The sequence below is a fragment of the Doryrhamphus excisus genome, linkage group LG14 (assembly GCF_037039965.1).
Source record: "Doryrhamphus excisus strain RoL-2023G ecotype Guam linkage group LG14, RoL_Dexc_Guam_v1.1, whole genome shotgun sequence".
NCBI classification, from domain to species: domain Eukaryota; kingdom Metazoa; phylum Chordata; class Actinopteri; order Syngnathiformes; family Syngnathidae; genus Doryrhamphus; species Doryrhamphus excisus.
In genome coordinates this window covers 1,125,379-1,180,233 of record NC_136370.1, presented here as the reverse complement: position 1 = coordinate 1,180,233, position 54,855 = coordinate 1,125,379, and the positions used below count along the sequence as shown (strand labels likewise).

Sequence of the window (54,855 nt, the reverse complement as noted above, 5' to 3'; positions counted from 1 at the left end):
TTTGGCGTTGGGTTTGAAAACAGCGTATGAATACATCTTTGGTAGCCAATGAGTGAGGACAGGAAGTGAAGTCATAGGAAACGCAAAGGGATGGTATATCCGGGGATATGACGCAACAACATGTCCTGACATATTTGTCAACTTGTGGGGGCGGGAAAGGACCGTCAATCATGTTTGATTTGTAGACACCCCACCCTCATCATGATTATGATGACTTATGACTTATGATCATGATGAGGGTACGACTACTGATGACTTATGATTTTCATTATGACTACTGATGACTTATGATTATCATTATGACTACTGATGACTTATGATTATCATTATGACTACGACTACTGATGACTTATGATTATCATTGTGACTACGACTACTGATGACTTATGATTATCATTACGACTACTGATGACTTATGATTATCATTATGACTACGACTACTGATGACTTATGATTATCATTATGACTACTGATGACTTATGATTATGATTATGACTACTGATGACTTATGATTATCATTATGACTATGACTACTGATGACTTATGATTATCATTATGACTACTGATGACTTATGATTATGATTATGACTACGACCACTGATGACTTATGATTATCATTATGACTACTGATGACCGTTATGATTATGACTACCACTACTGATGACTTATGATTATGATTATCATTACAACTACTGATGACTGTTATGATTATGATTATGACTACCACTACTGATGACTTATGATTATGATTATGACTACTGATGACCGTTATGATTATGACTACGACTACTGATGACTTATGATTATGACTACGACTACTGATGACTTATGATTATGATTATGACTACGACTACTGATGACTTATGATTATGATTATCATTACAACTACTGATGACTGTTATGATTATGATTATGACTACTGATGACTATTATGATTATGACTATGACTACTGATGACTGTTATGATTATGATTATGATTACGACTCCTGATGACTGTTATGATTATGATTATGACTACGACTACTGATGACTGTTATGATTATGATTATGAGTACGACTACTGATGACTATTATGATTATGATTATGAGTACGACTACTGATGACTATTATGATTATGACTATGACTACTGATGACTATTATGATTATGACTATGACTACTGATGACTGTTATGATTATGATTATGACTATGACTACTGATGACTGTTATGATTATGATTATGAGTACGACTACTGATGACTATTATGATTATGACTATGACTACTGATGACTATTATGATTATGACTATGACTACTGATGACTGTTATGATTATGATTATGACTATGACTACTGATGACTGTTATGATTATGATTATGAGTACGACTACTGATGACTGTTATGATTATGATTATGAGTACGACTACTGGTGACTGTTATGATTATGATTATGAGTACGACTACTGATGACTGTTATGATTATGAGTATGACTACTGATGACTGTTATGATTATGATAATGACTATGACTACTGATGACTATTATGATTATGACTATGACTACTGATGACTGTTATGATTATGATTATGAGTACGACTACTGATGACTATTATGATTATGAGTACGACTACTGATGACTGTTATGATTATGATTATGACTATGACTACTGATGACTGTTATGATTATGATTATGAGTACGACTACTGATGACTGTTATAATTATGATTATGAGTACGACTACTGATGACTGTTATGATTATGATTATGAGTACGACTACTTATGATGATCATAGTAGCTACTGTATAAAGCTGAAATATGGCGTATTTAGGGCTTAAACCTGGATGCACCAGTAAAACTGAAGAGGATGAGGAATCGGACCTAATAATTACAAGTATGACTTTTCCTGCAAATGTTGATCCAAAATCAGAGGAGAACAACAACGGCCAGCTAGCAGGCGGGGGTGGCCATTTCCGTGGGCGCATCAAGGTGGTTTCTTGGTGTTGGCTGGCCGGGGGGAAGCGAGGCTCTACTCGTGGGGTCGAATGCAAGCGGGCATCCTAGCCTATGTTGACTGTGTGTATTAGCCACGCCTCCTTTTTGGACCATCATTTCTCTCACTCCTTTTTCAGGGTCCTCCTGGACGAGCAGGCTTTCCGGTAACTTGCCTTTTTGAACGTTTGTCTTTGTGTGTCTTGCCATTTGCATGCCGTGGCCATCTCATCTCTTCTTTGGCTGAGTAGTTGACCAAAAACACCACATGAGAACTGAATGAACAGTTGGAACCTGGGCTTTCGGTGGGGACTTCAGTCGCCAATCCAGTTCTGATGAGCACTGCTAGGTCGTCACATTTGTACACATCTCCAATTAAATCATGTCAAACTCCAAACCTCGACACTACATCATCATCTGGAGTCATTAAGTATTTGTCTGAAGACAAATACTGGCTTGTAAGAACGGGCTTTCAAGGCCAAAAATATGAAGATGTGGAATATCATTATTGTATTATTATTATTATTATGCAGAAAACTATGTGAAATAATGCAGTCCATGCAGATACGGACCGATACAGTACGGGGGAAACTGACGAGGTCGTTTCACGCAGTTGCCAAAAAGGATTTCTTTAGGTTTAGCATCCATTCAACGCTAACCAAGGCTCCGAACAAATCTTCTCCCCTTCCCGTTCTTTGGGAACCAATCCCAAGAGGACTACTGAGGCCAAACTCAGGACCTGCTTTTCTTCCTTTAACATCTCTGCATGCTTCCCATCCCATCACTAAAACATGGAGCATCCTTTGTGGAGGCCGCAGTGACGACTCTTCTAACAGCGGATCCCAGTCATCCACAGTCCTTACGGGAAGCATGAACACGTCTTTCAGTTTTCCGTCCCTTCTAAAGATATAAAAGAGATCATTACGTGATGCCAAAGAAGTATTTATACACCTTACGTGATGATGCAACGGCACACTAATGGATGCCACTTTTTGCCCTAAAACTGTCCACCAGGTGAAGGTGAAGGTGAAGGTGGATTACGTGTTGTAGGGACGTTTTAGGAACACACACTTTAGTTCCTAAAATGGTACATACGGTGTTAGTAATTGGAAATACTACATTGTTACTATTATTACTATTTGGATGTACAACAATCCTTCGGGATATTTGTGTGATGTACCTTTCCCAAACAGCTGTCTTTCTCGTTTTTTGTTGGAACTTCTACCGCTGATTCCAAAAGAACGGTGCAGTTCACCTTGAAGCTGTCAGTGATATCTGGTGAACCTGTTGAAGTCCACGTCCACGTTGAGCAACTCATCAAGTCTTTAAGTGTTCGCTTTTGTATTCGAGACCTTGGAAGAACTTTGAGACTCCGAAAAATGCATCCATTTACGTCGACAGGTGTCGTCTTGTTCAAGTCATCATGACTTGGCAAGACCGGGTTTGTGATGAGGCCAAAGTCAGTCCGGACAAATCGGGGGCGGGTGGGGTTGGTAACCAGAAAGGAGACGCCGCTTACCTTCAACGCTTAGACACAGAACCAAAGATCCTTTATGCCCCATTTGAAATGTCCACAAATGGAGGACTGCCGTGGCTTCAAAGACCAACAACACTCTTTTCCCGACGAGAAAAACATAAATAAGTCGCACTGGACTAGAACTCGCAGTTTTTGGGTGAAATTGATTTGGTGAAATCAGACGTTTGATCTTCCTCTTTGGGCGTTTCCCTTTGGGGGTCGCCACAGCAAATCGATCTCCTCCATCCAAGCCGGTCTTCCTCATCCGTCCCTCTCACGTCCTCCTCCACTACATCCATTGGAGTAAGAACAGCTAAATAGGTGTAGGATAGGTGGTATGTTCCGATACTGGAGGACCAGGACCAGCCAAACCATGAAAAAGTCTGACTTACGTATATTTGGGAAAATACGGAAAATGTGCAAGCAACTGCTCGTTCTGAGGACTGTGGATGACAAAATGACCCGACTGACCGGAATGTCCTATCAGATCTGCCAAACGTTGGGCTGAGCATGGCTGGATGGAATGATCAGACTCCTGATGGCGTGCTTCAGCTTTCCACCGCCAGCATGACCTCTCCGTGCAGACGCAGTATTGAACTGATTTCCTGACATTGGGACGTTGCAGACTGTAGAAATCCTCTTCCAAGCGCTAATCCTTGACTTGTTGAGGCTTCTCCTTTGGTGAAGTTCTTGGGTAATACCATGGGTAATACCATGGGTAATACCAATGTCTCTGCAATGGCTACAAAAACAAGTCGGAGTTGCAAGTCCAAATGTCAAGTTATCTCTTGGAAAGTCAAGCGTGTCATCCTAACCTGACCTTGAACCCTGTCCCTTGTGAATTTACATTGGTCAGGGTGACAAAGGAAGTCTGGGGATTCCAGGAAGAATGGTGAGCTATGCTATGCTATGCTACTGTATTTACATGTCATAACCGAGCGTGAGCGGTAGTATAAAGCCATCCAACACCACAACACATCGCTCCGTGGTACTGAGGAGGGAGCAGAGGGTTGACTGCCAGTACGGTATCGTTCATGAAAATACACAGGGCCGACACCCGGACACCATGCTAAATGTTAGCACTCTCTGTTGCTTGTTAGCCTGGGCTGGAGAGGCGTGCGGCTTATATGGAGCGCCAATACCGGAGATTTGATGCCTGTGAGGCCGCACACGGAACACATGAACATAATTCTAGGGGTTGGATCCAACAGTAACAACTCCTGACTTGGATCCCTGGGGGGGTCTGGCACACTGGAACGCTTATGTTGACCTCGGTCGGTCGACATAAACAGGTTGACCTTTACATTCCTATTACCCAACAGAAAACAAGAGTTAAAGGCATAAAAGACAAAATGTGCTTGTGTCTGTCGCTATAAATGTGTAGCGAAGTAAGGAAGTGGCGGACAGGAAGTGATTCAGAGTTGAGTTTCAGCATGGCAGGCGGGGTTACTGCGTGTTTCATTAGGGATCAGGCTTCTTGTTGGGAGAGAATTCCAACCCGCAATAAAAACCTGTTGTTTTGGCTATTAAGTGTGTCTCACCAGTAACAGTACTGACACCTAGTGGCCAGTTAGAATGCTACGTCATCACACCATATTTGAATGCATCTTTTGAGAACCTTAAATCGTCACTTTATTCAGTGATATTTAGTCTTGAAAATACTTCATTTGGGAAGTAAATAAGCACTAAATAGCATTATTTATTCATTATGATGATATTTGGGGAAAAATTGTGATGGAAGCGACAAAATTTATCAAAAATCTGGCCTCTGTGTTTGGACTCTGTCCCGGGTCCTGTACAGTACTGCATGTCCCAAACTGCTACTGCGTGTCTGTTTACCGTGTGCAGTATCATTCCGTGAATGCAGCATCAATTTTTGGGTGTCGTGGGGTTGGATTGACATTATTCCCAATGAGATGCTAGAAATTACGTTGGTGTTCGTCCAACCTTTGGAGCAAATTGCAGTAAAGTCTCGTTATATCGATATTGTCGGGAGTCGGAAAAAATATCGATATAACAGGACTGTCGATATATCCGATCCTGAGCCGAACTGCATTAAAAATGTGTGTATGCTATGTCAGTTGGTTCTTCTGTTGCAGGCATGTCTTTGGCCAGCTATGTGGGGCGGGTAGAGCATGACCTGTGAACCAGGAAGTGCGGGAATCGGTGTGTGTGCTGTGCTCTGGTGGTGGAAGATTGATTTAAGCTGCTTTTGTATCGATATAAGCAGACCAAATTGGCTGGCGGGAGATGAAAAGGGCATCGTAGTAACCGGATTATCATAATAACCGGGTATCGTACTAACGGAGCTAATTATATCATAAAAGACTAGAAATTTGCCGGGAAATGAAAATAGTATCGTAATAAGCAGTAATTCGTTATAACCGATATCGATATAACGAGACTTTACTGTAATAACAAAAACCAAGGTTGCACCGTCTACGTTATTGTATATTTTCGCAGTAGGAGTCGTTGCCCCTACTTAAACACGGTGGTTCACACATGCAGCCCCCCCCCGTCCCCCTCCTGTAGCAAGGTAGCTGCATGCCCCGTAGCCTCCATGCCTCTAACACTGGTTCCTCTCTCTTCTGTCTCTCCACACATTGTTGCATGTCTGCTGTGCTTGATCCCAGGGCCTTAAAGGACCAGCGGGGGAGAAGGTAAGTTGAGGCCATTCCATATTTTTCTTAAATAACGTAGATGATGAAACGGGTAGGCGGCCCTGTTAGTTGTGGCGAGTACATGGCGGCCCGGGCAATTACCCAGGAAATTGGATTCTCAAATTCCAAATGAGTTCCACAATGGGTGGGTGAGCAGCCATTATGGTGCACACAGGAGCTCCACCTAAGGCGCTTAGCCAAGACCTGTATGGTTGTCCCTCAACACGCCACACAATATTGGGTAGAATATTGTCATATTGGGTAAGACACACAAGCACCAGACTTTAATTGAATGATTGATCACGGTAATTGAACACAAGCTACTTTTCTGGCCGTTTACCCGCGCAAATCGGAAACTCAACTCTGAACCACCGATGTCACTTCCTGTCCGCCGCCTCTCTTTCAGCTCCCCTGGGAACAGATTTATCATTTATATGTCTACTACATCTGGTAATAGGGGTGTAAAGGCCACTATAGGGTTGTTATTTCACGTCACAAGAGCTCTGATAATTTGAAAGAAAGAAATTTGATTTCTGTATTTGAAAGCCTTCAGGTTTTTCCTTGTCAAACACTGAGACGGGTCTGTCCATGGGTCCCCTTGAGCAGGCTTTTCTTGCTGACTGTGCTCCCAACTCCCTTGGCATCTTCAACCAGCTCACTTTTCTCACAAAACCAAATGAAAAAAATAAAAATATTCCCTTTATTAATACTGAATCCTTCTTGTGGAAAGTAAGTTTTGGCAGTCGGGTCTGGAGCCCATTAACAGTGATAAACGAGGGCCGACTGTAATATGATTTAGCCGTGTAGGATTGAAAACTTTCATGAAATGATGACCTGAGAAGGGGGCCCTCTAGTGGTCCATGCTGGACTATATTTGGGTGTACAACCATGGAATCACATGATTCATGGTACGTGGATGCATGACTAACTGGTGGAACTTTGTTTTCTTCTTCAGGGAGCCCCAGGAGAACCAGGTCTATCCATCATTGGACCCAGAGGACCTCCGGTAAGCGTATTCTCCTCACATGACGCAGTGGAACCTGTTTAGGCCCCGCCCACACAGAACGCCTATGGTATTTTTTTTGGCGGGTGTGTCCACGCTGTGCGGGATTGGTAATTAGTTGCATCCAGACGGAACGGACCACTTTGTGGAGACACCTACGTACCTTCAGAGATTAGAGCTAACTAGAGCTAACAAGACCTAACTAGAGCTAACTAGAGCTAACAAGACCTAACTAGAGCTAACTAGAGCTAACAAGACCTAACTAGAGCTAACTAGAGCTAACTAGAGCTAACTAGAGCTAACGAGAGCTAACTAGCGCTAACTAGAGCTAACGAGACCTAACTAGAGCTAACTAGAGCTAACAAGAGCTAACTAGAGCTAACGAGAGCTAACTAGCGCTAACTAGAGCTAACCAAACATGTCTAAGCCAAATCTGCATTCATGAAGACCAAGTCACAAACATGTCGAGGCTTTTTTGGGTTTGAGTAAAAAGCGAGATTAGAGCTAACTAAAGCTAATGAGAGCTAACGAGAGCTACCGAGAGCTAATGAGAACTAACGAGAACTAACTAAAGCTAACGAGAGCTAACTAGCGCTAAGTAGCGCTAACTAGAGCTAACGAGAGCTAACTAGCGCTAACTAGAGCTAACCAAACATGTCCAAGCCAAATCTGCATTCATGAAGACCAAGTCACAAACATGCCGAGGCTTTTTAGGGTTTGAGTAAAAAGCGATATTAGAGCTAACTAGAGCTAACTAGAGCTAATGAGAGCTAACGAGAGCTACCAAGAGCTAACTAGAGCTAACTAGAGCTAACGAGAACTAACTAAAGCTAACGAGAGCTAACTGGCGCTAAGTAGAGCTAACTAGAGCTAACAAGCGCTAACTAGCGCTAACTAGCGCTAACTAGAGCTAACCAAACATGTCTAAGCCAAATCTGCAGTCTTGAAGACCAAGTCACAAACATGTCGAGGCTTTTTTGGGTTTGAGTAAAAAGCGAGATTAGAGCTAACTAGAGCTAACGAGACCTAACTAGAGCTAACTAGAGCTAATGAGAGCTAACGAGAGCTAACAAGAGCTAACTAAAGCTAACTAGAGCTAATGAGAGCTAACTAGAGCTAACAAGAGCGAACGAGAGCTAACTAGCGCTAACTAGAGCTAACTAGAGCTAACCAGAGCTAACCAAACATGCCTAAGCCAAATCTGCATTTTTGAAAACCAAGTCACAAACATGTTGAGGCTTTTTTGGGTTTGAGTAAAAAGCGAGATTAGAGCTAACTAGAGCTAACTAGAGCTAACTAGAGCTAACGAGATCTAACTAGAGCTAACTATAGCTAACAAGACCTAACTAGAGTTAACTAGAGCTAACTACAGCTAACGAGACCTAACTAGAGCTAACTAGAGCTAACTAGAGCTAACGAGAGCTACCGAGAGCTAACTAGAGCTAACGAGAGCTAACTAGAGCTAATGAGAGCTAAGTAGAGCTAACGAGAGCTAACTAGCGCTAGCTAGAGCTAACCAAACATGCATTGTAAAACATGTACAGCAAGTGCGGACTCAAGTCACGTAAGCTGGACTCCAGGTTGACTCTAGTCACGTTTTCATGACTTTGGCTTGGACTTGACCATACTGACTCGGACTTTAGTCTGATGATGTGAAAATACTCGAGATGGTCCGTGAGAGTGTTGAGTAAGAAATAACATGATCCTAGTATGTCAACACATTTTCCCACGGAATGTTCCTCATTGAATGCATCCGTTTGCGTCCAATCAAAGTGAAGAAGCAACAACGAGGGCGTGGATTGCGTTTGGGTGCGCTGACTGAATGCTGAACGTCAGCACTCTCTCTGTGGCTAAAAGTTCAAAAGGCATTCATTGCGTTCAAGCGGCATTTTATTTGGGAAACGCGTACACCGCGAAGGACTCGGAAGGACTCGGAAGGACTCCCAAATGTCAAGCTTATGGCCTGTTATGTCCTGACTCGTTGAAACTGTCAAATGTTTCCAATGTCCGCGTAGAATCAGGCCATGTTGCTTTACCTGGACAACATTAGGGTTTGTTTTTCCTGGCCTATGGGTGACCGGACTCGGGTTTGGAACAGCCTTCTTTATTGGGAACCGAGTGAATACGCAGCTAATGATCAAATAATTGCACGTAATTACAGCGTGGAAATAGTGGAATTGTTCAAGCGGTTTGGACGTATAATTTGGCTACGGATCACATGAGCCTCCATCTTAGACCTCGGTCAGTTCTCCAGGCTTTGCCTTAAAAAAATACAATCTGATTTAATTATTTTTCCAATGAACAATATGGTCTTCTTCAGCAGTTGCATATGGCAATAATGACTTTTCCTTCCTGTCAACATCAGAGATCATAGTCGAGTCCGAGCCAAGCGGAGTCGCGCAGATGTCTGCTTTTGTCGTTGCTACCCATTCCGGTCTACGTCTTTGTGTGCCCCCCTTCCTGTGTGGTAATAGGCATCTCTAATGAATAACCTCTGCTGGGGGAAGTTCCTGACCGTAGGAGACGAGGGCACCAGACGCACCAAGTCCACTTAAGCCAAGTCCACACCATAAAGGACATTTTGAAAAATGCACATTTAGCCACTCCTGGTAGAAACATCTGCATCCACGGCAGTTGACAAAAACCAGCGGCTGAAATATGACCCGTCATTTTGTCCAATCGGAAGCCTGAAAGCAGAAACCACAGCGGACTTGGCCGTGCCTTAACGCAAATACTAATAACTTCATTAAATAACACGAACGAACTCAAAACCTCGCTTTCATTTCTTTCGTTCATTCGTCAAATGTTGGTGTCGAACTGGGAACGATGGTCGCTAGCCTGATTTGACCCATTATCTTCTCTTTAGGGCCAACCAGGAACCAGAGGATTCCCAGGGTTCCCGGTGAGTAATACTAAGACTCCTTTTGGGTTTTGGACTTGAAATGTTATTCACTAGTGGATATGCTTCACACGGGACGTATTTCAGTCAGTTCATGACTTCCTCTTTGGTCGTTTTGTGATGCAACCGTTGGAGCCCGGAAGAGATATTCCATTTACTTTGGGAATCAAATGTTTTAGGCAAGTTAGCTCCAAAAAAAAGACGATTGGACTTTCTGTCAAGAAAGTCCAAAGACTTGAGGCCTTTAATCCGGGCTCCTTCACTTGCCTCCATTGGACCTTTGCCTTGACGTGGATGACTGACACATCTCATTTCTTATTCCGACTGTAGTCAAGCACAATTTCACTACTGAATAAAACATTTGTCTTGTTTTGTCGCAGGGCCCAATTGGGTTGGATGGCAAGCCGGTGAGTCTACACAAGTCCTCAAAGCTTCTTTTCGAACAAAATCCCAGGAACAGGAATCATACCTTGCTTATCTTATAATACATTTCAACATGAAAGACCTGGAATTGAATGTGGAAAGGTCACATGACCAGCTATTCCATTAGACAGTCGCATAAAGAACATATCTAAATGAGCATAGCAAGTCGGCGAGTTGACCAACATTCCCATCTCATTCCATATCACCGAAACCACGGAATTCTAGTCTTGCTTCTCAGCTTGGCTTTTCTCCGGGTACCCCCCCCCACATTCCAAAAACATGCTAGGTTAATTAGCCACTCCAAATTGTGTATGAATGTGAGTGTGAATGGTTGTTTGTCTATATGTGCCCTGTGATTGACTGGCCACCAATCCAGGGTGGACCCCGCCTCTCGCCCAAAGACAGCTGGGATAGGCTCCAGCATACTCGGCATAGAAAATGGATATAAATATTTTCACATATAAATCACATGACCAAACTACAAAGTGTGTTCAGTACTTTCAGTCATGGTCATGGTCACACATGGTCCAAGTTCCCGGGCTTGTGAGAAAGATCCTGGATGTTAGCTGGCACTATTCCCACCTCCGGGGACGGTTTATCTTATCTGGAATCATTTAGGTGGAAACGCATTCCAAAGAAGCAGAAAAGAAAAAAACATATTTATATTTGTACATGTGCAAGCCGTGGCTTTTTTTTGGGGGGGGGGGGTTGGACAGGGGCTTATGTTGCAGTCCAAGGGATGTTGACTTTTCCAGGCTCCACTGCATCCGGATAGTTCTGAAACGGTTTTTAACCTTTGACCCTCCTTGTTCTCGCAGGGACAGAGTGGACCTAAGGGAGACTTGGTAAGCATTTACTCCATTTTGTCCCAATACTTTTGCTCTTTTGCAGTTGCGGTTGGAACAACACAATATACCCAACCTATAATATTTCTTTTTTTTTTGCTTTAGCCGTCCATCCGTTATTTTTTATCCGTTAATTATTATTATTATTATTATTATTATTATTATTATTATTATTATTATTATTATTATTATTATTATTATTATTTTCTTACAGGTTCATTGGTGGACTTATGGGAAAAAAAACATTGGTCAATTTATTCCTAATTATTATTATTATTATTTGTATTTTTTTTATAATTTTTTTCCCAAGGGGGGGCTATTCCAAATTTGACTCAAATCCAAATACTTATACTAACTACTTAATACAATACAAATACGGAAAGTAGAAATAAGGGCTGCGTTGTACACCCCCGGTACATACGCTAAAGGCATTAGCGCTCCATTAGCGCTCCATTTGCTGTGTAGCATGTCCCCAAATGGGTCTGGGTTCTAGCAGGATAAATTCATATAATCAGGTTCCACTAATAGCCTGTGTGCTAATTGGAATAACATTCCGAGGACAAGCAATCTTTGTTCTCCTTGCGTGGCAACGAGATCCCATCCAGCCTCGCTGATGATCTGGTTTTCATCACGCTCACCGCGGATTCCGGTGGTTTCCTGTACGCCACTGCAGCCATTAGTCACGGTCCAACTGGAGGTGTTTAAACCCGGGGCTCGTTTCTTTATGTGCCCCGCCCAGGCTTGATATGGCGGAATAGCATCTTGGTCTTGATGACGATTCTTCCCCAATGAGAGCTGGTTAATGTTAGCATACAGCTTTGGTGCTGCTAACCCCCTGGGGTCACCCATTTGGAGGGTGGAAGACGTGTCAAAGTCCGCCCCCTCCCTGTTCTCATCAATCATACTCCCGGCCCCCTTGGGGAATCAAACCAACGGGGGTGGCTCATAATGAGTCATGCAAATAATCGAAGACTTCAAATCCAATGCGTGTTCACTGGTGTTCGATTACCCGTCATGTTTCACTTTCACTCACAATGCTGCCACAACCTGATTCCAGACTGCTGTTGTCTTTTCAGGGTCCCCGTGGTCCTAAAGGACTCCCCGTAAGTCAGGCGAGGTGTACCATTCCCCAGAAGCCTCTTTGCAGTCCGCCTCAACCAACTGATGTGTCCTTTTCTCATTTAGGGCGAAGCAGGACCCAAAGGAGAGAAGGTGAGAGATGGTTGGTTTCAGTAAGACCTCAGGAACCGGGCAGGCTGGTCCTTTCACAGAAAGATACTAATGAGGATGGGCCTTTTATTGTGGCCAGCCTGGGGCACGCTGAGATGGGCCTTCTGTGTACACAAGAATTAGTATCCATCTTTGAGTTCCTGGAGCAAAAACAAATGTATTCTAGTTTACAATTCCAGTCCTGATGCAGATTCAGTCATCCCTCGTCTATAGCGGTTAATCGGTTCCAGACTCAACCGTTATAAGTGAATTTCCAGGAAATAGATTCCTTATCGATGAAAGTAATATTTTTGTATTTATAGCTTAAAAAAATCTGTTTACGACCTTCTAAAAAATGGTTTTAACATTAGTAGAGCCCTCCAGACATGAACTAACACCCCTATAGTCACCTTTGCAGACCTATTGTAGAGATAACAACATTGTATTGAAGTGTTTCTGTGTTTCTTTGCAGGGTGTCTGTGGCGACTACACGCATCGGGTAAGAAAACGTCATGCCATATGCCGTCAGGGCATAACTGGACAGAGAGGCGCTAGCTTAGCGCTAGTAGACGGAGCAGGAAGATAACTTTGGAAGGAAGGGAAACTAGAAGAAGAACTAGAAGCTGGACCGGCAGTGATAGCCAACACATGGTAGCGGTGCCGTTATTTGGCTACTTGAGAGCAGCAAGGGAATTACTAGCACGCGGTTGGACGCGATAAGGTCCTGTGTGAGGGGCTGCCAACAATAAGTGTTTAGTCACTTTTAGTCACTTTTATCCTAGAACCGCTGACCGTGCCGAGCTTCCCTCTCCTTCCCTTCTCCTTCGCAAAGACTAGATTAGAATCCAAAACATAAACCAGAGCAAACGTGCACTTTTAAAATGACGTTGAGGCGTAGTTAACCACCTCCTACATACCTCAAAGTGCTATCGCTTCAGTCCGTCTTTCCTCCAAGTGGTCCAGCTCAGTCCAGGTCTCTGCGGTTTGTGGCGTCCGTCCGCCAAAAGGACGTAAAACCACTCAAGACTAAGACTAGCAACATTTCTTTGGCTGGTATGTGTTCTTACAAGAAGACCACAGTGTCTGTTGTGATGCAGCATGGACGTGCTGTTCCGGTGCACTTCCGGGTGCACTACCGGTGCACTTCCGAGTGTGTCTGGGCATGCCACTGATTGGATGAGGGATTGTAGCCTGGTGTACAGTGGATCCCTGCATTCAGTGGGTCAAAAATAAACACCTTTATGGGCCACTTATATGGGCCACTTATATGGGCCATCCCTCGTTTATCGCAGTTAATTGGCTCCAGACCGGATTGAGATAAGTGAATTTCTGCAAATTAGGATTATTTATTTACAAATGGAGCATTGAAAACCTGTTTACAACCTTCTAAATGTGGATTTTAACATCATTAGAGCCCTCTAAACATGAACTAACACCCCTACAGTCAACTTTATTGTGGTATTACCCAATATAGTGGAGATAATAAGAGAAAACTAAAAAATTCCCGCGGAAATTTTGATGGGCTTGCCACCTGTGCTGTGAACCTCGGGCCCGGTGCGCCAGCGGCTACCGTGCTAGCACCTAGCAAGACAGCCTCAAGTACCGAAAAGGTTGATGCAGTCCCATAGTGTCCCCACATTATGCCATGTGTCTATTTGCCTTTAGAAATGAGTAAATTAGCTAAAATGCTAACATGCTAACAGTCATCATGCTAGCACCTAGCAAGAGGGCCTCAAGTTTAGAAAGTGCCAAGGTTGTCCTATAACCTTCCTACATCATGCCATGTGTGTATTTGCCTTTAGACACGAGTAAATTAGCTAAAATGCTAACATGCTAACAGTCATCATGCTAGCACCTAGCAAGAGGGCCTCGAGTTTAGAAAGTGCCAAGGTTGTCCTATAACCTTCCTACATCATGCCATGTGTGTATTTGCCTTTAGACATGAGTAAATTAGCTAAAATGCTAACATGCTAACAGTCATCATGCTAGCACCTAGCAAGAGGGCCTCAAGTTTAGAAAGTGCCAAGGTTGTCCTATAACCTTCCTACATCATGCCATGTGTCTATTTGCCTTTAGAAATTAGTAAATTAGCTAAAATGCTAACATGCTAACAGTCATCATGCTAGCACCTAGCAAGAGGGCCTCAAGTTTAGAAAGTGCCAAGGTTGTCCTACAAGGCTGTGAAAAGTCTGCAAATTCTCGTTTTCCCTGGAATGTGGCTGTTCTAAAAATAGAACAGGTGTATCTAATCTAGTGGCCCATTTTTGAACGTTTTGGTGAATAGCGTCGCCATGGTTACACAAAACGTTCCAAAAAAATAAATACCGCTGTAGTCCTGAGCGTCAGGATTCCGGCGGAGTAACATGTGTGGGGGTCCTTCTTGCAAAAATGGGAAGATTAAGATATAATAATAGCTAAACATCACAAGGAATAACAATATGGGCTTGCTCAGTAATGCAAGCCCATATACTGCTGCTTAGCAGCTGTCTATGGGGCTTGCATTACTGAGCAAGCCCATAACAAGGAATAACAATATGGGCTTGCTCAGTAATGCAAGCCCCATAGACAGCTGCTAAGCAGCAGTATATGGGCTTGCATTACTGAGCAAGCCCATAATAAGACGTAATATAGACTGACACATGTTAGCATTGGAAGAGTTCCTTGCTGAGGATGATTAAATAACATTTCAGTGCGTACTTTTATAGTAGCTTAGCATAGTGGCGTCAATGCGCCATCAAGTTAGACCGCTAGAAACACGCTCTCGTCTTTGTCTTGTGGCAAATATTCATTGCCAGCGTTGCCACGCTGACTGAAGTGCCAACTTCTCTGGTGTGCAGAGCCTATTTGTGCAGGATCTTCCCTTGAAAACCTTGGCTGCCTTACGCTCCAGCCAACCGCTGATGTTGAAGGTTTGTGGGTGACCCCCAAACACCGTAGGGAGGGGGTAACGTCACCACGTCGTGCCACAAAGAGAGGTGGTGCCAAGGCGCCAGAACCAAGGCACTCCTCAAACATTGAGTGCTCTCCACCAATGTCAAAGTACAGCACAGAAAAACGGGTATTTAGGATCAGCTGCAGGGGTTTGGGTTGCAATATGTAATATATGCCATATGTCAAAATAAATACCATATATCATACGGTTGTTCTCAAATCACATGACCCCCATTGTAAATTCCATGTAGTCGGAGTTGGAATCGGTACTTTTCCTGAAAGCTCCATTCCCATCTCCAACTTGGTACACGTTGCAGCCGAGGGACAAGAACTGTCCCTTTTAGCCCGAATCAAACTGCTACGTTTGGCATCATCTTTTTGCTAATACTCACCAAAATTTGCAAGTACCCCCTTTTAGTGACCACCAGTCTCACGGATCGTTACGTAATATGGCAGGGATCAGTCAGTCCAAGGACCCACGGTCCAAAACGGATAGGAGGTCAGACATTGTTCTTTGGGTGAAACCGGGGCTCATTTGGTCAAAGAGCCCAGATGGGCGTGGCACATGCGAGACAGATGAGCCACGGGACATGTGACCATCGTAACCTACGCCGACACGGATACAAACTTTGACGATTCGCCACAAAACTGTAAACGCTATGTTCCGTAATGCAACTGCACTAGATCAGAGCTTCGCCATAATTCCTTCTTAGCATGAAGCTATGCCGTGGTCACTTACGCCAAAGTCAAAGGTTCGAACCAAAGCACCAGAATACCAAATACCTTGACCTCGACCCTGATTTGAGATGTTGAGCTGCAAACTTCAATAGAGTGAATTTACTCTGAGGGGAAATAGGTTTGAGTCCAACTGTGGTGAAACGACTTTGAAGGCTTTTTCTCAAAGATTTGCATGAATCTAAAATGTTTGGTGGAAAGCCCCAAATGGTGAGGGACGAGGACGCTTGCCTACTTTTACTGCTTATACTGCTTTCCCGACTCCTCACATAGTATATATTTCCATGGTGTTTGGGTGTGCTTGGGAAATATGTCCTGTGTTGTACGTCAAAAGTAGGCAAGTTGCATGCTAGAGCTTCTGCTTTGGTTTCGGGGGACAAATAAGCTTATCAGTAGGATCACTCCTCGAGTTTTGATTGGACGATGCTGCTCATCCCAACAGAAGCGGCGTATCGTACATCCCTGTGTCGGACAGTCGGCCACAGTAAGTCTGGATACACGCAGTACCCGTACCGCCTGTCGGACCTGGACTCTCTTTGTGGCAAGACCGGTGGCCATGTGATCTCTGGCAGACTGCAAGCTAGGGGCCTGGCGCTGACCAGAACCAGTTCTTCACGTGGGGACGGGTGCCGATGGCTAACATGAAGTAGCTTTCAATTGTGTGTACAGTGGAACCCGCTCAGGTTGACAACCAAAAACTGCTTAAGTCGACGTCGTCGTATGTGGTGGACCGCTTTGGTGGCCATAAAATGTGAGAACCAAAGGGGTTGTTTCTTCTTTCGTACGATGAACCTTTAGCATCAGCGATGGCCTCGGGCTGAAAATGAAAGGAGGCCAAGGCCGCTTTGCAAGCCCACGTGTCATTGGGATAATGTGTTAGCGTTAGCATTAGCAGTTAGCTGTTAGTGTCTTAGTGTTAGCAGTTGGTGTTAGCGTTAGTAGTTGCCAGTTAGCTGTTAGTATTAGTGTTAGCAGTTAGCAGTTGGTGTTAGTGTTAGTAGTTAGCAGTTAGCTGTAGGTGTTAGCAGTTGGTGTTAGCATTTGTAGTTAGCAGTTAGCTGTTAGTGTTAGTGTTAGTGTTAACAGTTAGCAGTTGGTGTTAGCGTTAGTAGTTAGCAGTTGGTGTTAGCGTTAGTGTTAGCAGTTAGCAGTTGATGTTAGCATTAGTAGTTAGCAGTTAGCTGTTAGTGTTAGCATTAGCGTTAATAGTTAGCAGTTAGCTGTTAGCTGTTAGTGTTAGCAGTTAGCAGTTGGTGTTAGCGTTAGTGTTAGCAGTTAGCAGTTGATGTTAGCATTCATAGCTAGCAGTTAGTGTTAATGTTAGCAGTTGGTGTTAGTAGTTAGCAGTTAGGAGTTAGTGTTAATGTCAGCAGTTGGTGTTAGCGTTAGTAGTTAGCAGTTAGCATTAGCGTTTGTAGTTAGCAGCTGTTAATGTTAGTGTTAGTGTTAGCGTTAATAGTTAGCAATTAGCTGTTAGTGTTAGCAGTTAGCTGTTAGTGTTAGCAGTTAGCAGTTGGTGTTAGCGTTAGTGTTGGCAGTTAGCAGTTTGTGTTAGTAGTAAGCTGTTAGTGTTAGCGTTAATTGTTAGCAGTTAGCAGTTGGTGTTAGCATTAGTGTTAGCAGTTAGCAGTTGGTGTTAGCGTTAGTAGTTAGCAGTTAGCTGTTAGTGTTAGCATTAGCGTTAATAGTTAGCAGTTAGCTGTTAGTGTTAGCAGTTAGCAGTTGGTGTTAGCGTTAGTGTTAGCAGTTAGCAGTTGATGTTAGCATTAGTAGTTAGCAGTTAGCTGTTAGTGTTAGCATTAGCGTTAATAGTTAGCAGTTAGCTGTTAGCTGTTAGTGTTAGCAGTTAGCAGTTGGTGTTAGCGTTAGTGTTAGCAGTTAGCAGTTGATGTTAGCATTAATAGCTAGCAGTTAGTGTTAATGTTAGCAGTTGGTGTTAGTAGTTAGCAGTTAGGAGTTAGTGTTAATGTCAGCAGTTGGTGTTAGCGTTAGTAGTTAGCAGTTAGCATTAGCGTTTGTAGTTAGCAGCTGTTAATGTTAGTGTTAGTGTTAGCGTTAATAGTTAGCAATTAGCTGTTAGTGTTAGCAGTTAGCTGTTAGTGTTAGCAGTTAGCAGTTGGTGTTAGCGTTAGTGTTGGCAGTTAGCAGTTTGTGTTAGTAGTAAGCTGTTAGTGTTAGCGTTAATTGTTAGCAGTTAGCAGTTGGTGTTAGCATTAGTGTTAGCAGTTAGCAGTTGATGTTAGCATTAGTAGTTAGCAGTTAGTGTTAATGTTAGCAGTTGGTGTTAGTAGTTAGCAGTTATGAGTTAGTGTTAATGTCAGCAGTTGGTGTTAGCGTTAATAGTTAGCAGTTAGCAGTTAGCAGTTAGCTGTTAGTGTTAGCGTTTGTAGTTAGCAGCTGTTAATGTTAGTGTTAGTGATAGCGTTAATAGTTAGCAATTAGCTGTTAGTGTTAGCAGTTAGCTGTTAGCAGTTAGCAGTTGGTGTTAGCGTTAGTGTTGGCAGTTGGCAGTTTGTGTTAGCGTTAGTAGTTAGCTGTTAGTGTTAGTGTTAGCGTTAATTGTTAGCAGTTAGCAGTTGGTGTTAGCGTTAGCAGTTAGTGGTTAGCAGTTAGCTGTTAGTGTTAGTATTTTTGGAATATTGTGACTTGGAGCTCATTATCAAATATTGAACATAATTATTCAATATAAATTAATGTTGGAGATGAGTGGGCCAAAAACGGGTTCCACTGTACGTAAACGAAGGTCAACCATTGGGTCAGCCATGACAGGCCCGTAGTTTGCTGTGTCTGTCTTCCTTTTGCCGTCTTCATTCCTTGCTTTTACCTCTCATGTTATCTTCTATTTCTCTGTCCTTCCTCCCCCCTCCCTCCCTTAAACCTCTTTCCTTTTGGTGGCCCCCTGGCGACCTTTGCCCTGTGACCATTGTTGCACCGTTGGCCACCCTGGCACCCGTTGTGGCCGCCCCCTGGCAGATGTTGCCCATCACCGTGCGCAACATGCCCTCAATAAGCCCTCTAATCCTAAAACGCCTCAAGGTACAATTCTCTCTTCCCCCGACTTCTTCCCTCCCCTTCCCTCCCCCTCCCTCCCCCTCCCTTCCCTTCCGCTCTGTGGATGCAAGCCGCCCTCCGCCGCCGCCCGACTCGTTCTCATTAACCAACCTTTGGCTGCCATTGCTGGGAGTCGTTCATGTTCAAGGTCAAAGGTCTTTTCTGTCAATGGTCTGATAGTCCTGATAGTTGGTGGACCTCTCGGGAATTGAACTCATCACCGTTAGACTCGTCCAGTTCAGTCAGAAGACGATTGGCCTCTCGTCAAAGCAGGCTTCATCGATTCATGCTCAAAGACTAGACAGGACAGGGGTCAGATAGGGGGTTGGTGCAGGGTCCCAAGTAGAAGCGTCACGCTACCGTTACTCCACCGCCGCCCTTCCCGGTTAAGGAGACTCACGATGCGCTTCCATCACTTTAGGACGACCCCTCAGACCACAGCCGTCTTTCCAGTCTTTGAGCGTGAGCCGATACGCCTGCTCCGATTGGAGGCGGAACATCTGAGAAGATCTGAACAGTCCAGCTTAATCCATTCAAGGCGATTCGGATAATGACAAAACTCACGTGCTCGATCCACGTAGGAACACCGACGGAGGCGTTGGAAGGACCGTAAATGATCATCAAGTTGATATACAGCTGGGGTAGGCTCCAGCCACCCATGACCTGGATGAGGACTATGGAAAAGCTGGCTTTTGGAGGCTTTGGGGGTTGTGACATTCCCAGTCCTCTGCTGGATTTTCCCATCATTTTGCCATCTGGACTTTTCATTTGGCGCCTCTCTCCCAACTTCCTGTGTTATCATACCCTTTCAGAAGTCAGGGTCTGGATGAGGAGGTCTCTCACTTAGCTTCTGCTCACTCAGGTTCCATCTGGGATCGGGCACGGTGGTCGGGTTCCGTTCCTTCCCGGCCATGGATTATTATGGTCAGGTAAAGGCCGAGGTTAGAAACACAAATGTTTCCCTCGGGTAAAGAACGGACCTTCGGTCTCGAGCTTTTTAACCGCCTGCATTGCATCCAATCTAACCTGCCGCTGCGCAGCCCCCCAAGCCCCCTGCCCCCGCACCCCAGCCTGCTGCTAGTTTGCGGTGTGGTGTCATTTTGTCGTGCGTGGTGGCAAGGACTCTGCCACCATGGCGGGTTTTAACTCAAGGTCTCTCAGCAGGGCGAGCCAGGTGCGCAGGGCCCCCCAGGCCCCCCCGGGCTTCCAGGTAACCCGGGCCTCAAAGGAGCCAGCGGCGCACCGGTGAGTATCGTGATGATAGAACACCAAACTCATGTTTGGGCTGCTCTTAACCAACACATGCACGCATGCAAAAGCATACCATAACCCGCAAGGTATGCTGGGTATACAACATGTGACAAAGTTAATTCAGGGAATGTCAGCCAAAGCAGTTGAGAAGCACAGTCGCTTCCATATTTGATTGATGGACATGAAATCATTTCATCATCATCATTTTCCACAGGGTAAGCCGGGTGAACCAGGAAAACCGGGAAAAGATCCCAGAGTGAGTTTCTTCTCCTCCATCAAGTCCAAGCTCATCCATGTGACGCTAACGTTTCTTTATGTCCTTGTTGTGTCTACAGCTTTTACCCGGATTGAAGGTAAATTCATTCCTCCATGTTGGGGGTGTCCAAAGTGCGGTCAGGGGGCAAGGATTTATTGACATGTGGCACATTCTGAAAATATCATTTAAAAAGAAAAGGCAGCAAGAACGGAAATATGCATAAAAATACATATTTTTTACAACAATAATAAAAAGTCATATGTTGGCATATGAGTAAAAATAGCAAAAAAAGTTCACGAAAGACGGGTTGGTTTACATCATAAAGTTATGAAAAACAGAACAATGAATAATGTTGTCATTCTGCGAAAATGCAATTATGAAAAAGTTCTAATTTTAGGAGAACAAAGTCCAAAGTCATAATTACAAAAAGAAAAAAAAACTGCAGAAATGAAAAGAAAAAAGGCAGCAAGAATGGAAATATAAAAAAAATACATATTTTTTTACAACAATAATATAACCAAGTCAATAAAAAGTCATAATAATGTTGTAATATGAGTAAAAATAGCATCATTGTAGTTGAAACAAAGTTGCAACATTCAACAAAGACGGGTTTGTTTACATCATAAAGTTATGAAAAAATATGAAATATGAAAAAAGAGGAGCCATAACACGTTTGTAGTATTTCCATAGAGTGTAAATATTCCATGTCATTTTGTTGTCATACAGGGTGAAACAAAGAACACCAAATAAAGAAAAATGGGCAATATTGTGGGAATTAAGTCAGAATATTCCAAGAAAACAATTGTTTTTTGGAGAAGTTGAAATATTGGAAAAAGAAAAGGAGCAGAGAGCGAAGGTCATGCCATGTACGTGGCGAAGGTTTGCTCCACATGAGGCCTCTGGTGGCGTAACCCCATGACCGACTAAGCGCTTTGTCAGCACCAATGCTGCATTTGTTCATAAGAAAGCTGAGAAAAACGTCCAATCGATTTTGGTTTCTTACTCCAGGGTGAGCCCGGAACGCCAGGGCAGAAGGTGAGCTTCCTACATCCTCCTTGCCGCCATTCTAACATTTGATTAGATGTGGGATTACATGTGGGCTTCATCCGTGTCTGTGTGTCTCCAGGGCGACCAAGGCGATGTTGGCCCGCCGGGTCCCGAAGGCCCAAAGGTAGGCATGTTTATGTTTCTTCATACCTTCTCGTCACAAAGTGTTTTGATCTTGGAATATTGAATCCAGATCGTTTCGAAGATGTCACGTCTTAGTAGGAGCGTTTCCTCTGCTTCAGCCTTTTTACGTGCGGTAGTTTGACCATAAATTGGAAGTCACATGACGCAGACAGCATCTGCTACAACATTCTGGATTTGGGGGAGAGGGGGGGGGTCCAAGCTTATTTCCACTCAGGGCCGCATACTGAAAAATACAGAAGCCACTTTCCGCCACGGAAAGAAAAAAATATGCCAATGGTAATTCATAATTGTGAGACAAAACGTCATAATTATGAGATTCATTCATTCATTTTCTACCTCTTGAAAAATGTAAATTATGAGCCAAAACGTCATAATTGTGAGATAAAAGGTCTAAATCAGGGGTGTCCAACTCATGGCTGCGGGACGCTAGTTTGAGGCCCCCGCCTTGATATGAAAATTTAATTTGTTAATTTGTTTCATTTGGTTTTTTGATTTGCTTATTTATTTTTCCATCTTATTTTGTGTTGAAAAATAAAAATTTACATTAAACATTTATTTAATAATTTCATAATAAATAAAAAATTTTGCTTATTTATTTTTCCATCTTATTTTATGTAGAAAAATAAAAATTGACATTAAACATTTATTTAATAATTTCATAATAAATAAAAAATAATTTGTTAATTTATTTCATTTGTTTTTTTGATTTGCTTATTTATTTTTCCATCTTATTTTGTGTCGAAAAATAAAAATAAACATTTATTTAATAATTTAATAATAAATAAAAGTTAATTTGTTAATTTGTTTCATTTGTTTTTTTTTATTTGCTTATTTATTTTTCCATCTTATTTTGTGTCGAAAAATAAAAATTAACATTAAACATTTATTTAATAATTTCATAATAAATAAAAATTAATTTGTTAATTTGTTTCATTTGTTTTTTTTTTTTTTTTTTTTTTAGTTTAGTTTATTCAGTCATGACAACACCAAATATTGTACACAATATTGACATCAATAACATAATCACAAAATCAAAATTCATGTGTTGAATAATAATGACTGAAAAGGCATAGGCAGAAGCAAACTGCTTATAAAAGCCTATCCTATAATTTCAGCTTTTTAGGCTACCAACCTCCAGAAAAGCAAAGAAACAACAACAGAAAATTAATCACACTTATAAACTTCAAAAATAGCTTTACAAACCATTTTCTTAAAAACCAAAAAGGAATGACATGTTTTTAAATTTATGTTGGCATCATTCCAGAATTTAACTCCAGTGATGGAGACGCATCTCCTTTTCATACCTTTTTTAGCTTTTTGTACAGTAAATTTACAAACACCTCTGAGATTATAGGGACTCTCCTGAAATGAAAAGAACTTCTGTATTGAGTCAGGGAGCGTTTTTGATTTTGCTCTGAACATAATTTGCATTATTCTATAATAAAACAAATCGTAAAATTTCATGACATGAGAATTTAGAAAAAGTGGCTCCGTGTGAGCATAATAGTCAGCCTTATTAATGATACGTATTGCTCGTTTTTGCAGTTTTATTATTGAATTTATGGTGCTTTTAAAAGTGGATCCCCACAATTCCACACAGTAAGATGTGTAGGGAACAATCAATGAATTGTAGATCAAATGCAAAGCCTTGGAATTCAATACATATCTGGATTTATAAAGGATTGCAAGTGATTTTGACATTTTCCCTTTGATATATTCAATGTGTTGTTTCCATGTTAACTTTTGATCAATGACAACCCCAAGGAATTTAGTCTCAGAAACTCTTTCAATGTCAACATTACAGATTTTCAGTTTAACATTACAATCGCTTTCATTTAGATTCCCAAAAACCATAAATTTTGTTTTCTTAATATTTAAAGATAATTTATTGACATCAAACCAAGTCTTGAGATTTTCCAGCTCCATTTCTACACAACGCAAAAGTTCCTTTAAATTCTTACCATTTGCTTATTTATTTTTCCATCTTATTTTGTATCGAAAAATAAAAATAAACATTTATTTAATAATTTAATAATAAATAAAAATTAATTTGTTAATTTGTTTCATTTGTTTTTTTGATTTGCTTATTTATTTTTCCATCTTATTTTGTGTCGAAAAATAAAAATTTACATTAAACATTTATTTAATAATTTAATAATAAATAAAAATTTATATATAATAATTTATAATAATTTAATGTTTTATCAGAGCTTTTCCAAAGAACCAAAGCACTGAAAAAGTGGAGGGTATAGCAGAAGCATTGAAGACTATTATATTATATATTTATTTATTAATATTTAATATAATTACTATTTATTAATATTTTTATTACATTTTATTTATAATATATATATTTTTTTTTCACCCAGACCCTAGCTCTAGTGGCCCCCAGGTAAATTGAGTTTGAGACCCCTGGTATAAATGAAGAGATAAAAAGTGTTAATGGTATATATATATATATATATATATATATATATATATATATATATATATATACACAAAATATGAAAGTGTCCCATTTTTCATTTTAAGGACTTTAATGGTTCTTGTGCTCCCTCTAGTGGACACATGTCATGCTTGCTCCTCTAGCAGGTCTTAATGAAGATATTTCTCTTTATTATTTACAGAGGGGCCAAGATGTTGTTTTTTTATGAGTTTATACTAATTATAATAAATAATTATTGAGAATGCCAAACTTGGTCTGTGAGGACTTGGCCTTTGGATTTAGGGGTTGTGGGTTCTTATTCCGGAGCGGATGGAAGCATCGTTTTTGGGCCTTACTGCCGAGTCCCGAGTACACCGGTGCCACTGGTTGCACAACAATGCCGGGTCATGGTGCCACCGCCCCGCTTGGCAGTCGGCTCACGGTTCTTGGGTTCGAAACCTTCACCAGGTCAATGCGGACAGCTTGAAGCGGAGGCTTCTGTCTTGGTCGGCGACCTCTCAGTCGACGCTGATGATTGAGCTTTGGTGGTTCTTGGCTGGTTCCTCGACATCCGAGCGTGACAGGCGTTGGTGACCTACAATTGATGACCTGCGGTTGTTCACAAACGTCTCTTAGACCTTTAGTTCAGCCGTGTAGTACATCAACAATGACTTACCCCTTGGTCCCGTGGGCCCAGTTCTGGTGGCATTTCCGTGACGAGGACCGTAGTAGAGTTTGGCTTCTCCAACATTGGTTTGCCTCCTGGAAACAATCAGACCTGACAAACCACTCGTTTATTTATCGATTCCTGTTTATGACGAAGACCCTCTTGTCCACGCGTGTCCCCACGGTGCCGGTGGTAACCATTCATGAGGAGCAACCATGACTTTAGGACTGAAACCAGGCCCTCATATCGAGTCTGGTTACTACGCTTGACATCAGCCATTGGGAGTATTGGGAGTATGAACCTATCCCGATCTCCGATGTCGCTGCTGAAAGTCCCAAGTCCGTGTACGAGCGATGCCTCGTTTGGGTTCGGGTTCTGTTGACAACCGTTTCCACTCCGAGGGGGCATTAACTAAGTCCACTTTTGTAGGATGGTTTTGGTCTGTATTGTCTTCTGTATTCTTCATTCTTATTTCCGGTCTTCGGAACGTTTGACCTTCATGGCCTCCCCGCTGTGTAGGGAGAACCAGGCTTCCCAGGATCTCCTGGGTCAAAGGTAATGTCCCTCTTGAGTTTGTATTCCGCCGGAGAGTTTCTTCATCGTGTTTGTCTTTGACTGCTAAGGGCCAGGCTGGCACCCCCGGTACGCCCGGTATCCCTGGAAAGAGGGGCTACAGGGTAGGCTTGGCATGGAAAAAGCATCCCGGTCCCGTTTGTGTGGTTTTGCTCCGGTCATTCTGTCCCCGTGTTTGTCTTCTAACTGTCCTTGTTAGTCTTCCTGGTCTTGTTGGTTTTCCTCGTACCCAAAACCAAAACCCTTCCAATTCCATGTTGCCTTCATTGAGCGTTTGGACTACGAGGATTCCTAACACCATTGTTGTTTTCCAGGAATGTGTAGGAATATTGACGATGATGAAGGTGGCGTGCTATTATGTCCTGATACCTGCTTGTGCTTTCAGTCGCTATAGTTGGCTCCTGCTACACAGAAACTGCTGAGTAGACACCGCCCCCTGGCGTCCAGCTTAGTGCTTAGCTGCCTTGGTAGCACAATCACAGTTGCCCAACACGTACATACGACTTATAGAGAAGTACTGGGAGACACATGGAATAGAAGATCTTGAAGATCTTGATCTAAAATGTTTTTTTCACAGGGAGAAAAGGGGGACTCTATTATTTCAGCGCCTGGGATTAAAGGAGAACCTGGCCCACCAGGACTACCAGGCGGAATTGGACCTAAGGTGATAAAATGTACTGAATACAGGGTGTATTGGAGCTAAAACTAAGTACTTTCTTACAGGGCAACAAGGGAGATCAAGGAGATGAGGTGAGATCTTTAACAAACTGGGAAAAACGGGAAAGGAAACGGGAAAGGAAAGTGACAGTTCTGTGATGTACCTTTTATTGAACCGGCAGGGTGACGCAGGTCCTGAAGGCCCCGTTGGACCAAGAGTGAGTAGCAAAATGTCTACTTTGGGATCAACATGCCAACCACTGATGAAATGTACATGACGTCCGTTCTAGGGCCCCCCAGGTCCAACCGGTGAGCCAGGAAAGGCTGAAATCCACAACAATGAAAATGTACGGTACTCCCTGTCACAAACCACAGAAGTCCTAAAATGGAATTGTGTCCTACTTGGAACTGGAATAAACATGGCGTCAAAGTGATGATCCTTCTTTCTCCCATTCAGGATATCCGCAACATACCTCTGATGGTAAGAACTGTGGGACAGCAAAACCACCTCCTGCAAAACCGTACCAAATGGCATAACTGTGTGACTCTTAGGGCCCGCCTGGATTACCTGGGCCCCCAGGGACACCGGGGCTCAACGGGGCCAAGGTAAGACCTTTTGAGACGGAATAGATAACAACAGTTCTAGGTGCACCGGTCCGGGAAGAAGTTGACATCCTGTACACTCATCCTGGTTTTTCATGAACCGGACTTTCATGAACCAGGAAGGAAGGATCATACGTAAGAATTTGGAGAATTAGGTTTTAATTGGTTCGGAATTTAAACAAAAGACCAGGACTTCATTTCAGTCGTTCAGTGAAACTCCGGTTTTCCGATCCTTTAGTGAAAATGTTTGGAAAATCTTGTCCCGGTTTTTGTATGCTGGGTGTTGTTTTCTGATGGGAATCTGATTATTCTTCATCAAATGTATTTTTGGGTTTCGATGTTTTCTCAGGGCGAAGTCGGCCTTCCTGGTCCTCCAGGCCTGGATGGGGAGAAAGTAAGTCATAAATCATTCCATTTTTATGTATTTCTTTGTAAAATGACAATCACAAACCTCTCCAGGGGCCGAGAGGAAAGCCCGGGGAGCCTGGTCCTCCGGGCCCATTTGGCCCCGAGGGTCCCAGAGGAGAAGGCGGTGTCATGGGTTTCCCAGGACCCAAGGGAGACAAGGGAGACACGGGTCCTTCTGGATCACCGGTGAGTGATTTATCCTCCAAGCATCCGCCATCGAAGCCCAGCAGCTCTTAGGGGACCCGGCTAGTTTTAGCTCCACGGCTTTAGACCCCATTATTGCCCCAGGTACAGATCTGTGTTGCACATGGTCTCGTAATAGGGGTCTAGTGGTCCGTGTATTCACAATTGGATTTTTTGGACAGGAACCTTGAGTTAACTGATTTTTAGGCGTAGTGATTTCCCATACGGTACTCAGAAGGGCCCAGAAGACTATCTCAGGGGGTCTTGGACGCACCTACTTGGTCATTGATTTGGTTCTGAAGGTCCGACTGGAAGCAAAGCTACTTTAAATCCATTTTCCCCAAAAGAAATATGTCCACACTTGAACACCACCTCCCCCTTTGGTTGGCCGTGGGGTTCCCACTTGAACACCACCTCCCCCCTTTGGTTGGCCGTGGGGTTCCCACTTGAACACCACCTCCCCCCTTTGGTTGGCCGTGGGGTTCCCACTTGAACACCACCTCCCCCCTTTGGTTGGCCGTGGGGTTCCCACTTGAACACCACCTCCCCCCTTTGGTTGGCCGTGGGGTTCCCACTTGAACACCACCTCCCCCTTTGGTTGGCCGTGGGGTTCCCACTTGAACACCACCTCCCCCCTTTGGTTGGCCGTGGGGTTCCCACTTGAACACCACCTCCCCCCTTTGGTTGGCCGTGGGGTTCCCACTTGAACACCACCTCCCCCCTTTGGTTGGCCGTGGGGTTCCCACTTGAACACCACCTCCCCCTTTGGTTGGCCGTGGGGTTCCCACCTCAGTAACCCAGGATCAGCCAAAGAAAAGAGGACAAACCAGGAAGGGTTGATCTCCCACGTCTTCCATGAAGATGTCTACCACGCCTGTATCAATATACGTACGCCCCACCGCCCACTCCCCGATACACCCCACCCCCCACTCCCAGAAATGACATCATCATCAATGTTGTTTGTCTTGTACCTGTGGTCCAAGTGGATCAATGGGAAGCCCTGGTCTTGGTTCCATCCTGTATTTGTATTTATTCATGTATATTTTGTTAGCAAGCTAATGATGCTAACAGAACGCTTAGCGACCAAAATACGTCGGCCTCACGTCGTGTATTAAAAACACAACAAGACGTGGCGTAATCCACACTAACCAAAAATCGTACCCAAACTGAGGCAAACTTTTAGCGTAAAATTTGGACGTTAACCAAAAAGCACGCTAACCGGGTCGGACACTAACTGAGGTTCCACGGTATTTGTACTTTAAGACCACCCCTACCATATAGTTTTGCATAATCCCCTGCCCTCCATCAGTCCCTCACCATGCCTATGTCCCCTTCCTTGTCCTGTAGGGTCTAGATGGCCCTACTGGTGAAAAGGGGGCCACAGGGTCCCCTGGCCCTATTGGATTACCTGGCACCATGGTACGCAGTGGTGCCCTCAGGATGACTTTCTGGATCGGCACTTTCTATTATTCTATACTTTTGTCTGGGGGTCCGCCCATGCTCAACGTGCCTTTCATCTCTCTTCCCGATTCTTCCCAGGGGTCAAAGGGCCAACCAGGGGAAGGAGGAAGGTCGGATATGGTACGTTTAGCTTCACAACGATATTTTTAAAAAGCTATTTCATTGATCACAATCTCTAATTGGTGTTGTTTTTTTAGCTCTACGGTCCCCCAGGACCCCCGGGACCCCCGGGACCAGTTGGCCCAGCAGTGAGTCAAATGTTCTATTATCACTTTTCTCCTGTGGTCACCAACCTGGTCCAGGCCAAGAGCTCATGTCATGTAAAGGGTAAAGGGTAAAGGGTAAAGATCCGCGATGCCTTGGAAGCTAAGCTAATGAATAAATAACCATAAGAAATATAAAATCATCAAATGAAAATCATAACAATCTTCTTTAATATGCTATTTTTAATAGTCAGCATTTCAATAATGAATGAATAATAAGCACCAATCAATCAATATTCTTCTTCTTCATTTTAAAAATGCTCAGTGACAAATATGGGCAAAAATGGGCAAAAATGGGCAAAAATGGGCAAATATGGGCAAATATGGGCAAATATGGGCAAATATGGGCAAATATGGGCAAAAATGGGCAAATATGGGCAAATATGGGCAAATATGGGCAAATATGGGCAAATATGGGCAAATATGGACAAATAAATATGGGCAAATATGGGCAAATATGGGTAAATATGGACAAATAAATATGGGCAAACATGGGCAAATATGGACAAATAAATATGGGCAAATATGGACAAATATGGGTAAATATGGACAAATAAATATGGGCAAACATGGGCAAATATGGACAAATAAATATGGGCAAATATGGACAAATAAATATGGGCAAATATGGGCAAATATGGACAAATAAATATGGGCAAATATGGACAAATAAATATGGGCAAATATGGGCAAATATGGGCAAATATGGGCAAATATGGGCAAATATGGACAAATAAATATGGGCAAATATGGGCAAATATGGGTAAATATGGACAAATAAATATGGGCAAATATGGGCAAATATGGGTAAATATGGACAAATAAATATGGGCAAATATGGGCAAATATGGACAAATAAATATGGGCAAATATGGACAAATAAATATGGGCAAATATGGGCAAATATGGGCAAATATGGGCAAATATGGGCAATTAATATGAGAAAATATGGGCAAATATGGGCAAATATGGGCAAATATGGGCAAATATGGGCAAATATGGACAAATAAATATGGACAAATATGGGCAAATATGGGCAAATATGGGCAAATATGGGCAAATATGGGCAAATATGGGCAAATATGGGCAAATATGGACAAATATGGGCAAATATGGGCAAATATGGGCAAATATGGGCAAATATGGGAAAATATGGGCAATTAATATGAGAAAATATGGGCAAATATGGGCAAATATGGGCAAATAAATATGGGCAAATATGGACAAATAAATATGGGCAAATATGGACAAATAAATATGGGCAAATATGGGCAAATATGGGCAAATATGGGCAATTAATATGAGAAAATATGGGCAAATATGGGCAAATATGGGCAAATATGGGCAAATATGGACAAATAAATATGGACAAATATGGGCAAATATGGGCAAATATGGACAAATAAATATGGGCAAATATGGGCAAATATGGACAAATAAATATGGACAAATATGGGCAAATATGGGCAAATATGGGCAAATATGGACAAATAAATATGGGCAAATATGGGCAAATATGGGCAAATATGGACAAATAAATATGGGCAAATATGGACAAATAAATATGGGCAAATATGGGCAAATATGGGCAAATATGGGCAAATATGGGCAATTAATATGAGAAAATATGGGCAAATATGGGCAAATATGGGCAAATATGGGCAAATATGGACAAATAAATATGGACAAATATGGGCAAATATGGGCAAATATGGACAAATAAATATGGGCAAATATGGGCAAATATGGACAAATAAATATGGGCAAATATGGGCAAATATGGGCAAATAAATATGTGCAAATATGGACAGATATGGACAAATATGGGCAAATGTGGGCAAATATGGATAAATATGGACAAATATGGACAAATATGGGCAAATAAATATGGGCAAATATGGACAGATATGGGCAAATGTGGGCAAATGTGGCCAAATATGGCCAAATATGGGCAAATATGGACAAATATGGACAGATATGGACAAATATGGGCAAATGTGGGCAAATATGGAAAAGTAAATATGTGTAAATATGGAAAAGTAAATATGTGTAAATATGGAAAAGTGAATATGGGCAAATATGGAAAAGTAAATATGTGTAAATATGGAAAAGTAAATATGTGTAAATATGGGCCATACAGAGAAGCAAAATGGACCAAAGTACATTGTCACGGTTGCGCTGGGCGGTGTTGCGATACGACCCCAGGATGCAGAGAGCAGGACCAAAAGGTTATTTAAATAATAGGTTATTTAAGGTTATTAAAAGGTTATTTAAATAATAGGTTATTTAAGGTTATTAAAAGGTTATTTAAATAATAGGTTATTTAAGGTTATTAAAAGGTTATTTAAATAATAGGTTATTTAAGGTTATTAAAAGGTTATTTAAATAATAGGTTATTTAAGGTTATTAAAAGGTTATTTAAATAATAGGTTATTTAAGGTTATTAAAAGGTTATTTAAATAATAGGTTATTTAAGGTTATTAAAAGGTTATTTAAATAATAGGTTATTTAAGGTTATTAAAAAGTTATTTAAATAATAGGTTATTTAAGGTTATTAAAAGGTTATTTAAATAATAGGTTATTTAAGGTTATTAAAAGGTTATTTAAATAATAGGTTATTTAAGGTTATTAAAAGGTTATTTAAATAATAGGTTATTTAAGGTTATTAAAAGGTTATTTAAATAATAGGTTATTTAAGGTTATTAAAAGGTTATTTAAATAATAGGTTATTTAAGGTTATTAAAAGGTTATTTAAATAATAGGTTATTTAAGGTTATTAAAAGGTTATTTAAATAATAGGTTATTTAAGGTTATTAAAAGGTTATTTAAATAATAGGTTATTTAAGGTTATTAAAAGGTTATTTAAATAATAGGTTATTTAAGGTTATTAAAAAGTTATTTAATGCAAATATGGCAGCAGCAGGAAAACACAACAAGTGCTACAAAGCAAAGACTATTCACAATGAAAGCACCACAGAAGGAGCACCTGAACTAAATAGAGATAATGAAATTAGAAGCAGGTGTGTGAAAGAGCAGAGGTAAGGAGAACGGAAGAGAACACCAAAGGAAGTGGTTACCAAAATAAGAGCATGGAAACCGGAACAGAGGCAAAGAAGGAAATTAAGAGAGCTGTCACGGGGGGGTGACATACACGAAGCCTTTGACCTCGTGGATGGGGACAATGCAGTGAGGCCCCCCCAGCCGCCCCAACCGCCCCAGCCATCCTAGCCCCCCAGCCCCCCCCCCAGCCACCCCAACCATCCCAACTAGAATTAGTTGATATATTTATATATTTATATGTTTATATGTTTATATATTTATATATTTATATATTCATATATTTATATGTTTATATATTTATATGTTTATATGTTTATATATTTATATATTTATATATTCATATATTTATATGTTTATATATTTATATGTTTATATGTTTATATATTTGTTTATATATCTTGATATGCTTTTAGGGATCCCAAGGACCTTCAGGGCCAAAGGTATGTATCATACATGCCATTCATTCCTTTGGACTACAGTACTGGATGTGGTCTATGTACAGTACTGGATGTGGTCTATGTAGAGTACTGGATGTGGTCTATGTACAGTACTGGATGTGGTCTATGTAGAGTACTGGATGTGGTCTATGTACAGTACTGGATGTGGTCTATGTAGAGTACTGCATGTGGTCTATGTAGAGTACTGGATGTGGTCTATGTAGAGTACTGGATGTGGTCTATGTAGAGTACTGGATGTGGTCTATGTAGAGTACTGGATGTGGTCTATGTAGAGTACTGCATGTGGTCTATGTACAGTACTGGATGTGGTCTATGTACAGTACTGGATGTGGTCTATGTAGAGTACTGGATGTGGTCTATGTAGAGTACTGGATGTGGTCTATGTAGAGTACTGCATGTGGTCTATGTACAGTACTGGATGTGGTCTATGTACAGTACTGGATGTGGTCTATGTAGAGTACTGGATGTGGTCTATGTAGAGTACTGGATGTGGTCTATGTAGAGTACTGGATGTGGTCTATGTAGAGTACTGGATGTGGTCTATGTAGAGTACTGGATGTGGTCTATGTAGAGTACTGGATGTGGTCTATGTACAGTACTGGATGTGGTCTATGTACAGTACTGGATGTGGTCTATGTACAGTACTGGATGTGGACTATGTAGAAGGACTACAGAGCCTGACTGGTCTCTCCTCCATCCCAGGGCGAGCCGGGTCTGGGCTTCAGGGGAGAAAAGGGAGCCACGGGCCAGAAGGGGGACAAGGGCGACAGAGGCCATCTTGGACTTCCTGTAAGTCTGCCCGACTCCAGTTGCTTCACATTTGCAAACACGTTCAATTCCAGCTTTTATTAGAGCTCTCGGGACCTGAAAAAGCACCCCTATAGTCACGTTTCACACTCCAATCACCCAATAGAGTGGACATAATTAGACAAATAAACATTAATCAGGACACACACTGGTGCTTGTGTGTCTCACCAAGGGTTAATAATGTAATATAATAACTTTAGTAAGGTAATATGGCTGATATTAATATTATTAATAATATTATTTTTTATTAATAATAATAAGAATTAGACTTTTTTTATTACCAAATAATAATAAATATATAACAATAAAAAATACACCAATATCTCTTTCCTTCTCTGACACTAATATTAATGATAATAATAAATAATAATACAACAATATTTTTCTCTTTGGGGTTTCCCTCCAGGGGTGGCCTCAGCAAAACCAGGGCCCCCATCCAAATCCAATAATAATCATAACAATAAATGATAATAAAAGAATACAAGAATATAAATAGGAAAGAAAATGAACAACAAACCTGAATAATTTGGGGGCACACGGCCATCCGCCCTCACCCCCTCTCCCCCGGGTTCGGCTACGGGGACGCAGCCCTAGCACAAAGCCGCTACTGACACTTCCTGTCACTCAGCAGCCGATGTGATGACCACCTGAATGTGTTGTTGAAGTCACCTGAGTCACAGCTTCACTCACCCCCCCACCCCCACCCCCCCGATGTGACCCCCCCACCCCACCTTCCCTCCATCTCCCATCACTCCTGCTCTCTAACTGCGTACGACGCTATCCAGGGGGCTCACGGGTTAGACGGCAGACCGGGTCCAGTGGTGAGTGGCGCCAAAGTCATGTCCCGCCCCCTCCTCTCCTCCCTCCACCCCCCCGCCCCCCGCCCCCGCTAGCTTGCTTGACCTCTACGTTTGTCTGCTTGCTGCCTTGCTTTTGGTGCCTGGCCTTTCTGCCTTTCAACCGCAGGAGCTCCGGCGGGGACAGGACTTGAACCTACAACTAATTTGGTCCGACTCAACCGTCTTCTGCAACACCGCGGCAACACTTGCCTTTACTTTCCCGTTACTGCATTATTATAGTACTACTATATACCTATTATATTAACACATTTTATTTGCATTACTGCATTATTATAGTACTACTATATACCTATTATATTAACACATTTTATTAGCATTACTGCATTATTATAGTACTACTATATACCTATTATATTACCACATTTTATTAGCATTACTGCATTATTATAGTACTACTATATATTACATTACCACATTTTATTAGCATTACTGCATTATTATAGTACTACTATATACCTATTATATTACCACATTTTATTTGCATTACTGCATTATTATAGTACTACTATATACCTATTATATTAACACATTTTATTTGCATTACTGCATTATTATAGTACTTACTATATACCTATTATATTACCACATTTTATTAGCATTACTGCATTATTATAGTACTACTATATACCTATTATATTACCACATTTTATTAGCATTACTGCATTATTATAGTACTACTATATACCTATTATATTACCACATTTTATTAGCATTACTGCATTATTATAGTACTACTATATACGTATTATATTACCACATTTTATTTGCATTACTGCATTATTATAGTACTTACTATATATTATATTACCACATTTTATTAGCATTACTGCATTATTATAGTACTTACTATATATTATATTACCACATTTTATTAGCATTACTGCATTATTATAGTACTACTATATACCTATTATATTACCACATTTTATTAGCATTACTGCATTATTATAGTACTACTATATACGTATTATATTACCACATTTTATTAGCATTACTGCATTATTATAGTACTACTATATACGTATTATATTACCACATTTTATTTGCATTACTGCATTATTATAGTACTTACTATATATTATATTACCACATTTTATTAGCATTACTGCATTATTATAGTACTTACTATATATTATATTACCACATTTTATTAGCATTACTGCATTATTATAGTACTACTATATACGTATTATATTACCACATTTTATTAGCATTACTGCATTATTATAGTACTTACTATATATTATATTACCACATTTTATTAGCATTACTGCATTATTATTGTACTTACTATATATTATATTACCACATTTTATTAGCATTACTGCATTATTATATTACTGCATTATTATATTACTGCATTATTATCATTACTGCATTATTATATTACTGCATTATTATCATCATTACTGCATTATTATACTACTGCATTATTATAGTACTTACTATATATTATATTACCACATTTTATTAGCATTACTGCATTATTATAGTACTACTATATACGTATTATATTACCACATTTTATTAGCATTACTGCATTATTATAGTACTTACTATATATTATATTACCACATTTTATTAGCATTACTGCATTATTATTGTACTTACTATATATTATATTACCACATTTTATTAGCATTACTGCATTATTATATTACTGCATTATTATCATTACTGCATTATTATATTACTGCATTATTATCATCATTACTGCATTATTATACTACTGCATTATTATATTACTGCATTATTAGTATTACTGCATTATTATATTACTGCATTATTAGTATTACTGCATTTTTATATTACTGCATTATTATATTACTGCATTATTATTATTACTGCATTATTATATTACTGCATTATTAGTATTACTGCATTATTATATTACTGCATTATTATATTACTGCATTATAATATTGCTGCATTATTATATTGCTGCATTATTAGTATTACTGCATTATTATATTACTGCATTATTAGTATTACTGCATTATTATATTACTGCATTATTATATTACTGCATTATTAGTATAACTGCATTATTATATTACTGCATTATTATATTACTGCATTATAATATTGCTGCATTATTAATATTGCTGCATTATTATATTACTGCATTAATATGACTGCATTATTATATTACTGCATTATTATATTACTGCATTATTAATATTACTGCATTATTATATTACTGCATTATTATATTACTGCATTATTAATATTACTGCATTATTATATTACTGCATTATTAGTATTACTGCATTATTATATTACTGCATTAATATGACTGCATTATTATATTACTGCATTATTATATTACTGCATTATTATCTTACTGCATTATTATCTTACTGCATTATTAATATGACTGCATTATTATCATTACTGCATTATTATATTACTGCATTATTATATTACTGCATTATTATCATGACTGCATTATTATATTACTGCATTATTATATTACTGCATTATTATATTACTGCATTATTATATTACTGCATTATTAGTATTACTGCATTATTATATTACTGCATTATTGTATGACTGCATTATTGTATGACTGCATAATTAATGTGAGTAGGCCTTTATGAATATACGTAATATGAATCCCAGACATTGTTGTCATGCTCGGGTCATACGTATATCGGTGGTTATACGTATATCCGAGTCTCTTCCCAGAGGAATGCTCCCACAGCACAAGCAGAGTTCCTCCGTTCCTTCCGTGGATTTGCTTCCACCGATGTTGCCCCAGTGTTGCTGTAGAACTTGAAGACGCCTCACATTTGAGACTATTTGAACGTGAAGTCCCTGAATGCCTCGTTGCTACGGTGTGCATGCGGAGATGCTTGTGCTGCATGCCATACACTTCCTGTGGAAGACATTCCATACAACACACGCCGAATGAATGACATCTCTTCCTCTCCGACACGCGCCGCGGTCGGCTATCGACCTCCGCCGAGCCAACGCAGTACCTCAACAAGCTTTGGGTATTGTGTATTTTAAAGGCACAGTACCTATACCGTGTATTTGGAATCTCTGGAGTGGAAAGCTTGTTGATGTACTGATTGGACTTTTCCGTGTCCTGGCGATATCGGATGCCGTGGACTTATCTTCCTTTTCCTGTTCAAGGGTCTGATCGGACCAGCCGGTCTACCGGGGCCAGCAGGACCAAAGGGAGAGACGGTGAGTTCTTTTCAATCTTCTCTTTCATGGCTTTTATTCCGTCCCACACCGGACTGTACCAAGTGAATTTATTCCTTATTCAAAAATGGAATATTTCTGTAGTCGGAGTAGAGCTCTCTAGACGTGAACTAACACCCCTACAGTCACCTTCACACTCCTACTAGCCAATATGGTAGCAATAATAAGAGTAAATAAGCGTTTGAGGCGTACATGGATCCCGTGTTTTTATTCGGGATTACTGTCCATTTCGTGAGATCAGTCAAACCTGCAATAAAAGCCTGTTGTTGTGGCAATCAAGTCTGGTTCTTGTCTCACCAGACATTCAGGAACACCTGAGAGTCGGGTAGAATACTACGTAGCATTTAGTCAAGCCACGGGATTCGAGAGCGGCCATATTCTACGGTCTACTTCTTGTACCTATCCCATTGGAGGTAACCATGGCAACCAACCAAAGCCTCCATGATCAGGCGTTCTCCTGGCATCCCACTCATGTCTTTGGGTTTGGGTTTAGGGTTTGAGGGGTCAGTCGACCCATCGGACTCGAGTCCACTGTACAGTGGAACCTTGGTTAGCATCATGACTCCATTCCAGAAGGTCCGACGCTAACCAAAACATACTCAAACGCAACCATGAAATAATCCATTCCAGAAAGTCCAAAATGACATCAAACATTTTATAGTTTCTAGTTTTACATGCAGAAACCAAGTACGTGGTTTTTGAGACTTGGTACCTGGAGGAGAGTCCACCGCCGATGCCGTCATAGCCGCGATGTGTCCTATGTGTCGTTTAAAACGTGCACGTCTTCCGTTGCAGGGCGAGAAGGGAGACACGGGATTACCAGGACCAATCGGCTCGCAAGGCATCTCGGTAAATCCCGTTCCTTTTTTCCAGATATCCATCCCGCTTTTTGTGTCTAATCTACCGTCATTTGTAGTCGTCGTCGTTATTTATCGCCTTCTTCTCCTTTCAGGGATTAGCAGGACCACAAGGACTCAAAGGCAACCGGGTAAGTTCTACCGAGCGACGTGACGTAGCAAAAAAGTAGCTCTCTTGAATATTAAGACGAATATAAGACGACGCGCCAGTCGCATGGCTTGTACGATTATTCTCTAATACTAATACAAAGCAAGTACTTGATGGTATCGAGGACAGCAGCGACTACGTTTCCATGCACACAATCCTCAGGAGAGCGGCGCAGGGCGGTTAGCATCTTCCAACGATGCTGCTAATAACTTCACGACGTCAAAACAAAGCAAACATCGACTTTTACGGCAACCTTCGGTACGAGGTATATTATTAAAAAAAAACCAAAAACAACAAAAAACAAAAAAAACCCCTTAAACTATATTATGGAAAGCAGGAAGTGAACAAATGTAAGAGTTAGTGATTGTAAAAGTACCAGATGGAGTCTAAATGTGTAAATTAAAAAAGTTAAAAAAGTAAATTAAAAAACGAAAAAAAATTTTTTTAAAAAATTAAAAAACGAGAATAAAAATGTCATTTTACAAGGAAAATTGTAATTTGATGACAATTTTATGACAGTTTTGACAGAAAATGTTTTTTCAATATGTTGACGAGAATGGCATTATATTAAAAAATCCTACAAAATCAGCTGGCAATTTATTAAAAAAAAAATTTAACTTAAATTATATTATGAAAGCAGGAAGTGAACAAATGTAACAGTTAGTGATTGTAAAAGTACCAGATGGAGGGGTAGGATTTAATAAGCTTTGCTTCTTCCTACTCCTTTTGGACATGTGGAACTGTGTAAATTAAAAAAGTAAATTAAAAAACGAAAAAAAAAATTTAAATAAAAAAAAATTAAAAAACAAAAATAAAAATGTAATTTTACAGAAAATGTTTTTTCAATATGTTGACGAGAATGGCATTATATTAAAAAATCCTACAAAATCAGCTGGCAATTTATTTAAAAAAATTAACTTAAATTATATTATGAAAGCAGGAAGTGAACAAATGTAACAGTTAGTGATTGTAAAAGTACCAGACAGAGGGGTAGGATTTAATAAGCTTTGCTTCTTCCTACTCCTTTTGGACATGTGGAACTGTGTAAATTAAAAAAGTTAAAAAAGTAAATTAAAAAACGAAAAAAAAAATTTTAATAAAAAAAAATTAAAAAATCAGAATAAAAATGACATTTTACAAGGAAAATTGTAATTTGATGACAATTTTATGACAGTTTTGACAGAAAAAAATTAACTTAAATTATATTATGAAAGCAGGAAGTGAACAAATGTAAGAGTTAGTGATTGTAAAAGTACCAGATGGAGTGTAAATGTGTAAATTAAAACAGTTAAAAAAGTAAATTAAAAAACGAAAAAAAAAAATTTAATAAAAAAAAAATTAAAAACGAGAAAAAAATGTCATTTCACAAGTTTGATGACAATTTTATGACAGTTTTGACAGAAAATGTTTTTTCAATATGTTGACGAGAATGGAATTATATTAAAAAATCCTTCAAAATCAGCTGGCAATTTATTTTAAAAAAACTTAACTTAAATTATATTATGAAAGCAGGAAGTGAACAAATGTAACAGTTAGTGATTGTAAAAGTACCAGATGGAGGGGTAGGATTTAATAAGCTTTGCTTCTTCCTACTCCTTTTGGACATGTGGAACTGTGTAAATTAAAAAAGTAAATTAAAAAACGAAAAAAATGTAAATAAAAAAAAATTAAAAAACAAAAATAAAAATGTAATTTTACAGAAAATGTTTTTTCAATATGTTGACGAGAATGGCATTATATTAAAAAATCCTACAAAATCAGCTGGCAATTTATAAAAAAAAATTAACTTAAATTATATTATGAAAGCAGGAAGTGAACAAATGTAAGAGTTAGTGATTGTAAAAGTACCAGACGGAGGGGTAGGATTTAATAAGCTGCATGGAAAGGGGGCCCTAGACGTCACCACGGACAATGATATTACGGCGGAACCCATTTATGCCGACGCCCATCGGACACGCTGACTGACGTCGACATAAGCGGTCACGGCGACAGATCGGGAATGATCGTACGGTTAGGATGAACAAACGGTGACCCCCTCCCTCTAAGAGAATGGTTATCTGTCCTTCCCATTAACACGCTCCTCGTTTCATAAGCTCCCTCAGCACCTTCCACTGACCTCCATGTTGTCGTTTCCGCTTTGGGAACGGAAAAGGTACGACTCAGTAATATTCCCGATTGGCCGGATGGGACGATGCGGTTGAAGGTGTTGGTGAAGCCATGTTTTTACTCTTGTCTCCTATCTTCCTTTGTTTCCGCAGGTCTTCCTATCCCCTTTTCCTTCCCTCCACCTTGCCCCCCTGCTGGTTTTACCACAAGGGGGGGTTACCCTCTCTCCCCCTCACAAGCTTTGGCCTCCTGCTCCTCCTCCTGCATTCTAATTCCAAGTCCCGGGTTAATCCTCCTCCTCTGACACTTCCTTTTTCCTATTCCTATTCCAACTTAACATTGACCATGCAAGTGCTCATGAAGCCCCCCCCCCCCCGCTCCGATCCTTCCCCTGTACCCCCCTAATGTATCCACGGCTGTCCATCATGGCCGGCCTGGAAGGTTCCCGTTCCTGTTGTCGTTTCCGTTACACGGCAGCATGTCCTTTCTGTCTCTCCGAGGTCGCGTTTACAATCCGTCTTTCGTTCTTCGGATCGCATAAATCCCATCAATTCATTCCAGATCTTTATTTGGACTTTTTGGGAGCGAAGATCCTAAAGTAGGAGTTGATATTCATCAAGTGAATAAAAAATGTTTAGATCTGATTAGGGCAGGGGTCTCAAACACGCGGCCCGCGGGCCAAGTTTAGCCCGCAGGACACTAGTTTGAGGCCCCCGCCTTGATATGAAAGTTTAAGTTTGGTATGGATGCTGTATGGTATCATGTACCCAGAAAAAATTATTACCTTTGATTCATGTTCATGTTAAAGGTTAAATAACTGTTAATAGTTATCCTCCCTATCCGTGTGGAAGTGGTAAGTTTTTTATATGGATGCTGTATGGTATCATGTACCCAGAAAAAATTATTACCTTTGATTCATGTTCATGTTAAAGGTTAAATAACTGTTAATAGTTATCCTCCCTATCCGTGTGGAAGTGGTAAGTTTTTGGCTATTTAATTTTTCTTTCTTAACTTTTTATTATTATTATTATATTTATTTATTACTGATTGATTGAATTTCTTTATTCTTGATTTGTTTATTTATTTTTCATCTTATTTTGTGTAGAAAAATAAAAATTAAGATATTTGAGAACAGTTTTATCAGAGCTTTTATTGTAGAAAATTGGAACCAAAGTTTATTATTTTTCTGTTTTTAATAAATGCGTTTTTTTGTTTTTTTTTGGAAAACCTGATGCGGCCCAGTCCCGCCCAGACCCTAGCTCCAGTGGCCCCCAAGTAAATTGAGTTTGAGACTCTAGGTTTAGTTTTTTTAACATTATTAAAGCCCTGTAGATGTGAAATAACACCCCTATAGTCATCATTACACTCCTATTATTGTCTGTTTCCATCACAACGCTCAGGCTATGGGATCACTGCAGGGACATAACGGGCGGCATCTCCCAAAGATCTTCCCAAAGAAATTCATGTCAACTTGTAAACCCGATATGTTGACCGGCCCCAACTACTTCCTGCCACCTAGTTTTGTCTATATCTCCATATTCTTTCCGAGAATTCCCAATAGTATCCTCGATTAAAGTCCGAGTGATGACAAATTTTCCAACTTTCCGAGATGAACAAAAACAACATGGAACTAATCCAAGAAAGAACGGAGGACTGTAGAAGGTTTTCCTCCTGGAGGAACATCTGCATCACTGAGCAGGTTGTTCTCTCAAACTCCGAGCTAAAACCCTGCTTCCGATTCTCCTTCCCCGACTCCCCGACTCCCCGACTCCTCCACGTCTCAGACGCTCTTTGATTTCCGAGCAAACAAAACTTATCACGATTCACCGCAAAGGAGGATTGCAGTTTGTCATTTTTCATAAACTGTTTTTTGCAGGGAGAGAGGGGCAAGAAAGGCAACAGGGGGGCCAAAGGGGATAAGGGAGACCAAGGAGCACCAGGATTAGATGCCCCGTGTCCGTTGGTATGTCAGTAATCCCAAGTGTAACCCAGAGCCACAACGAAGTCACTCTTCTTTGTGGCTCCGGTATTCAGTGACTCTAACCAACCTCAGGGTGGCGCTGGTCCGAAAGATCAATTGGTTTTATGGACAATTGGCTGTTTTCACCCCAAAAGATGATTAAAATTAGGAATAAAAGGACGGACCAGAATTCTTCCCGCTCATTTTTTCTCAGACTGACGGGAATCAATCACTGATTTTGAGCGTCGGCATACAAAACTTTGACTTTAAGGTTGCCAGCCTCGCGCTCATCTCAGTGCAACACGTTCCCGTCAGTCCCAGGTTGCCTGCATGTTGAGGTCAACCCCCCCCCCAGGTGCCCGACGGACACACGGATGAGTCCTCGTTTTTTTTCCGTGAATCCCTGCGACTTGGCTGCGAAGCTGCTTTTTCAATGGATGATTTCACAAACAGGGTTTCCGAGGCTTTAAGGGGGAGAAAGGTGAACCGGGCTTGCCAGGCCTGGACGGGCTGGATGCCCCTTGCCCCGTGGTATGGTGCTCTTTCCTTCCCTTTTCCCAGCATGCCTTTAACTGCCATTCATGGATATGCAGCACATATGGAATACTCTGTATGTTTGCATGGTGTTCACGTTCACACACGATATTTATCTTTGCCAGCAACATAATTATTGATTTCATAAGAAGCTCTGGTGACAACTGGGGAAGTCCTAATGGGACGTCTACCAAACATTTGGGAGCACGGTAGTTGTTCTTTACAATGAAAGCTCAATCTATTTAATAATAGTAATACTTCAATAGGGTAATAGGATAAAATATTACAACCTGGCAATATTTCTACAATGAATTCTTCTAATTCCAGGGAAATACCGCTGTCTGGCTTTTAGCCGTAAATTACCATGGAAATCCTAAAGTGATATTTGTCAGTAGCAAAAATGACAATTGGACACTCGGTAATCTCTTCTGATGATTTTTAGCGAGGCAGTGCATCAAATGACAGGAACGTGAAAGTAAAATTAAATTAAATTTAATTAAATTTTAAATTTTAAATTTTAAATTTTAAATTTTAAATTTTATTTTATTTTATTTTATTTTATTTTATTTTATTTTATTTTATTTTATTTTATTTTATTTTATTTTATTTTAAATTAAATTAAATTAAATTAAATTAAATTAAATTAAATTAAATTAAATTAAATTAAATTAAATTAAATTAAATTAAATTAAATTAAATTAAAATCAAATCAAATCAAATTTTAAATTTTAAATTTTAAATTTTAAATTTTAAATTTTAAATTTTAAATTTTAAATTTAATTTTGCTACTAAATTTAAATTAAGTTAAGTTAAGTTAAGTTAAGTTAAGTTAAGTTATTATTTTATTTTATTTTATTTTATTTTATTTTATTTTATTTTATTTTATTTTATTTTAAATTCAATTCAATTCAATTCAATTCAATTCAAATCAAATCAAATCAAATCAAATCAAATCAAATCAAATTTTAAATTTTAAATTTTAAATTTTAAATTTTGCTACTAAATTTAAATTAAGTTAAGTTAAGTTAAGTTAAGTTAAGTTTTTATTTTATTTTATTTTATTTTATTTTATTTTATTTTATTTTATTTTATTTTATTTTATTTTATTTTATTTTATTTTATTTTATTTTAAATTAAATTAAATTCAATTCAATTCAATTCAATTCAATTCAATTCAAATCAATTCAATTCAATTCAATTCAATTCAATTCAATTCAATTCAAATCAATTCAAATCAAATCAAATCAAATTTTAAATTTTAAATTTTAAATTTTAAATTTTAAATTTTTAATTTTTAATTTTTAATTTTGCTACTAAATTTAAATTAAGTTAAGTTAAGTTAAGTTAAGTTAAGTTATAATTTTATTTTATTTTATTTTATTTTATTTTATTTTATTTTATTTTATTTTAAATTCAATTCAATTCAATTCAATTCAATTCAATTCAATTCAATTCAATTCAATTCAATTCAAATCAATTCAAATCAATTCAAATCAAATCAAATCAAATCAAATTTTAAATTTTAAATTTTAAATTTTAAATTTTAAATTTTAAATTTTAAATTTTAAATTTTGCTACTAAATTTAAATTAAGTTAAGTTAAGTTAAGTTAAGTTAAGTTAAGTTATAATTTAATTTTATTTTATTTTATTTTATTTTATTTTATTTTATTTTATTTTATTTTATTTTATTTTATTTTATTTAAAATGAAATGAAATGAAATGAAATGAAATGAAATGAAATGAAATGAAATGAAATTAAATTAAATTAAATTAAATTAAATTAAATTAAATTAAATTAAATTAAATTAAATTAAATTAAATATTTAGAAAAAAAACTGCATAAATGTTGTCTATGAGTTATATGTGGTCTGTGCTCTTTGTAGGACGGGTACCCAAAAGAATACTTTTATTGGCACCGACCAAATTTGCACCACATGAAATCAAACGGTACCATATTCGGAACCAAAATAGCAGTCTTCATCGAGAGTCAAGGTGCCGCCTCTAACAAATCACAACAGAAGGAGGGAGGGCCAATGTTTACAGTGACAAAGAGACATATTAAAGCTACAAGTTATGGCTTGTGGGGTTCCCCAGGAGTCAACCCCGGGTCCCCTATTGTTCCTTTAGACGACCTAGCTGCCAAGTGTTCTACCACGATTATTCAGATGGTCTGAATTTAGATGGTCTTTACTGTAAATGGCTCCGGCTTCTTATGGGTTTACTTGTTCCACTCACCACCTGCAGTATTACAGTATTACAGTATTACAGTATTACAATATTATACACGACACGCCATGTGTGACTAACACGTGGAACATTGCAATCACAAGCTTGAATGTTAAGCATGCGAAGAATGTTTGAATCATAGAAGAATGTTTGCTTTGTCCTCTCTTGCATGGAGCACCCATTCCAGGGAACGTTACCACAGGTTGAAGAAAGCAGAGTGGGAACGAGTAGGGAAAAAAACACCTTTCAGGAATTCCTTCGTCTATTTGTTCATGGATGCCGTGACATGTTTGGACCACCAAAGCCGGCCTGGATGAAATCCAGCTGAACATTGTAGATCCTTCATTGGAGCCGACTGGATAGCCTTCCACGGGTTCTCGGGTTCTTGAGGTTCTACTATAAGATCTTAGTTATTCCCAGTAATGTGCTGTCAGATGTTGTTCCTGGTGTCCGAACACTACTGGCACCAGCGTTGCCTTCACACCCCACACCAGGTCAGATGTTCCTCACCAAGATTGCATGCATCTCGTGGAACTTTGCTCCACTTTTCGTTAAAGATACTCTCAGAATCCTGACAAGGCTGAAGGCTGTCACTTCCTGTTTTCTTCCTCATGTGTTCTATGGAACTAAAGTCTGGAGACTGGCTCGGCCAATCGAGGATCTTCTTGAGACATTTCTTTCTTGCCTTTGCCAAGTGTTTATGGTCACAGTCATGGTGGAAGACCCATCCATGACTCGTCTTCAGAGTTCTGCCTGATGCCAGGAGGTTCACATCCAAGATGCTACGGTCCATAGTCCTGGTACACAAAGTCTTCCTGTACCCTTAACAAAGATACCTCTGTCCAAGTCTTCTTTGACTCCAGGAGGCCAACCCATGGCAGCCAAGTGTCTTATTCTTGCTGACTCGGCTCCCAACTCGCTTGGCATCATCGGTCATGTCCTTGGAAGCATTACTAGACCATGGACCGGTCATGTCCTTGGAAGCATTACTAGACCATGGACCGGTCATGTCCTTGGAAGCATTACTAGACCATGGACCGGTCATGTCCTTGGAAGCATTACTAGACCATGGACCGGTCATGTCCTTGGAAGCATTACTAGACCATGGACCGGTCATGTCCTTGGAAGCATTACTAGACCATGGACCGGTCATGTCCTTGGAAGCATTACTAGACCATGGACCGGTCATGTCCTTGGAAGCATTACTAGACCATGGACCGGTCATGTCCTTGGAAGCATTACTAGACCATGGACCGGTCATGTCCTTGGGAGCATTACGAGACCATGGACCGGTCATGTCCTTGGAAGCATTACTAGACCATGGACCGGTCATGTCCTAGGAAGCATTACTAGACCATGGACCGGTCATGTCCTTGGAAGCTTTACTAGACCATGGACCGGTCATGTCCTTGGAAGCATTACTAGACCATGGACCGGTCATGTCCTTGGAAGCATTACTAGACCATGGACCGGTCATGTCCTTGGAAGCATTACTAGACCATGGACCGGTCATGTCCTTGGAAGCATTACTAGACCATGGACCGGTCATGTCCTTGGAAGCATTACGAGACCGTGGACTGGTCATGTCCTTGGAAGGGGTAAAGGGTCAAATCACATACCTGTTTTCCAGGCACAGATTGTTTCTTTTGGTACCCTAAAATTGGGTACCATACCAGAGTGGTTCTCCACTGGTTTGGCTGTGGGACCCACCCTCACACCTGAATGACGTGGAGTGACCCAAATTTTTCCAAGTTAAACCCCCGGCTTATATTTTAAGGGACACAAGTGAGCTGCAACGCTGAAACACTGCCGGCTTGTGGCGCGCCCTTCTCCAGCAGACATCTGCAGCTGTGTGTTGAACAAACGGCACGTTCAGTCTCCGCTCGATGTCCTTCCTCCCCCACTTGTGTACCTCGCGGCGACAAGATGAGGTGCATTCACAGACAATCTTTTCATTTTTTGGGGGGGTCCCGACCCACCAGTTGAGAACCACTGTTTGAATTATTCCTTCCAAAGACTCAACAAGAAAATAATGTGAGGTTTTCGTAACAACATCGAGCGATTCGGGAAGATGATTTCCCGGTCATGTGGGCATGTTTGTTGTACGTCTCGGCTCCGTTGGGTCACGTTTGTTTTTCTTGTTTCCGCAGGGAGACGACGGCCTGCCCGTCCCAGGCTGTTGGAACAAAGTAAGCTAACGTTTGCCAGCGATGCGGTGATTGTCACACATGCTAACGTCCCGATGAACTAACACTTTGCCTTTTGTGTCCCCCCTGCAGTGAAAACTTGGGAATGGCTTGTCTAATTGTACATAGGATATTTATTTTTCTACCTATCCTGTTATAACGCAGCGCATATGACAAATCTTTTGTACTAATGTTTTGTATTTTTTCATACGTATGACAATATATTTGACATGTATATCTGTGCATCACGTTCTAACATGTTTGTATGAGGAAGTATCGATGATTAGCAGTTCCATATGCATGATATTTGTGCATACTGTGGTGTGGATGATGCTTTTTAACTTATTGTACTGACTTGTTGTGTTCTGTTGGACTCGACCACGCTGCACTGACTTGACGTTTGAAAAAGTCTTAGCTGAAGTCTACAAAGTTTTTTTTGTTCATTTTTGGTCGTGGGCTCATTTCGTGCTAATGAACTTTTGTCTTCCTTTCGGCCGCTCACAGTCTTTCATCCATATTTCTATTCCATTGTGAAGAGTACTTTTACTACATTGGAAATAATAATACTTTGACGGTGGAACGTGTTTAGGACAGGCTGACTCACGTCGACATCAGCGGTTGTCGACATAACCAAAGCGGAAACAAGCCATGGTTTCCTAGTCGTAGGATAATAAAGGATTTTTCCTCTGTTTGTGCCCGTGCAAATCTTTCCGCCGTGAAACTTCTGTGTGAAATGTGTGGGAGAATCCTAATACGCCTGTGTTTTTATTTTGAAGCTTACTTTGCACTGAACAGGAAGTGACTGTGTGCACGTTTGTTTGCTCTGCAACTGGACCAAAAATGTAAAAAAAATTGCATGTCAGTGAGCGAGCCGGCGAATGGATGAGAGCAGTTCCATAACAACACGTCACATGGCATGCTGGTCTCCGTAGAGTACTTACTCGCGTTATTCTGCCGTCAAACAAGCCAAAGATTCCTATACGGATTCGGAGCGTTTGTCATTGGGAAGTGAGCCCTGAAAGGAGTTTGGGATAGCTCGTTTTCAGAGGTTTTTTTTAACACAGTATCTCTGTGATGTCACAGTGAGCCGTATGTCCTTATAAGGTCATATGGGACCAATCACAGCAAAGTGGGTGTGTGGAATAAATGAAAACATTTTGGAAATCCAAAAAAAAAAACAGCTGGAATAGGTGCAGATTCTGGAAGATCTAGAAAGCTCGTGTGTAGCTGCTCTATCGGAGTCCACAACTCCTAAATTTTCTTGAATTATGCAACTTTCCATTCCGGATGGAATCCGTTCCAGAAGGTTGGACTCGAACCGATTTAAATCCAATTCATTCATTCCAGAAAGAAACACGTTAAACAACGAAAAAGGCATAGAAATACCTATGAATACTTGGATTGACTGTAAATTGACTGTAAAAGCGCCTCGGTCTTCCACCCACAAGGACCATCCAGTCCAGGGTTTCTCTTACGGAGGAAGTCTACCAGGAAGGCTCTGATTGGTGGCGACGTCGGTCCGTCTTGACGCTGCTCTCTCAGGCTTTGTTTGGGATTGAATGACGTTGCCATGAGACTCCTTGGATCCGCGCCACCCATTGAATATTCATTGTGCCCCCCCTCCCTTACCACCCCCCCCAGCATGGCCGTCACCAGCTCGTCTTCTGGCTCTGGTCTTAATCACGTCCGCATGTACGTTCAAGGCTCACAAATGTTGTGTTCCAAGCGCCATTTATAAAGGATGTTGGGGGGGGGTCTATACCAGTGGGGGGGGGGGGGGGGGCAGGGGGTCATTCTGGCCGACCTCATGACACGACATGGCGTGTTTCTTCATTTACACGTCAATTCTGCTACCATCTGAAGTAGTATAGTATATAGTATATGTTATATACCTATATAGTAGTATAGTATATGTTGTATACCTATATAGTAGTATAGTATATGTTATATACCTATATAGTAGTATAGTATATAGTATGTTATATACCTATATAGTAGTATAGTATATGTTATATACCTATATAGTAGTATAGTATATAGTATGTTATATACCTATATAGTAGTATAGTATATGTTATATACCTATATAGTAGTATAGTATATAGTATGTTATATACCTATATAGTAGTATAGTATATGTTATATACCTATATAGTAGTATAGTATATGTTATATACCTATATAGTAGTATAGTATATGTTATATACCTATATAGTAGTATAGTATATAGTATGTTATATACCTATATAGTAGTATAGTATATGTTATATACCTATATAGTAGTATAGTATATAGCATATGTTATATACGTATATAGTAGTATAGTATATGTTATATACCTATATAGTAGTATAGTATATAGTATGTTATATACCTATATAGTAGTATAGTATATGTTATATACCTATATAGTAGTATAGTATATAGTATGTTATATACCTATATAGTAGTATAGTATATGTTATATACCTATATAGTAGTATAGTATATAGTATGTTATATACCTATATAGTAGTATAGTATATGTTATATACCTATATAGTAGTATAGTATATAGTATGTTATATACCTATATAGTAGTATAGTATATGTTATATACCTATATAGTAGTATAGTATATAGTATGTTATATACCTATATAGTAGTATAGTATATGTTATATACCTATATAGTAGTATAGTATATAGTATGTTATATACCTATATAGTAGTATAGTATATGTTATATACCTATATAGTAGTATAGTATATGTTATATACCTATATAGTAGTATAGTATATAGTATGTTATATACCTATATAGTAGTATAGTATATGTTATATACCTATATAGTAGTATAGTATATGTTATATACCTATATAGTAGTATAGTATATAGTATGTTATATACCTATATAGTAGTATAGTATATGTTATATACCTATATAGTAGTATAGTATATAGCATATGTTATATACGTATATAGTAGTATAGTATATGTTATATACCTATATAGTAGTATAGTATATAGTATGTTATATACCTATATAGTAGTATAGTATATGTTATATACCTATATAGTAGTATAGTATATAGTATGTTATATACCTATATAGTAGTATAGTATATGTTATATACCTATATAGTAGTATAGTATATAGTATGTTATATACCTATATAGTAGTATAGTATATGTTATATACCTATATAGTAGTATAGTATATGTTATATACCTATATAGTAGTATAGTATATAGTATGTTATATACCTATATAGTAGTATAGTATATGTTATATACCTATATAGTAGTATAGTATATGTTATATACCTATATAGTAGTATAGTATATAGTATGTTATATACCTATATAGTAGTATAGTATATGTTATATACCTATATAGTAGTATAGTATATAGCATATGTTATATACGTATATAGTAGTATAGTATATGTTATATACATAAATAGTAGTATAGTATATGTTATATACGTATATAGTAGTATAGTATATGTTATATACATATATAATAGTATAGTATATAGCATATGTTATATACATAAATAGTAGTATAGTATATGTTATATATACGTATATAGTAGTATATGTTATATACATATATAGTATATGTTATATATGTATATAGTAGTATAGTATATGTTATATATGTATATAGTATATGTTATATATGTATATAGTATATGTTATATGCGTATATAGTAGCATAGTATATGTTATATGCATATATAGTAGTATAGTATATAGTATATGTTATATACGTATATAGTAGTATAGTATATAGTATATGATATATATACGTACATATGTTGAGTACCATCAATTTGTACACATTGGCAGGTCTAACAATGAAAGTACTCCCTGCCCCTCACGCTCCCCCTGACAGCCCCCCCCCCCCAAACATTGAGTTTCCGAGGAAGGGCGTAGTTCCGAATGATCTGCGATGAAAGTCGTTGATGACACGGCGAACCCGCAGACATTGACTTTACCTTGTGACCTTGTGACCTTGTGACCTTGTGACCTTGTGACCTTGTGACCTTGTGACCTTGTGACCTTGTGACCTTGTGACCCTGTGACCTTTGACACGTGTTGTGTGTAACCTTCAAGGGCCAGCACCCCTTCCAACTGGCCAAGAAGTAAGAACCCCAGGGCGTAACCCACGGAGCCACCGGCAGGAAAACTGAGGCGTGTCTTTGAGTTTTTACCAGAACTTTGACCCGGCGCCATGACAACGCTGGACGCAGAGTCGTGACGTCGGCGACGTCGGCGACGTCGGAGGCTGCGGTGAGCGAAATGACTTCAACGTGACTCGAAACTCAGAGGCCATAGTTGTCATGGAGATGGCGGCCGATGTGGATCCTCTACACCCGCATCAGTTCTAAGACCACGTCACGGTTTTGCCGTTGCGTGCGCCAATCCACGGCGTGATGAAGAATCCGAAGCAGCTGATTGGTAGATGAGATGCCATCAAACCACATAAGAACAAGGGAGAGCCTGTTCATGATTCCTTCTTGGTTGGATGGAACTCACTGCCTTGCCCAAAGTGTCGTGGCTGCAGCTATCATATTTGAGCGAGTGGACGTATGGATTTTATATCAAAGTATTGTACAGTATTACGGATTGGATGTACTCTACGTATCTTTGTATATAAGCAGCTGTAAGTATTCGTTATGCACGTACCTTATACTGCATGTGCACATACAAGCGTTTCTAGAGCAGGGGTGTCCAAAATGCGGCCTGGAGGCCATCTGTCAGCAAAAACAAAAGTTGTTACAGTTCATCGAACATACAATGTGTACTTCGACATGCAGAAAACTACGATAAAATCAAAGAACTTTCCAGCATATCGTCGATTGGTTTTCGCCCCGTTCCAAAATTCCGAGTAACATTGACTTCTCAGTACGCAGGTTGGACACCCGTGGCTTTACCTGGGTTCCTTGATTGTAGCGTTGAGCTCGTCAACGACTGAACAAAAACACCGTCAACCTTTGTCAGCGTTTGACACCAACTTCCTGTTTCTTTGACAGCTAGCGCAGAGAAGCATTCCTTTTGTCGTATTGACAGTCGCCAGTTATTATTATTGTTGTCTGAATACTTTGGATTTATGGGCTATATCGTGTACTTCATCTCTATATTACTCTATATTAATACTCCAAAAAACAACAATGTACTATGCTATCCATTTGGAGAAATGTAAGCTGCGGTCGGGTTTTGGTTTTAAAATGTCCGCTTAGACCGTCAAATTCTTCTCTTTTACTCCATTATTTATTGAAAGCTAGCGGAACCTACATCATGTCCACAAAAGCCCTGGGGAACCTGGCCATCGGACACACCCACACTCAACGTGGACTTGAACATACCACGGATTTGCGTAGAATGGACAGTACACGTCTATTCATCCGGGACTGCCACTGATGATGGACAGTCCTGGATGAATGGACGGTCCAGGACTGCCACTGATGATGGACAGTCCTGGATGAATGGACGGTCCAGGACTGCCACTGATGATGGACAGTCCTGGATGAATGGACGGTCCAGGACTGCCACTGATGATGGACAGTCCTGGATCAATGGACGGTCCAGGACTGCCACTGATGATGGACAGTCCTGGATGAATGCACAATCCAGGACTGCCACTGATGATGGACGGTCCTGGATGAATGGACGGTCCAGGACTGCCAGTGATGATGCCAGGACTGCCACTGATGATGGACAGTCCTGGATGAATGGACTGCCACTGATGATGGACAGTCCTGGATGAATGCACAATCCAGGACTGCCACTGATGATGGACAGTCCTGGATGAATGGACGGTCCAGGACTGCCACTGATGATGGACAGTCCTGGATCAGTGGACGGTCCAGGACTGCCACTGATGATGGACAGTCCTGGATCAATGGACGGTCCAGGACTGCCACTGATGATGCCAGGACTGCCACTGATGATGGACAGTCCTGGATCAATGGACGGTCCAGGACTGCCACTGATGATGCCAGGACTGCCACTGATGATGGACAGTCCTGGATGAATGGACGGTCCAGGACTGCCACTGATGATGGACAGTCCTGGATGAATGGACGGTCCAGGACTGCCACTGATGATGCCAGGACTGCCACTGATGATGGACAGTCCTGGATCAATGGACGGTCCAGGACTGCCACTGATGATGCCAGGACTGCCACTGATGATGGACAGTCCTGGATGAATGGACGGTCCAGGACTGCCACTGATGATGGACAGTCCTGGATGAATGGACGGTCCAGGACTGCCACTGATGATGGACAGTCCTGGATCAATGGACGGTCCAGGACTGCCACTGATGATGGACAGTCCTGGATCAATGGACGGTCCAGGACTGCCACTGATGATGCCAGGACTGCCACTGATGATGGACAGTCCTGGATCAATGGACGGTCCAGGACTGCCACTGATGATGCCAGGACTGCCACTGATGATGGACAGTCCTGGATGAATGGACGGTCCAGGACTGCCACTGATGATGGACAGTCCTGGATGAATGGACGGTCCAGGACTGCCACTGATGATGCCAGGACTGCCACTGATGATGGACAGTCCTGGATCAATGGACGGTCCAGGACTGCCACTGATGATGCCAGGACTGCCACTGATGATGGACAGTCCTGGATGAATGGACGGTCCAGGACTGCCACTGATGATGGACAGTCCTGGATGAATGGACGGTCCAGGACTGCCACTGATGATGCCAGGACTGCCACTGATGATGGACAGTCCTGGATGAATGGACTGCCACTGATGATGCCAGGACTGCCACTGATGATGGACAGTCCTGGATCAATGGACGGTCCAGGACTGCCACTGATTATGCCAGGACTGCCACTGATGATCGACAGTCCTGGATGAATGGACTGCCACTGATGATGGACAGTCCTGAATGAATGGACGGTCCAGGACTGCCACTGATGAGGGACAGTCCTGGATGAATGGACGGTCCAGGACTGCCACTGATGATGCCAGGACTGCCACTGATGAGGGACAGTCCTGTCCCAAGGTGTCTAATGGCTGGACAATCCTGTCTTTCCCGTCCGTATTGTTTGAGGAAGCTGGGGGCTGTCCGAGTTGTTTTAGGCCACGCCCACGCAGCTCTCCAGTGTTAAACGCTATTGGCCGCTGGGGGTGTCACGAGATGAAAAGGTGGGAGGGGCCTGTGGCTGTAGTTGGTCTCCAACTATCACGTTTTTCAAATATACGTTATTTCCCAAATCACAGATTCCCGCTGGAAGA

The 54,855-nt window shown here is 40.4% G+C and overlaps 1 protein-coding gene across 1 annotated transcript; it reads left to right on the top strand.

Moving 5' to 3' along the window:
• The first annotated feature begins 2,117 nt into the window (after window positions 1–2,117).
• Window positions 2,118–48,290, top strand: col13a1 (collagen, type XIII, alpha 1). Its single transcript, XM_078796336.1, has 35 exons — window positions 2,118–2,139; window positions 4,345–4,380; window positions 6,122–6,148; window positions 7,104–7,154; window positions 10,018–10,053; window positions 10,431–10,457; window positions 11,292–11,318; window positions 12,395–12,421; window positions 12,504–12,530; window positions 13,000–13,026; window positions 15,365–15,436; window positions 20,409–20,489; window positions 20,710–20,751; window positions 20,831–20,848; window positions 21,760–21,786; window positions 21,878–21,922; window positions 26,185–26,271; window positions 26,331–26,357; window positions 26,447–26,482; window positions 26,555–26,611; window positions 26,722–26,745; window positions 26,817–26,870; window positions 27,217–27,261; window positions 27,327–27,461; window positions 28,806–29,039; window positions 29,117–29,167; window positions 32,656–32,682; window positions 33,403–33,489; window positions 34,293–34,328; window positions 37,509–37,562; window positions 38,376–38,429; window positions 38,533–38,568; window positions 42,568–42,654; window positions 47,563–47,601; window positions 47,692–48,290. Exons 2-35 carry the CDS (start codon window positions 4,378–4,380, stop codon window positions 47,692–47,694), a joined length of 1,710 nt encoding a protein of 569 aa, XP_078652462.1. The 5' UTR covers window positions 2,118–2,139; window positions 4,345–4,377; the 3' UTR covers window positions 47,695–48,290.
• The last annotated feature ends 6,565 nt before the right edge of the window (window positions 48,291–54,855 follow it).

What these genes read in the sequence shown, in the direction of transcription:
- col13a1 (XM_078796336.1), top strand. An exon ending in AAGGAGCCAGCGGCGCACCG is followed by an intron (nt 20,490 to 20,709) that starts GTGAGTATCGTG and finishes CATTTTCCACAG; the next exon opens with GGTAAGCCGGGTGAACCAGG. An exon ending in CGGGACCAGTTGGCCCAGCA is followed by an intron (nt 29,168 to 32,655) that starts GTGAGTCAAATG and finishes ATATGCTTTTAG; the next exon opens with GGATCCCAAGGACCTTCAGG.